General features: G+C 48.2%; 1 protein-coding gene across 2 annotated transcripts; it reads right to left on the reverse strand.

The window, feature by feature from the left end:
* Positions 1 to 20326: 20326 nt before the first annotated feature.
* Positions 20327 to 58478, reverse strand: LOC144604626 (RNA-binding protein 38-like). 2 transcript variants are annotated; one of them, XM_078419246.1, is made up of 4 exons: positions 58201 to 58478; positions 52102 to 52225; positions 49899 to 49953; positions 20327 to 21694 (listed from the first exon to the last, which is right to left on the reverse strand). In XM_078419246.1, the coding sequence occupies exons 1-4, from the start codon at positions 58366 to 58368 to the stop codon at positions 21400 to 21402; spliced, it is 642 nt and encodes a 213-aa protein (XP_078275372.1). In that variant the 5' UTR covers positions 58369 to 58478; the 3' UTR covers positions 20327 to 21399. The 2 variants fall into 2 exon arrangements, with proteins under 2 accessions (XP_078275372.1, XP_078275373.1); XM_078419247.1 differs by lacking the exon at positions 58201 to 58478 and adding an exon at positions 53923 to 53979.
* Positions 58479 to 62433: the final 3955 nt, after the last annotated feature.

Consider the following 62433-nt stretch of genomic DNA (forward strand, 5'->3'; position numbering starts at 1 on the left):
GTTCCCAATGTTGGGGGAGTCCAGAACAAGGGGCCACAGTTTAAGAATAAGGGGTAGGCCTTTTAGGACGGAGATGAGGAAAAACTTTTTCAGTCAGAGAGTTGTGAATCTGGAATTCTCTGCCTCAGAAGGCAGTGGAGGCCAATTCTCTGAATGCATTCAAGAGAGAGCTAGATAGAGCTCTTAAGGATAGCGGAGTCAGGGGGTATGGGGAGAAGGCAGGAACGGGGTACTGATTGAGAATGATCAGCCATGATCACATTGAATGGTGGTGCTGGCTCGAAGGGCCGAAGGGCCCCTTCCTGCACCTATTGCCTATCGTCTATTGATGACTGAACGTCACCCATTCCTTCCCTCCAGAGATGCTGCCTGTCCCGCTGAGTTACTCCAGCTTTTTGTGTCTAACTTTGGGAATTCTCTCCCGTTTTATTTCAATCATTTGGATTTTTAGAGATACCGCGTGGAAACAGTCCCTTCGGCCCATCGAGTCCGCTCTGACCAACAATCTCCCTCCTTCCTATATTACTTTATGTATTGCCACCGTCTCCCAGCCATGAAATGCCGACAATAAGAATTAAATACTGGCAATGCAGGACATGTGACTGGGTTACCCATTGGCCCGAGCTGCGATCACTGTTGCTCAGTCCTTAACACACAATGTGCAACTCCCAGCCAGACCCAGGCTCTGGGGATGAGACAGGAGAATTGGAATAATAAGTGGTTGGCATCACTTGGGAGCTCATCTGAGGGCGAGGACTACCAGATGCACATGGGCCATGTGTGCAGGAAGGAACTGCAGATGCTGGTTTACACCGAAGATAGGCACAGAATGCTGGAGTAACTCAGCGGGTCAGTCTGAACAAAGAGTCTCGACCCGAAATGCCACCCATCTTTTTTTTTCTCCAGAGATGTTGCCTGACCCCTTGAGTTACTCCAGCATTTCGGGGTGCTCTGTTGATAATGGACAGTGCACACGATGTGTTAGGAGTGGCATCATGCAGGGCATCCAATTATTGCAGGGTCATTTGGCGAGCTTACTTCGTGGAAGCTGACATTTGTGTTTCCCACACTGCGGCCGTGCTTGGACTTCTAAACTGATGATGAATCCACTTTTGTTATTGATGTGAACCACTGCCCCGCCGAAGTGAAGTATTTGACTGCAAAAATGACTGAAGCCAATTAGCCAACACACAATGCAACATGCACTAAAGCAGTAAAAACATCCAACATGCTGGAAACGTTCAGCAGTTCAGGCAGCCGACCGACTGCTGAGTATTTCTCAACAGTATTTGCTGGTTTTATTTCAGCTTTCTGGTTTCTCATTTACCACTTGCTGTTTCGATAATCCCCCCTCCCTCCCTCCTCTCCCTCTCCCCTCCCCTCCCTCCCTCCTGCACCCCTCCCTCCCTCCCTCCCTCCCTCCCTCCCTCCCTCCCTCCTCCTGCCCCCACCCCACGTCCACCTGAGGTGGGTGGTGTGAATCTGCCTCTTCCCCAGGGCTCGGTTCCCCGGCCCAGCGTAAAGAGATATAAGAAGATAACTGCAGATGCTGGTACAAATCGAAGGTATTTATTCACAAAATGCTGGAGTAACTCAGCAGGTCAGGCAGCATCTCAGGAGAGAAGGAATGGGTGACATTTCGGGTCGACCCGAAACGTCACCCATTCCTTCTCTCCTGAGATGCTGCCTGACCTGCTGAGTTACTCCAGCATTTTGTGAATAAATACCAGCGTAAAGAGAGCTGGGTGCCCTGCCCTGCCCGGCCCGGCCCGGCTCCTCCCCAGGTCCGGGAGCTGACAGCCGCTTCGGAATTAAATGGGAGCAAGAGGATTGTGTTATCTCGTGGATTACTGTCAAAAATGGATTCGCAGAGCTGAATTTGACCTTGCTAATAAAATTGGATTAGGACACTGATGATAAATTAGTGTAATTAGATGATACACTTCCAACCGCACTGACAAGCATTTCTTTCCACTGACCCGGCTACAACAGCAACTACAACGCGGATTCCGTTCGAGAGCCACATTGAGAGAAGGACGCCCCCGCCTGCTGCTTGCAAGAAAGTATCTGGGTCCTTTCAAACCAGTCCTTGATCTCATAGAACCATAGGACTGGAGATTGACACTGTATGGATCAGGCCTCGCCCCGCCGGCTCCACACCCACTATCTATCAGTCACACCGTTGTAGGCGAACCCTACTTTCCCCCATGGTATTCTCCCCACACTCCCATCAACCCCACTCACCGCCGCCAGATTCTGCTGCTCGGTTACACGTAAAGTATATTCGCAGTGACCAAAGGAGAAACCGGAGGGGTATGGGGGGGGGGGGGGGTAGTGGGGAGAGGGGGAGAGAGAGGAGGGAGAGAGAGGGTAGGGAGAGGGGGGGGGGAGAGAGGGGGGGAGGGAGTGGGGAAAGAGGGAGGGAAAGGGAAGGGTGGAGTAAGGTGGGGGAGAGAGTGGGGAGAGAGAGGGGCGGGAGAGAGAGGTGGGGAGAGGGAGCGGGGAGAGGGAGCGAGGAAAGAGGGTGGGAGGGGGGGAGAGACGTGGGGAGAGGGAGCGGAGAAAGTGGGAGGGAGAGCGGAGGGGGAGAGAGTGGGGAGAGAGAGGGGTGGAGAGAGAAGGGGGGTGGAGAGGGAGTGGGGAAAGAGGGAGGGAAAGGGAAGGGTGGAGAGTGGTGGGGAGAGAGGGCAAAGTGGGAGGGGGAGGTTGGGGGAGAGAGGATGGGAGAGGGGGGGGAGAATGTATAAACTCCAAACAGATATTGCTGGAGATCAGGATTGAAGCAGGGCAATTGAATCCCTTGCCTCTGAGGTCACAACCCAATTATTTCAGTTGCAAGCCTGACCGTAGGGCCCAATGAATGGGCTCTCTACTCAACTCAGTATTCAGAGACAAGAGGGGTGCCCACTTTCTGAGGGCCTGGCAGTGGATAGCACGGTGCAAGGAAGGGAAAGTCTGTTTACTTATTCCTGATAATTACACACAAAGACCAAAGATTCAGAACCCAACCGCAATAAGCCAAAAACCTACCTGCCCCAACCAACTGCTATGGGTCCTGATAGACCAGAACCAAGAGCATCAAGTTATAGAGAGAGTCATCAAATCATGCAGCAGAGAAACAGGCCCTTCGGCCCTCTGAGTTCATACCGATCATCAGCCACTCATTAACCACCCACAATGTGCCAACAAAGAACCACAGTTCCATCCCTAGGTAATCTCCAGTGGGAATACTAGCCCTCTAACATTGAGCATCCTGCCACTTTTCAGCTGCTGTGTATGAGGTACAGTCAATCGCCCAAAGTTTGGATACTCAATGATTGGGTCTTGATAACACTCAAACTCAGGATGAGGATGCTCCAGGCTGGACAAGCCCCTGCAGATGGAAGAGTTCACAATTCTTGTGAAAAGGGAAGAGCTAGGTTATAGAGAACCGCTGGGTCTCAGAGCAGAATCGCTGGTCTCTCCTCAGCAAAGGCTGAATGAGCAATCAAATGCCTTCATCTGGAAAATTGGTCTCTCCCACACAATGTTCTTAATCGCATTCCCTTACAAGAGGGAAGACCAGTTTGATCCATCTGCTGCCTCTGGTGTGCAGGTGAGTGGTAAAACTCTGAAGAAGTGATAAGAGAGTAAGATCAGGTAAACTTGAGACCAATTTGAGAGGAGGGGTGGTGAATACCAAACTAAAAGTGTTATATTTATTTGAATGTATAGTATAAAGAGCAAAGTGGATGGGCTTGTAGCACAGTTAGGAATTGGTAGGTACGATGTTGTGGGCATTACAGAGACGTGGCTGAGAGAGGATCAGAGCTGGGAGCTGAATATCCAAGGTTACACGTCCTATCAAAACAAGGTACATCACTGTCAAAAAAACAGACAGGATTCCTCCAAAAGATGTTTAGGTGATGGCTTAATTGGTTGTTCTAATATTTTCCGTGTGTGTAGGCAAGTGGTGGAATCTGGGGAGAAGTAATGGAGATGTAGGGACAATTGGTCACAGAGAAAATTAGGTCAGGCAATGGATTACCCTGTGAGCCGGGAATAGAATTGATTACCTTTTTCTAGGTCATATGAAAATACTGAAAAATAAATAGAATGATGAGGGATTCTACCTATCTGTGTCCTTCTCAAGGTTAACTGTGTATTCCGGTTTGGACCACAAATTACTCATTTAATGCACAACATTGGACCAGTCTGCTCTGAACTGGTTTAAACTCAAAACTCTCATTTAGTTGTCACAGATTTGGCTGCATGATGCAGGTCTAGTTGTGCATTGCTTGTTTAACTGCACATCACTTGTTTAATCATGGAGACACAAGAGATTGCAGATGTTGGAAACGTAACTAAAAAACAAATTACCGGACATTCTCAGCAGATCAGACTGCACTTGTGGAGGGAAAAGGACACACAATGAGTTGGGACAGGACCTATTGCAATAGTCAAGTCAAGAGGCTTAAGTCAAGAGTGTTTTATTGTCATATGTCACAAAATGCAACTACAAACTTCTTACTTGCAGCAACATAGTACTCTCTAAACACCATAATAAACACCAAAAGAAGTTCAGTCTGAAGAAGGGTCTCGACCCGAAACGTCACCCATTCCTTCTCTCCTGAGATGCTGCCTGACCTGCTGAGTTACTCCAGCATTTTGTGAATAAATACCTTCGATTTGTACCAGCATCTGCAGTTATTTTCTTATACCAAAAAAAGTTCAGTATATATAAATATATATATAAACAATAACAGTGCATAGACAAAATCAATCCATCCAAGTCTATGTCGTTTGGAGCTCATTTGGAGGTTGGAGTGTTTAATAGCCTAGTAGTTCTCAGGAAGAAGCTGCTCCTGAACCTGGACGTTACAATTTTCAGACGCCTGTGCCTTCTTCACGAAGGCAGGAGTGAAATGAGAGTGTGGCCAGGGTAGTGTGGGTCTCTGATGATGCTGGCTGTATTTTTGAGGCAGTGACTCCGGTAGATGCCTTTGATGGTGGGGGTGTTGAGACTGATGGAGAGGAGAGGAGATGGCTGGTGGAGAGGGGAAGGGTGGGCCAAGAGTTGGCGAGAGATGGGTGGACCTGGTGGGAAAGGTGGATTAGCAGATATAATCATTTTGCTCTAACTCACCATGTGAACAGGAGGAGGCCATTTGGCCCATCGAGTCCACGCCAGCTCAGATAAGAATCCCATTTCCCACTAATCCTCTTTGAAACCGAAGCTGTTTGACCAAATTATTGTGCATTGAAATCAATGATGTGCAACTAAACTATAATAAACGGTTAACCTAGTTACCCATGAGTAAATCACAGATGAATTACTAAACCAATGATGTGTAAACAAACCTATACTTCATGATTTACTAATGTGCTGAGAATTTAGTCATTGAACACTGGTTTAGTTGCATATCACAAGTTCAGAATAAAAAAACAGAACCACTCATCCCTCTGTTTGTTGAACAACTCGCTCTCTATTTCTTTACAGCCACTCCTTCTGTTATTTCGACCCTTCTCCTTCAATGCAGCACTTCCATTCCCCCTTCCTCACTCCCCTTCCACCCGCCTCTGCCCCTTCACCTTCACACCTGCCTATTCTGATGAAATGTTACCCCCTGTTTCTCTCCACAGACGCTGCCTGATCGGCTGAGTATCTCACAGTGGCTTCTGGTTTTATTTCAGTCCAGATTTTAAGATGAGCAGCTGTCTCTTGTCAGGGTGATGGCGCCACACATACTGGGACCCATCCCGACCAGCAGTCAGAGCACTGCACAACTGGATACAAATCTGTAGCATTCAAAGGCTTGGCACTGCAGCCAAACTTTGCAGTCTGAGACTTAATCACACGGAGACTACAGATTTATTGGCTTACACCGTTTTATAGATATGGCTGGCAATGAAGTATTGTGAAAGAGATTAGAAAGGACACCATTAGAAGGTCTGTCCACACCATCTCCTCGTCTTCACTCATTCATTTCCCTGCTCTCAGAATTGGAGCACTCCTTCGTTTTTGTTTGCCTTCTGAAGACAGCCTGGAGCTTTTACTTTCATACTTTCGACTTTAGAGGTACAGCACGGGGAACACGCCCTTCAGTCCCGGAGTCCGTGCCGACCAACAGTCACCATACACCAGCACCACCCCACACACTAAGGACAATCTACAGCAGCCAATTAACCAACGAACCTGCACGTCTTTGGAATGTGGGAGGAAACCGGAGAAAGCCCACACGGTAACAGGGTGAACGTACAAACTCCCTACAGACAGCACCCGTAGTCAGGATGGAACCCGGGTCTCTGGCGCTGTGAGGCAACTCTACTGCTGCGCCACCGTGCTGCCCCAACTCAGAGCACAAAACGGGTCAAAGCTGACAGCGAGGGGGCTGTGGTGCCAGAAACTGTATCACCTGCCCACAGAGAGTTCCAGCTTCCACAACTAACTGTGACAAACCGCTCTGCACTTTTAACTCTTTCTGTGCCTCACAGTGGCCTCGGCCTAGCAGCAAGAGACAATTATAACCCCAAATACAAAACAGTGAAGGATCAAAGGGCAGCACGGTGGCACAGCGGTAGAGTTGCTGCCTTACAGCGCCAGGGACCCGGGTTCCATCCTGACTGCGGGTGCTGTCTGTACGGAGTTTGTGACCTGCATTAGTTTTCTCCAAGATCTTCAGTTTCCTCCCGCACTCCAGACATAATTGGCTTGGTATAAATGTAAAATTGTCCCTAGTGTGTGTAGGTTAGTGTAAATGTGCGGGTCGGTGCAAACTCGGTGGGCTGAAGGGCCTGTTTCCACACTGTATCTTTAAACTAAATTAATCACAAGAAGTAAAGAGCTTGTTAAACGACTCGGATTCCTGATGCATCAAGTGATGGCCATGTGTTTACAGCTGGGCCTGGGCCCACTTTGTACCTTATGTTTCACCCAAAGATACTAGAGGAACAAGATAGACCACTCGACCCTAAAAACTGTAGTACATCAAGGTGCCATTTTAGTAGGCAGAAACTTGCAGAAACATTTAAAAAGAAAATTTTTAAAGATCTGTGAATTGATGGATGAGATATATTCTGCATTTTAATGGTATCATCACACATACTGTTCCGCCAAAACACTGATCACACTGCGAGAGGCATAGCGAACGGTGGGTTTTGCCTACTAAAATGGCTCCTACACTTCAGTAAGGTTGATTTCAACGGAGTGGTCCATCTTGTTCCTCTAGTATCTTTGGTTTCACCTCACGGGTGGTGCTGTGCCCTCCAGTTCAACTCGGCCTGGTGGATCAGGTCCATCTATTTGATTAGGTTGGCATGGCAACATGAAAGCAGTGAGCTTTGGAGCAGGCACCAGCCATTCAGCCCATCCGGCCAACCTTACCATCCAAGACCATCATGACTGATCATTCACTTCGCTATCCTGTTCCTGCTGTCTCCCAAGATCCTTCAAGTTCTTTAGCATTGAGAAATGATGGGGGGGGGGAGGCCTCATTGAAACTTACCGAATAGTGTAAGGCCTGGATACAGTGAACGTGGAGAGGATGTTTCCACTAGTCTAGGACCAGAGACCATGGTCTCAGAATAAAAGAACGTACCTTTAGAAAAGAGATGAGAGGAATTTCTTTAGTCAGAGGATGGTGAATCTATGGAATTCATTGCCATAGACAGCTGTAGAGGCCTGCAATGGATATTTTGTAAGGCGGAGGTTGACAGATTCTTGATTAGTAAGGGTGTCAGGGGTATAGGGCGAAGGCAGGAGAATGTTGAGAGAGAAAGACAGATCAGCCATGATTGAATGATGGAGTAGACTTCAGGATTCAGGATATCTTTATTTGTCATCCAAAAAACAAGTTTTTTGGACAAAATTTAGTCACCCACAGTCCAACAATAAGAGCAATAAAATAAGCAAATTACACAACCCCAACCAACACAAACCCAACCCCAACCAACCCCTTGATGGGGTGAATGGCCTCATTTTACTCCTGGAACTTATGAACATGAAATAAGTCTCTTCCTTGAGATATTCAATGACTTTGCCTTCTGTGGTGGAGACATCTGCAGATTCAGTTCTTCCATGAGGAGTCCTCCTCCGATCTTCTAGAGGAGTCTATAGGTTCACTGTCTCTGTGGTGGAGAAGTTGACAGTCACTATCCCTGTGGTGGAGAAGTCGACAGAGTCACTATCCCTGTGGTGGAGGAGTCTACAGGTTCAATATCCCTGTGGTGGAGGAGTCTACAGAGTCACTATCCCTGTGGTGGAGGAGTCTACAGAGTCACTATCCCTGTGGTGGAGGAGTCTACAGGTTCAATATCCCTGTGGTGGAGGAGTCTACAGAGTCACTATCCCTGTGGTGGAGGAGTCTACAGTCACTATCCCTGTGGTGGAGGAGTCTATAGGTGCACCATCTATCTCTGTGCTAGAGGACTCCACATGTTCACCACCTCTGGGTGAAGCTCCCTTTCCTGTGACCCTTGGTCCTGGAATCTGCAACCTTTGGCAACATCCTCCCTACATCTAGTCTGTCTCATCCTCTGAATATAGACATGATCTAACAGAGTCTTACCTCATGCACCAGTCCTGCTACCCCAGAAATCATTCTGGCCACTAGCTGCCCAGGACAATGATCCTGCCTTCTCAGATAAGGACAGCGAAAGGTGTGGTCTGAATGGTCAAAGACGTCATCAGAAGAAAGAATCTCACAAAGTTTTATTGACCTGGAACATTAACTGTTTCCCTCCATCGATGCTGCCTAACTGACTGAGTGTTTCTAGTACCTTCTGTGGATTTGACATTTCGGTAATTCTTTTGATTTTCGTTAGACAAACTCTGGGTTAAGCAACTAAACTAATAAAAGGAACTGTTTATGAATCAGCCAGTCTCTCGTTTGTTGACTGTCTGCCTATCATTTAAAAACAGGCCTCTTTTTTTTTCTTTTTGACTACAGTTCAGATCTGCTTTGTTATCAGTGTAAACAAACAGCCTGAAAACATAAATGTCAAGCATATTTATCAATTTGAAACTGAATACGTTAATCTTCCTTTACAGCCCTTTAATCCAGATCGTTAGAACGTGCTCAGACATGTCCTGGGTATCTGATTGCATCAGAGTTCTCTTGGATTTCCATTCACACTTTGTTTAAGCAGCCCAGGCGTGTCCATCTGAGCTGAAAGATCTCAATCTTGATTCATGTTGAGGAAACTTGTTAAACCAGGTCGTGGAAACTAGAGAAGTGGCCATATGATCACTGACAGCACTTTCACAGACTCAGTGGGGAGTTAAATACAACATCGTCTGTTAAGACGTTAGTGAGGTCTTCAGGTGTGGAAGTGGTGCTGGTGGGGATGCAAAGGTTGGTGGAAGTGGTGGGAGGGTAGGGGCAGGGTGTGGAGAAGATGGTCGATATCACTGCTGTTCTCCCATTCCCCCATCTCTCCCCCATGTTCCGCAATTTAAAGCAAGGGTTTAGGAAGGAACTGCAGACGCTGGTTTACACCGAAGATAGACACAGAATGCTGAAGAAGGGTCTCGACCCGAAACGTCACCCATTCCTTCTATTCAGACTGTCCCGCTGAGTTACTCCAGAATGTTGTGCCTATCTTTACTTTAGTTTAGTTTAGACAATAGGTGCAGGAGGAGGCCATTCGGCCCTTCGAGCCAGCACCGCCATTCAATGTGATCATGGCTGATCATTCACAATCAGTACCCCGTTCCTGCCTTCTCCCCATACCCTCTGACTCCGCTATCCTTAAGAGCTCTATCTAGCTCTCTATTGAATGCATTCAGAGAATTGGCCTCCACTGCCTTCTGAGGCAGAGTTTAGTTTAATTTAGAGATACAGGGCGGAAACAGGCCCTTCGGCCCACCGAGTCCGCGACGACCAGCGATCCCCCCCACAGTAATGCTATCCTACACCCACTAGGGACAATTTACAAGTTTACCAAGCCAATTAACCTACAAAGCTGTATGTCTTTGAAGTGGGGTATTTCCCACAAGGTCGGGTTTATATAGTCTGAATTTATATAGCACCTTCAGCTTACTAAACTATCTTTTGAGTGATCAGATGAAATAAGCGACAAAAAAATTGGTCATAAATTTGGATTGTAAGGAAGGTCGTAGAGAAGGGGTCGGCAGTTGAAATGTCGGGTTTAAGGGGAGGACCTCAGGATGAACAGTGGTGAAGTGATGGAAATGGAGGATATTCCCAGTACCTGATCGGGACAGACTCTGTTATAATGATTCACACGGACTTCAAGCATTGTTGCTGATGTCCTTCCATTCAACGTCAAAAACAGGAACAGGCCCTTTGGTCACAGGTTCTGTGCTGACCACAATGTCAATTTAAACCACACATCTGCTTGCACATGCTCTGTGCACCTCACCCATCGCATGAGACTGTCCAAATGCCTTTTTCCGGGAAAAAACGCACATGGTCACAAGAAGAACGTTCAAACTCCATACAAACAGCACCGTAGTCAGGATTGAACTCAGGTCTCTGGTGCCGTAAGACAGCAACTCAACCGCTGTGCCACCGTGCCTGCTTAGTTAGGAGAAAGAAAAATAATCTTACCTATTTGGAACTCTGCATCTAATATTCAGGCTTGGGTTTGGGGTTGAGTCTGCAGGTGAGACATACCTTGTGGGAAATACCCCACTTCAAATATATACAGATTTGTAGGTTAATTTTCTTGGTAAACTTGTAAATTGTCCCTAGTGGGTGTAGGATAGCATTACTGTGGGGGGTCGCTGGTCGGCGCAGACTCGGTGGGCCGAAGGGCCTGTTTCCGCCCTGTATCTCTAAACTAAACTAAACTAAAGTAAAGATAGGCGCAACATGCTGGAGTAAATCTAAATCTTTCTAAATCTCCGCACTGGACCTTGAGCTGGGGGTGGAAGGTTATGCCTCACCAGTAGACCGTGTCAAAGAGGAAGCAGGCAAACCGCATGGGAATCTTCAGAACTCATGCCCAGAGGCCAGATCCACCAACTCCTCCTCCCATTCCCTCTCTCTCCCCGTCCCTCCCCCACCCTAGTTCTCCGACTAGTTTCACTGTCCTCCTGATTAATTTTACTGACATTTGACTGATTGTATGGCCCATTGTCACCTTCCCCTCGGCTAACAATGTACCATTCTACATTTCTTTGAGCATCGTCCGCTTTGATCTGTCATTTTCACACCTTGCCCTACCATATCTCTAGTCTCCCTCCCCCCTGACTCCCCTTTATGTGCACACATGCACATAAAAACAAACAATAATAGTGCAAAAAGACAAAACCGATGCCTCCGTGTCTATGTAGTTCAGAGCTTATTTGAGGTTGTAGTGTTTAATAGCCTGATGGCTGTAAGGAAGAAACTGTTCCTGAACCTGGACGTTACAGTTTTCAGGCTCCTGTACCTACTTCCCGATGGCAGGGGTGAAGTGAGTGTGTGGCCAGGGTGGTGTGGGTCTCTGGTGATGCTGGCTGCTTTTTTGAGGCATCGACTCCCGTAAATCCCTTTGATAACGAGGAGGTCAGAGCCGGTGATGGACTGGGCAGTGTTCACAACTTTTTGGAGACTTCTTCATTCCTGGGCATTCAAGTTGCCGAACCAGGCCGTGATGCAACCAATCAATATGCTCTCTGCTGTGCACCTGTAGAAGTTCAAGAGAATCCTCTCTGACATACCGAATCTCCGCAGTCTTCTCAGGAGGTAGAGGCATTGATGAGCTTTCTATATAATTGCCCATCAGTGTGCTGGGTCCAGGAGGCATCGAAAGAAGGAGGTAAGCCAGTTGATCTGAGGGGAAGGCTTCTTTACCTCCATTTCCGTCAGGATTGAGATGTAGATCAAACATTTTATTCCTCAAACACCCACAGGCCGTGCAGGGAGTGTAAACAACAGTGACTCCCAGCAGCAATGCCTGCCTTCCCTGAGAGGAGGCTTGCACATTGTTTATGTATATAACATTGTTTATGTATATGAACTGTTTATTTATGTGCTGTTAGGTTTGTGTGCCATTGTATGTTCGTTTCTTACTACCTGAACTGATGTACAGCACTTTGGTCAACGTGGGTTGTTTTTAAATGTGCTATACAAATAAAATTGACTTGACTTGACATTGTGGGGAATGGTCCACATCTTCCCAAGATCAGGGTCGGGACGGGCAGTAGTGGAGAGTCATAAATTAAGGAGTAGCAGCGGCCTGGAATTGGGGATGATGCAGGGAGATCTCAAGGGATGGAAGGAGGGTTGGAGGGTCGGGAGAGGGTCGAGCCGCATTCTCTGCTTCCGTTTCTGTTTCTGTTTCAGCCTCTGATGGTGGCCTGCCGAAGCAAGGAGAAGGTGTGGCATTGAATGAGAGCTGGGGGTGATAAGCAGGGAAATGGCATCAAACCCTCTCTAAAGCTGTGTAGGAAGGAACTGCAGATGCGGGTTTAAACCGAAGATACACACAAAATGCTGGAGTAACTCAGCGGGACAGGTAGCATCTCTGGAGAGAAGGAATGGGTGACGTTTCGGTTCGAGACGTGAAATGTTTCCTCTGGGTGCTCCAGTTTCCTCCCACATTCCAAAGACGTGTGAGGTTGAGGTTAATAGGCCTCTACAAAATTTCTCCAGTGTGTAGGGAGTGTCAAATGAGAAAGTCAAATACATAGAGCTGGTGTGATCGATGGTTGGCATGAACTTGGTGGGACGAAAGGTCTGTTTACATGCTGTATCTATCAATCAATTAAAACCACTGCTTACTTGGAGAACGTTTTCCAACATCCAATAGTGGATATTGGACAGACAGCACAAAGTAGAATTAACCCTCTCACCCCCACAACAAACTTTCCAAACTAGAGCAAAAGCCAAACAGCTGGAGGACCCAGCAGGTCAAGCAGCATCTGTGGAAGCCAAGAGATGGTTACCGTCACAGTCGAGATCTTGCTGACTCCTGATGAAGGATCTTGAACTGAAACATCGACCATTCAACTGGCCTCTCCAGGGCTCTGGAGAGTGCTGGACCCACTGAAATCTTCCACCACTTGTTTTGTTGGCCCAGGCTGGGAAAGCCAATGGACTTGACAACAGCAGTCAGAATACTTCCAGGCTTGGAGGACACGGAGCACTGGTCTTCAGAGCCCCTTTTGTGTTGTTGCATCTCAGGCCTACCCACCAAAACCTCAACCTTCCCTCTCCCAACCCCATCAGGCGAGCTCCTTTGTGAACTCTTCAACACCTCCTGAAGCAACAGTAAATTCCCACGGCACTACAGTAGCAACAACCTCCAGAGGCAGCTCTGGAACCTGAGGTCACCGTAACAATGACCGAGTCCTATGGGCTAGTCCACACAGGCACAGATTTAGCTCAGGTCCAGCCCATCTGATGGGGCGGAAGTCTTGGTTTATTACCTCATCGGAAGGCGGGCATCTCTTTGCCCAGCACCCAGTGTGGGTCGGCACAACATGCTGGAGTAACTCAGCGGGACAGGCAGCATCTCTAGAGAGAGGGAATGGGTGACGTTTCGGGTCGAGCATCTTCGACTGAAGAACGGTCTCGACCTGAAACGTCACCCATTCCTTCTCTCCAGAGATGCTGCCTGTCCCGCTGAGTTACTCCAGCATTTTGTGTGTAAAATATCATCTGCAGTTCCTTCCTGCACTCAGTGTAGGTGGTGTGCTCCGCACTACAGGGACGAGGCTCAGTCCCACGATACCCCCGGCAGGAGTATGGTCAAGGTGCCGTAACTTGTGGCAGGTATTCACCCCGCCATCACTCCAACCTTCAAAGGAGGACCTTCTGCACAGGCTGGACGGCTGCCCTTGGATCTGAAGTGAAATATTCCTTTGTTATTTAATCACGGGCACCTGCTCAGTGTTTGCACCGTTGCCATGTTACACAATCCTTCTGTTTAATGAACGCTCCTGAGTTTTTACACAGACTGAGTGCATTCACACACGGCCCGAGTATACATAAAGTCCCCAGTATGGGAGTGAGTTATGGATGCTGGAGATTACCATGGGCACTCCTGTAAGCCGAGAGCGCTCAGTGTCGAGCTGATCTTTATTAAGAAGAGGGTTAATGGGTTTGATAAGCAAACTGCCTGGTACAAGAATATCCAAGCCGAGGCGTGAATCATCTCCAGCACGGCTGTGTTGTTGCCTGTTTTCTCTTTCAATTAAATTGTTCCCTCTCCTTTTGGCCAGATGTCTTTTGTTATACGGAGCCTCCTCTAAGTTTTTCATCTAAAACAATGTGCACCCATTACCCTCACTGCCCAGCAGAGCAACGTGTAGATGAGCTAGGTAAAACCCTGTGTTTACAGATTCTCAATAATAAATAGCCGGGAATTCTCAGCAGGAGGAGGCCCTGAATCCGTGTTGCTTTTCAAGGTTAGTGTTATTTCGTGCATCTTGTAATAGAGAAAGACATCGAATGGTAGGGAGAGCGTTAGCAGTAGTGCTTTTTTGAATTGCTTTTCTGTGATCTCCATTTTCCTTCCACTTTCCACAGTACATGTTTAGATAGCAGCCTAACCCCTAACTCACCCTGACCCTAAAAGGCATCCAGTCAAACCTCCAGAGACAGGCAGGCCTAAGACTTTTAGGGCAAAATGTTTTCACGCCAGTTGAATGACTATCAGCGAGCAATCTAGTCCTTCTGCTGGGGGACAGACAGGTGGGGACTCCCCTCAAACAAGAGAAGGGATATCACCACCGGGAGCCATATTTATTCACAAAATGCTGGAGTAACTCAGCAGGTCGGGCAGCATCTCAGGAGAGAAGGAATGGGTGACGTTTCGGGTCGAGACCCTTCTTCAGACTGATGTCAGGGGGGTGGGACAAAGGAAGGATATAGGTGGAGACAGGAAGATAGAGGGAGAACTGGGAAGGGGACGGGAAGAGAGGGACAGAGGAACTATCTAAAGTTGGAGAAGTCAATGTTCATACCACTGGGCTGCAAGCTGCCCAGGCGAAATATGAGGTGCTGTTCCTCCAATTTCCGGTGGGCCTCACTCTGGCACTGGAGGAGGCCCATGACAGAAAGGTCAGACTGGGAGTGGGAGGGGGAGTTGAAGTGCTCAGCCACTGGGAGATCAGGTTGGCCAACGCGGACCGAGCGCAGCATTATTCCAGCACTTTGTGAATAAATACCTTCGATTTGTACCAGCATCTGCAGTTATTTTCTTATACTTTCACCACAGGGAGCCACATAAGTGGCAAGGGTATTCAGCTTAAAGTTAGGTGCGAACACCTCTGAGTACGGCACTAATTAATGTATCGGCGCTGAGAATGTCTGAAGAGGTTTTGTACAGCTTTTGTTTTCTATATATTTTTGTTATCATGAATAAAGTTTATTTTTGAAAAAAATTCAATGAGTGAGTAACTGCTGTGGCCCTGTTGCTGTTCAGCTTTTACAGTGATTTCCCACCGAATTGCCATGGTCATGGATCATACGAAACAGAGCAACAGCAGACAATTTAGCCCTGGTACAGGCTCTGCCATCAGGTCATGACTGATCCGTCCCTCACTGATGCCATCTCCATATTCCTTGGTAGTCTTAATATTCAACAGACAGTTCCCTGTTCCCTGCTCTCCACTATTGCCGGTCCATGTGTGTGTGTGTGTTGGGGGGGGGGGGGTAGATTAGAAACATAGAAAATAGATGCGAGTAGGCCATTTGAGCCAGCACCATTCAATATGATCAAAGCTGATCATCCAAAATCAGTACCCAATTTCTGCGTTCTACCCATATCCCTTGATTCCGTTAGCTCTAAGAGCTCTATCTCTCTCTTGATTACATCTCCCTCTTGAATAGATTGATGCAATTCATTGGCAATAGCAGCTTACAGCAAACACATGATGGAACATTTCTTCACGAATCAGTGGGGTGAGGTAGCAAAGTGGTGCAGCAGGTAGAGCCACTGCCTCACAGCTTCGGATCCTGACCTTGGGTGCTGTCAGTGTGGAGCTCACATGTTCTCCCTCTGATCGAGTGGGTTTCCTCTGGGTGCTCTAGTTTCTTTCCATATCCAAAGGACTGGATCCAAGGCTCTGGGCCTGTACTCGGTGGAGTTTAGAAGGATGAGGGGAGATCTCATTGAAGCCTGAATTTGTGGCCATCTTTGGTATAAACCAGCATCTGCAGTTCCTTTCTACACACTCTCATTGAAGCGTACTGGATTATGAAAGGGTTAGAGAGTGGATGTGGAGAGGATTTCACAAATAATGGGAGCGTCTGGAACCTCCTACACTCCAAAGACGTGCAGGTTTGTGGCTAATTGGTTTGGTAAAATTGTAAATTGTCCCTAGTGTGTGTAGGATAGTGTTAGTTTGTGGGGATCGCTAGTCTCTGTGGACTCGGTGGGCCGAAGGGCTTGTTTCCGTGGTGTGTCTCTAAATTAAACTAAAGACTGCATGGATTACAGTTGGCCACTCCTGTTTCTCCCCACATCACAGGCTGATTGGGTAAGTTTCTCCGACGTTGTGGGGAAAATAAAATGGAATTAGTCTGGATGGATGCTTGATGTTTGCACAGACTCGTCAGAGTGGGCTAGAAGCTCACTTTACATGCTGGCTTTCAGCTGCTTTACTCTGTTCCGCTGTCACCTTCCCGAAGTGCAGTACTTCCCAAGTGCCAAGTTACACACATTTCCAGTGCCGATTCTGGGAAATGGACCAAGAATATTATGCAGCCCCTCCCTAGAAGCACTGCAGGAAGGAGGGAGACTTCCACACCTGCAGCTGGAGCAAGTCAGTGTTTGATCATTCTGATGGTCACATAAACTGCAGACGCTGGACGTCTGAAATAGAAACACCAACAGGTCAGCCTGCATCGGGGCAAGGAGAAACAGCCATCATTTCAGGTCAGAGACCCTTCCTCAGAACTGGGAGGAAGAGAAGAGTAGCTCGATAAGTTGCAGTGAAGAGAGACATTCAGTCAGCGTGTAATGGATGTTAGTAGCTAGCCTGTCTCCTGGAAAGGAGGCAGGGAGGTCCAGAAAAGGAAGGGACAAGTCAAAGATTGACCTTGCGAAGGTGAAGGCATTGGCAAATAAAGTAATGAGACTATTGAGTTCTGCATGAGCAATGCAGTCACCGATGTACCAGAAGTAGAGTTCAGGAAGATCGGCCAGGAAGCACTGAAACACAGACTGTTCCACAGATCCCACAAAAAGGTCGGCATAGCTTCTGCCCATGCAGTGCCCACTACTATGCATTTGGACTGGAGGAAGTGAATGTAGTTGGAGGAGAAGTTGTTCAATGTGAGAACATGTTCAGCCCGGTGAATGGGTATGATGACGGAGAGGGGAACTGGCTGGGCCTCTTCTCTGGAAGGAAGCGGGTGGGCACATGGGTGGGGGGGGGGGGGGGGGACACTGGGGGTTGGCGGCTCAGATCTTCCTGTTGTCCATGGTAAAGACGAATCTGCCAGGATCATGGAATTGGAAATTGCCAGACTGGGCCAGAGGACCGAGGATAGATGATGATAAGAATTTGTAGGTTTGGTGGGGCAAGAGCAGGTTGGAACAACAGGTCTGCCAGGGCAATGCAGCTGGTGGATTTGGGGCAGGCGAAACAAGTGGATGCAAGGGGCTGGGCCACCATAATGTTGGAAACTTTGCAAGGAAGGGAATGAGGTCCATGACTACCTGAGTGGCCACGGCCTGATGTTCAGTGGTAGAGTCCTGACCAAGAGGGACTGCAGATGCTAGTTTACCAAAGAAAGACACAAAATGCTGGAGTAACTCAGCCGGTTAGGCAGCATCTCTGGACAACATGTTATGTTTTGTGTTATATAGAAAATAGAAACATAGAAAATAGGTGCAGGAGTAGGCCATTCGGCCCTTCGAGCCTGCACCGCCATTCAATATGATCATGGCTGATCATCCAACTCAGTATCCCGTACCTACCTTCTCTCCATACCCCCTGATCCCTTTAGCCACAAGGGACACATCTAACTCCCTCTTAAATATAGCCAATGAACTGGCCTCAACTACCTTCTGTGGCAGAGAATTCCACAGATTCACCACTCTCTGTGTGAAAAAAACATTCTCATCTCGGTCCTAAAAGACTTCCCCCTGTTGGGGACGTTCTTCTGTCTGTAGAAAGGTCCCGATCCAAAGCCTCACCTGCCTATGCTCTCTATTGATGCTGCCAGACCCGCTGAGTTACTCCAGCGTTTTGTGTCTTTCTTTGGTGGCGGTGCTGGCCATCTGAAATCACAGAAGAGGGAGAATCCACTGATTTGTGGAAATGCAGGATACAAGAATCTGAAACAATTGAACAGAGCCTCGAGTCCTTGGGGCTGCGGCACAGTCAGAGTTAAGTGCACAAGTGCAATCATCTCCCTTTCAATGAGACTCGAATGTGCCTTTGTTTCAGGAAGGCTTTTGGTAGTGGCTCCTGTTTAGTTAATAACATTAACCTGTTCAACCAACTATAGAAGTTGATAATCCTGTTTTCCCAACCAGAATATGGCAAATGTTTGTTTTTTGTGTACACTGCCAACAGATGTGCAGATTGTAAATCCCTAAAGGGTATTACTGCACGATTAATCCTACAAACAAGACAGGCCAGCTCAGTGACATTGCTCAGCAGGCAGAGACACATCCTCTTGGCCAAAGGACCAAACCAGGTACTTTGAAAATTGGCATTGGGCACGGAGATGGACCTTGGTGTCCCAATGTCTCCCTGCATGACAGAGGTGGGTGCTGCTCAGAGTGGATAGGATGCCAAGGTTTGAGGCAAGTTCAGGGTCCACCCACTGATCACTTTGTTCAGTCAACTGCTCAAGAGCTGCACCTGTCCTGGATCGGGAATAAGACTGGAGGACTGGTTGGTTCAGTCGTTTAAAAGAGTGGATGGGTTCAAGAAGCCAGATCTGTGCAAAGGTGAATGGCAGGTTTCTCAAGCTTAGCTGCTTCTCCCTCCCACAAAGCCTCCCCTCCAACCCCTCCTGGTGTATTAAGCAGCCTCCTAGACCATGTAGATGCCAGGCTGTGAGTTGGCCAAGTGCCTCCTTATGATCCTCACAGCAGTTACCATCTGCATCCATCCAAGCACTGCCCTGTCATCCTTCTGCATTATGCAAGATCCACCCACAGTGTTCTGCCTGGTATCCCAGCTGATTGTGATCCGTCAGATTTCCCAGTCCTCATCACATTGCTATCAGTGGGATCGTGAAGGTCAGGCAGGGCTTGGCCAAGCAGAGTATCACACACTGGGTCGTAAGCTACCACTAAGGAGGGAGGCCAGTGAACCAGGGCACTCTGCTCAACCATGGCCTCCCCTCATATGGAGTGCTGCAGTTGCCAAGGATATCTTGAAACAACCTGGCGTATAGAAGGATAACCTTATGAGAACTGACTGCATAATTCTGGCTGATACTCAAGACTGGGCTGATTTAGTTTAGTTTAGAGATACAGTGCGCAAACAGCCCTTCGGCCCACCGATTCCGTGCCGACCAACAATCACTCATGCACCTGTTCTATCACGCATTCTTGGCTCAATTTACAGAGGCCAATTAACTTACAAACCCGTCCGTCTTGTAAGTGTGGAAAGAAACTGGAACACCCAGAGAAAACCCACGCGGTCACAACGGGAACGTGCAAACTCCGTACAGACAGCACTCGTAGTCAGAATCCAACCCATGGCTCAGGCGCTGTAAGGCAGCAACTCTACCGCTGCGCCACCGTGCCGTCCATCCAAGCAGATCCAAACATGATCCGAGGAAGGTTGCACAAAGATTGTGCAAAGCCTCTGCTGGCGTGGACACGGCGGAATTATTTCCTCTGTTGGATTATCAGCCGTGAAGACATACGGTGAAATCTGAGATGAGTCGCACAGGAATAATATCAGGAAGCATTTTGTCCAGACAATGACCAGCAAGATCCTTTGGAAGACTGCAAATTGGGGGGGTGGGTTTCAGCATTCCTGGTAGGATAATCAGGGACACAGTTAAATCAGAGGAATGGAGGCCAGAGCAAATCAGCTGTGCTCTCTTTGAATGATGGAAATTCCAAGGATCTTTGACTGAAGACTGTTATCTGTGGTAGAAGGTTGGCACAACTTCATTCTGCAGAGCAGGGCATGGGAAAGTCCAGAGAGTGCCTGCACAATGCAGGGTTGAGTTGGCGAGGTGTGTCGGAAGAAACTGCAGATGCATGGTCTGAAGTCTTGACCCACAACTTCTCTCCCGAGATGCTGCCTATCCCGCTCAGTTACTCCAGCACTTGGTGTCTATATTTGAAGAGGAATTAACAGGCAGGTCCCTCTGCATTCTCACTGTAGCAGGAGGCAGGAGCCCAGAGCTCCAATCCACCTTCCAGCTACTGAAACAGCATCAGAAGGAACAGCCATTTTTATATTTTATGCTCCTTTAATATTACATTGAAAACATTTCTCCCAATACCAGCTACAGTTCAATAAGAACGCTGTTATACAATTGTAGCTTTGAGCCTAAAATAATTCTGATTTTTTAAAAAACCTTTTTTAAAAAATTAAAAATTGCATTTATAACTTAAAATATCTCATTCATTCCAGATGGATTTAAAATATTCGATATCCAATTTGAAACTTCCGGTCACGTTGCTTCTCCATGTAGCAGATCATCTTAAAAACAAGTAGTTTCAGTACCTTGTAGGATATCACATACAGCGATCATTAAAAATTACTGACCTTTTCACAGATAATTAGCTTTTGAAAAAATATATACCCAAGTTGAGATGATTTTAAGATTAATTACAAAATTAAGAAAATAGAACAGTGTTCTGACTACAGAAATATTGCTTCCCTTCCAAGTTTTTTTTTTTTGCATATTGAAATTAATTAATAGCGACCTATTAGTTTTGTAGTCTACGAAGAATAATTTATACAATTGTAGCTGAACAACTAAACGTTTCTTCCTCTTTCCCCATTTTTGAGCATTGCTCATCGCAATAAATATGAAAAAGTAGTCATAATTTATCCTCTCGATAAGGTGTTGATAAATAATACGTTTTTATACATCAAAAATAGCATTTAGCGAGTGTGTGTGTTTTTCTAAACACCCTGCATTGTTCTGCTGCAGCTCATACCTTACAATTTGCTACTCAAGACGTGGGGATGAGGGTACGATGTGTAACTGGGGAAGGCACAGGGGTAAACAGAAAGGCAGGAAGAGGGGGGAGAGGACCAGAGAGAGAGTTAGCTGCATTGCTGGCGTGATCAGTTTCAGTTTGGAGGCATTTCCTTCCAGCGGTTAGAGGGAGAGAGGCCAGAGCCGTCTCTGCAGCACATGTGTCAGTCTGCCCCCCATCCCTGTTAATACTTGAAGCAGCTCTCCACGTTCAGCTGCTCAAAGATCCGATAGCAAAGTCCCATGAATCACCCGCGTGTCCTTCCACTTCAGTCCCGAGCGGATGGTCGTCCTGCCTGCAAACGGGATGCTGCCTCCCTGGCTGCGTTTCGCTTCACTGCAGGCGGTCGGGCTGCAGGGACTGCGCGGGGTACTGGATGAATGCGGCGGCGGCGGCAGCGGAGGTGGGGCTGGCCGGGGCCACCGGCTGTGGCAAAGCGGAGTAGCCGAACCCCAGGTAGCCGGCGGCAGGCGAGAAGCCGTACGGGTACTGCTCATAGGCGGCGTACTGCGTGTAGGTGGCCGAGGCAGCGTAGTCAATGAAGGGAGAGGACATCGATTGCAGCTGAGCTGGCAGCAATACTCCTGGCTGCATGATCGCCTGTGGGTACAGGTACTGGGAAGAGAGCCTGTGAATCAGAGCGGCACAAAGTTAGCACTGCGGTGGAGAGAAACAAGAAAGGAAAGCAAATGGAACAAACTACTCAAAGGGAAACATTTTTAGCTGCGTGAACCCGAATATAATTAACTGCACATAGATACATCATGCTGGAGTAATTCAGCTGGTCAGGCAGCATCTCTGGAGAGAAAGGATGGGGGACATTTGGGGTTGGAACCCTTCTTCAGACTTCAGACGTACAATCAACTGCATTACTGGGAACACAAGGAACTGGAGATGCTGGAATCTTGAGCAAACGCACAAAATGCAGGAGGTACTCAGCGTGTCAGGCAGCATCTGTGGAGGGAATGTTTTGTGTTGGACCCCCTTCTTCAGCCAATAAAGGGTGAAGAAGGGGTCCAACCTGTTGATTCTCGACACAGATGCTACCTTTACCCGCTCAGTTCCTCCAGCACTTTGTGTTTTTCATCCCCAGTAACTTTTTATAAAAGAATAATACTGCAGATGATGGACTTCTGAAACAAAATCAGGGTCACAGTCTCAAGACGATGGCCTGAGACATCTATTCCGCTTCTCTCTCTGCAGATGCCGACTGACCTGCTGAGGATTGACACAATTTTCTGTCCTTGTCTCGCAATTCCAAATTCCAACTTTTTAAAAACATAATTTTAAATTTTCATTCTGCCTCAGAATTGTCTTCCCAGTTACAAAAATAACCAATTTGCATTTATATAACCGCCTGTCACAACCTCGGGACTTGCCAGACATTTCCAGTTCAGACTGGGCAAGATTCTGCAGGACACTTACAAGTCCATTCAATGAAGACTATCGTTACAACTGGTTCAGATAAAAAGCCGCATGTTCTGTGGGAAGGAGTGAAGGGAGTTCATCAAGGGCAGTTTGCAACACAGCGGTATGAATATTTAGGAGTCTGAGGAAGGGTCTCGGCCCAAAGCGTCACCCATTCTTTCTCTCCAAAGATGCTGCCTGGCCCGCAGTTACCCCAGCTTTTTGTATCTATCTTCGGTATGAATATTTATTTCTCTAACTTCGAGTAATCCTTGCTTTCCCTTTCCCCATCCCTCCCCCACCCTAGTTCTCCGACTAGTTTCACTGTCCTCCTGACTACATTTTACTGATTCTATGCCTCGTTGTCACCTCCCCTCCCCCCCAGCTACCAATGAACCATTCTACATTTTCCTAAACCATCGTCCCCTTTGTCGTTTTCACACCTTACCCGTCCATATTTCTATGTCTCTCTTTCCCGACTCTCAGTCTGAAGAAGGGTCTCGACCTGCTACATCACCCATTCCTTCTCTCCAGAGATGCTGCCTGTCCCCCTGAGTAACACCAGCATTTTGTGCCTATGTTCACCATCTCAACATGAAATTGGAGCAATCTACCTGGGGCGTTGTCCACTTGAGTTTGACTCGATTATATTCAAGTATTGGGGATCTGACTGGATAGCTTTTCACTGTACCTCTGCACGGGGGACAATAATAAACTTAAACCTCGGGTTGTTGGAGGTGAAGTCTCGACAGCGGTGAAGCCTCGTGATGATGGGGCCTCGGCGGTGGTGAAGCCTCACGGGTCGACCCACGGTCAACGAGAGCATGGGGGGACCGCTGTGAGGGAGGTGGGGAAAAACAATGGACAATGGGGGGGGGGGGGGGGGGGGAACAAATGACAATGGGGACCCAGCCTGGAGGGAACTGCTGTTGGTGGGGGGAACAAGAGGGGGAGCCGACATGCTTTGTAATTTTGTCAAAGGTAGACACAAAATGCTGGAGTAACAGCAGGTCAGGCAGCATCTCTGGACAGAAGGAATGGGTGACGTTTCGGGTCGAGACCCTTCTTCAGACTGATGTCAGGGGAGGGGGCGGGACAAAGATAGGATGTAATAGGAGACAGGAAGAACAGTGGGAGAACTGGGAAGGGAAAGAGAGGGACAGAGGAACTATCTGAAGTTAGAGAAGTCAATGTTCATACCACTGGGGTGTAAACTACCCAAGCGAAATATGAGGTGCTGTTCCTCCAATTTGCGCTAGGCCTCACTACGACACTGGAGGAGGCCCAGGACAGAGAGGTCAGATTGGGAATGGGAGGGGGAGTTGAAGTGCTGAGTCACCGGGAGATCAGGTTGGTTAAGGCGGACTGAGCGGAGGTGTTGAGCGAAACGATCGCCGAGCCTGCGCTTGGTCTCGCCGATGTAGAGAAGTTGACACCTGGAACAGCGGATACAATAGATGAGGTTGGAGAAGGTGTGCTGTATGTGACCGCTATTTGTACATTGGGTATGCAAGTAAAGAATTTCACTGTGCTTAGTCACATGTGACAATAAAGTATTCCTATTCCAGATGATAACAGACTTGGCTGATGATAATGTAAAGGCCAATCAAACAGAGGAATGGTGTGCAGCTCTGGTTCCTTTGAATTCCTCATTATTCCAGTATCATGCCACACTGCCAACACTTTTGTAGCATTTCTGGAAGGGGAGAAACACAATTGACGACGCGCAATAGAAAGCATTTAATCAATGCAAGGGCAATCCAAGCAGCAAAACCCGTCTGGCCCCTGCAGCACCTGATATCACTCGTGCCATGCAGTTCATAGACTATTATCAGCTACTGATGATGGGTGGGTGTAGCCTACACTATGTGCTTCATGTGCTCTTAGCAGAAGTGAGCCGACCTTCCTGTCCTGGGCCTCCCCCACGTCAGAGTGAGGGCCAACACAAATTGGAGGAACAGCAGCTCATATTTCACTTGGGCAACTTACAACCCAGCGGTATGAATATTGACTTCTCTAACTTCAAGTTTGCCTTGCATTCCCCCTTTCTCCATCCCTCCCCCTTCCTAGTTTTCTGACCAGTCTGACTGTCCCCCTGATTACATTTTACCCCTGTATGCTTCGTTGTCACCTTCCCCTAGCCTACACTGATCTATTCTACATTTTCCTTGACCTTCGTCCCCTTAGGTCTCTTGTTTTTCACACCTTGCCCTTCCACATCTCTCGTTTCCCTCTCCCGTGACTCCCAGTCCGAAGAAGGGCCTTGATCTGAAACCCATACCTTCTCTTCAGAGATGCAGCCTGTCCTGCTGAGTTACTCCAGCATTTTGTGTCTATCATCTGAGAAAACCGCAGCTGACTGAGAAGAAATTCCCTCACTTGTTCCCTAGTGGGAACAGCCTTTTTTCTTCAAGTCGTAAACTTGGCCTTGCTCACACAGTTGTTGCTATTCAAGGGCCCTAAAGCAGCAGGACACAGAGGTTGCCAGCTGCCCTGTCACGCAATGATTAGATCTGTGCAAGTCATTTACCAAAGCAAAATATAATCAACGATGCTCTCACCGTGACCTCATAAATTGTCTATTAAACCGAGGAGAATTGCAGCTAAGGACAATGCCAAAGGCGAGGGAAAGTAAACGTGACTGAGTGGGAGAGTTGGTCACCAAACCACTGAGCAAGTAGGAGACAGCCTGGAGACCTGGACACAGTAACCCAAGTCTCTGGTACACATCTGCGTCAGAAGTCTCCATGCCAATCAGATGATCATGTGAGGTTATCCACTTTGGCGGCAAGAACAGGAAAGCAGAGTATTACCTGAATGGTGGCCAATTAGGAAAAGGGGAGATGCAACGTGACCTGGGTGTCATGGTGCACCAGTCATTGAAAGCAAGCGTGCAGGTGCAGCAGGCAGTGAAGAAAGCGAATGGTATGTTAGCATTCATAGCAAGAGGATTTGAGTTTAGGAGCAGGGAGGTTCTGCTGCAGTTGTACAGGGCCTTGGTGAGACCGCACCTGGAGTATTGTGTACAGTTTTGGTCTCCTAATCTGAGGAAAGACATTCTAGCCTTAGAGGGAGTACAGAGAAGGTTCACCAGATTGATCCCTGGGATGGCAGGACTTTCATATGAAGAAAGACTGGATAGACTAGGCTTATACTCGCTGGAATTTAGAAGACTGAGGGGGGATCTTATTGAAACATATAAAATTCTTAAGGGGTTGGACAGGCTAGATGCGGGAAGATTGTTCCCGATGTTGGGGAAGTCCAGAACCAGGGGTCACAGCTTAAGGATAAGGGGGAAGTCTTTTAGGACCGAGATGAGAAAACATTTCTTCACACAGAGAGTGATGAGTCTGTGGAATTCTCTGCCACAGAAGGTAGTTGAGGCCAGTTCATTGGCTATATTTAAGAGGGAGTTAGATGTGGCCCTTGTGGCTAAAGGGATCAGGGGGTATGGAGAGAAGGCAGGTACAGGTTACTGAGCTGGATGATCAGCCATGATCATATTGAATGGCGGTGCAGGCTCGAAGGGCCGAATGGCCTACTCCTGCACCTATTTTCTATGTTTCTATCACAGCCAGTGACAGAGTGGAGATGCTCAGGCGATGAAGGGCATTGAATCAACACCAGGGTTGGTATCAATACTGTTAATGGGTCAGGGAACAGCTCGAGTTAGGCCAAGACGCTGCAAGTTCTTCATTTCAATGAACTAATACAACAGCATATATCTGTGCACAGCTGAGGAAGCAGAATCGACTTCGGCAGTCAATAAACAGGCCGAATCTCTTGTGACAATATAAACAGGTGACAAATATTCATATATCTGTTTCAAAGAGGGGAAATAAGTTCTGAGCTGCAACACACGAGAGTTTAATCCAGTGCATGTATAACATTAGCCGCACGTGTGACCTGCCTCACTGGGGGACAGAATGATACCCTTGTTGTGGAGTGATAGAAGTTGCTGTTACTGGAGTTAATCAGCTGTCCCAGTACAGGGCAAATACCTCACAAGTATCACATGGCATTGTTGGGTCTGACACAAAATGCCCGTCCTTCCCTTTCACCACACAGATGAACTCCTTGGCTACAGTCTCCCCTCTCTTCACTATTCCAGAGCTGCACAAACTCTCCGGCTTTTTGCTTCTTCAGAAGTTTGTTTTCTCCCCTCCTCAACTCTGTACACTCTCAATTTTAAAGACAATTAAAATCAGATATATTCATAAGTGTGTCTTCATTCTAACTTTACAGGGGACCAACTCAGTTTGAAACAAAGGCAACTTTCAATTAATTCACTATTTTTTCCTATAATTCAACAGTGATTCCCCTAAATTCCCCTTTGGTGCTCCACAACTTCCTCATTCTTCAAAGTACTCTTCACTGGTCTTTGTACTCCAGTGGGCTTCGTTCAATTGACACGTAACTTAATAAACAGACCAAGACGTTGAACTTCTTTCAGTTCGGGCAGCGGCTCAGCAAAGAGACCATGGTCAGGGCAGTGGGGAACTGAGGGCAGTGGGGAACTGAGGGCAGTGGGGAACTGAGGGCAGTGGGGAACTGAGTCCCACATGTTAGTCCCACCAAATTGATAATATCCAAGCGCACTCACAGTACACCGTGAGACAGCGAGAAGGAGACCGCCTCACAATTTGCTTGCGTTCTTATGTTTTCACCCGATACAGTACAACTCCTTGTCCAGTCACAACTATCCTACCCTTGAAATCTCACTCGATAATTAGCTGCCTACAGGTTAGAGGGAAAACCTGCTCCATCTTTCAGTTTAGTTTATTGCCTCATGTACCGAGCTACAGTGAAAAGCTTTTGTTGAGTGCTAACCAGTCAGCGGAAAAACAATTCCTCATTACAATCGAGCTACCCACAGTGTACAGGTATATGATACATGATGGCATCTTGAAGCAGATGGGATGAACCAAAATGGTTAACAAGTTCTTGACAAGTTCCACAGAGCTGGCGCTCCGTCGCTAATCCCTCACTGCTTCCTGCACTCAGACACCGGCTTCACCTCCACACCAAACACAGGGCAAAACATGGGGCAGAGGTGCAGAACAACGCAGGAGAAACCTTCTATGGCCCTCTCACAGTGAACAAGAGGAGCTGAAAGCACCGCACCACACCACACAGCACAGTGGTAGAGTTGCTGCCTTACAGTGCTTGCAGTGCCGGAGACCCGGACTATGGGTGCTTGTCTGTACAGAGTTTGTACGTTCACCCCTTGACCGGGTGGGTTTTGTCCGAGATCTTCAGTTTCCTCCCACACTCCAAAGACGTACAGGTTTGTAGGTAAATCGTCCCGAGTATGTGTAAGATAATGTTAATGTGCGGGGATCGCTGGTCGGTGCAGACTCAGTGGGCCGAAGGGACAGCTTCCACGCTGTATCTCTAAACGAAAAAAAACCTAAACACCTGGGAGATGCCGGAAGAACGCAGCCAAGCAACCAGCATCTGTGGAAAGAAATGCCAGTCAACGATTCGGGTTAGGGACCTTTCTCTGACCGCAAGACGACCGGAGCTTGTTGACCAGAATCCTGAACAGAACCACAGAGAAGAAGGGTCTCGACCAGAAACGTCTCCCATTCCTTCTCTCCATAGATGCTGTTTTTCCCGCTGAGTGACTCCAGCATTTTTAGTCTAACCTCACGGGATGGCCCAACTTTAAACCAATGTAAACAAGGTATTAGGTATCACTTTGTAAACATGTGATACCCAAAGCAGCTCCCTGCTGTGAGGCACCCCGTTTATCCTGAAGCTGGCCTCACGTGCTGGTTGCTTAACTCAGTCCCTCCAGCCTGCCCCTCCCCTCAGCGAGCAGCCGAGTTCCGCAGGGACACCGTGACCTTGGGATGCCGAGGGCAGAGTCAGACCCGTTCACAGCCTCTCAGATGCTATTTACAGCAGCTCGTTGGAAACCTTCCAGAGCGGCCCTGCGCTGTACAGCAGCCCAGGGAACAAGGGGGTGCTTTGGTCTGCAGAGCCATACAAGGTGTTGTCTATCCAGAGAGTGGCAGCTGTCAAAGGGACCGCGGGGAATCTTTCCACTTGACACGATAAGTGGATTAAAGCAGATGCAAGATGCCAGCTGCTTCTGTCCCCTTCCTAGGTCTGGTGACAACAACAGACACATCCACACTCCACTCAAGATCCACCGACCGCCCAAAACCACAGCTCAAAATTATAGGGAGGTTTAGAGTATTGCGCTCAGTTTTGGGCACCATGTTATGGGAATGATGCTGTCAAGCTGAAAAGGATGCAGAGAAATGTGTAGAAAGGAACTGCAGATGCTTGCTTACACCAAAGATAGACACAAAATGCTGGAGTAACTGAGCATGACAGGCAGCATCTCTGTAGAGAAGGAATGGGTGATGTTTCGGGTCGAGACCCTTCTTCAGAAGAAGGGTCTTGACCCGAAACGTTTCCTATTCCTTCTCTCCGGAGATGCTGCCTGGTCCTGCAAGGGTGCAGAGAAGATGTACGAGAATGTTGCCAGGATTTGAGGGCCTGAGCTATAGGCTGAGGTTGAGCAGGCTGGAGCTTTATTCCGTGAAGCGCAGGAGGATGAGGGATGATCTTATAGAGGTGTACAAAATCATACGAGGAATAGATCAGGTAAATGCGCAGAGTCTTTTGACCAGAGTAGGGGAATCAAGAACCAGAGGACATAGGTTTAAGGCGAGGGGCGAAAGATTTTTGCAGGAAGGGCTAACTTATTTTTTCACACAAAAGGTGGTGGGTGTAATGAACGAGCTGCTGAAGGAGGTAGTTGAGGCAGGTCCTATCGCAACATTTAAAACACATTTGGATAGGTACTTGAATTGGACAGGTTTAGAGGGATATGGGTAGGTAGGACCAGTGTAGATGGGGTGTGTTGGTCAGTGTGGGGAAGTTGGGCTGAAGGGCATGTTTCCACGCTGTATGACTCAAATTGGTAACTGGATCCATCTCTGTTCAAAGCTGCCTGTTCCTTTCCCTTGGACAAGAAAGAGAAGCACTAGCAAAATGGTATAAAGCCCCTGTGGCTGCAGTGGGTGATTATTGTCCAGCTGCTGCAAACACAACTCTTCTTGTTCAGTTTGATGCTCAGATACAAGGAGGATGACCCCAAACAACTGATAAACGCCAAAACCTGCCCAGAGACAAAGTCACTTGTTGAACTGAAAGTCAAGGTTACTGCAGGTCATTGGGGTTACTGATACATCAGTGATAACAAGGTGAATGTCACCAGTGTTGGGTAGGTGCCATTAGTCCAGACACCACAGTTCATCTGTTCATCATGGTTCATCTGTCACATAGTGTTTACCAAATATCACAACTACACAAACCATTGAGGTGATAGGCTTCCATCATATAGTCACAGCACGGAATCAGGCCCTTCGAGTCTCCACCAACCACCCATTTATGGCCATAATCCATTAATCAAGGGATATGGGGAAAAAGCAGGAATGGGGTACTGATTTTAGATGATCAGTCATGATCATATTGAATGGCAGTGCTGTGCTGTCAAAGGGGCCGAATGGCCTACTCCGGCACCTATTTTTCCCATGTTTCTATGTTTAATATCATATTTTAAATTCTCCCCCACATTCTCATCACCACCACCCCAGGTTCAACACATTTTACAGAGGCCAATTAACTGACCAAGCTGCAGGTTCTCGCGAAGTGGGAGGACACCAGAGCACCCGGGGGAAAGCCACGTTCACAATAGACAATAGGTGCAGAAGGAGAACATTCGGCCCTTCGAGCCAGCACCGCCATTCAATGTGATCATGGCTGATCATTCTCAATCAGTACCCCGTTCCTGCCTTCAACCCCATACCCCCTGACTCCGCTATCCTTAAGAGCTCTAATCAGGTCTCTCTTGAATGCATTCAGAGGATTGGCCTCCACTGCCTTCTGAGGCAGAGAATTCCACAGATTCACAACTCTCTGACTGAAAAAGTTTTTCCTCATCTCAGTTCTAAATGGCCTACCACTTATTCTTAAACTGTGGCCCCTTGATCTGGACTCCCCCAACATTGGGAACATGTTTCCTGCCTCTAACGTGTCCAATCCCTTAATAATCTTATACGTTTCGATAAGATCTCCTCTCATCCTTCACAGGGAGAACATGCAAACTCCACATAGACAACACCACAGGTCAGGATTGAACCTGGGTCTCTGGAGCATGCGAGACAGTGGCTCCACCAGCCGCTCCAGTCTCACCCCCTTGGACTTTGAGAACATCCCAGCATCCAAACCCGTACTTTCCCCACTCGTAATTCAGAAACAAGGAACTGCAGACGCTGGTGTACACAAAAGGACACAAAGTGCTGGAGTAACTCTGTGGATCAGGCAGCATCTCTGGTGAATACGGGTAGGTAATGTTTCGGGTCGGGACCCTTTTTCAGAATTCGTCTGAAGAAGGGACTTAACCTGAAATGTCACCTAGCCATGTTCTCCAGAGAAGCTGCCTGACCCAGAGTTACTCCAGCCCTTTGTACCCCTTCCAAATCATGTCATCTAATAAATACAAAACCCCACAGACTAAATCATAAAGTCAGCTCCAGTTACAAATACTGCTGTGTACAAAAAGCAGCCGTCCCCCAGAAATGAAGGATATTTCTTTCAGTCGAGGTGCAGAGAACAGAGGTAGTTGAGGCAGGTCCAGTTGAGGTGGTACCTTGTTCCCATCACACACGCTTGCAGAATGGGTCAGCGGATGGTTGAATGGACATACATGTAAAAAGGAGAAGCATAACAAATGGCCGTTTAGAAATTTCCTTGAAGCTTGTTGTTTCTTCCTCGGGAGGGAAGCGAAGGATTTCAGAATAGCTCATTGGGAAATTGTTCACGAGAGGGGAAGGAGAAATGTAGTAAAATGTCCCAGAAATTGGGAGAACCTGCAATGAAAAATCAACAAAGAGAGACACAAAATGGTGGAGTAACTCAGCGGGACAGGCAGCATGTCTGGAAAGAAGGAATGGATGACTCTTCAGGTCAAGACCCTTCTTCAGTCTGATTCCATCTATTCCTTCTCTCCAGAGATGCTGCCTATCCCGCTGAGTTACTCCAGCAATTTGTGTATCTTCACTGTAAATCAGCATCTGCAGTTCCTTCCTACACATGAAAAATCAACAACATACAAGGAGAAATTAGGTATCTGGGGACTTCTCAGAATTAGGAAAACAGGAACAAAGATGCTTAAGTAGGGAATTTCAATGACTAAAGTGTGGCGGTATAATGCATGACAGTCAATGATGCAATTAAATTCAGCGATAAAGTGGCAAGAGTTGGACATAGGTCGGTGGACTAATAGATACAGGGAGGGAGGGCAGAGACATGGAAGGAGACTGCAAAGATAGGATGAAGGCGGCAGAAATGGAGAGGGCAGAGATTGAAAAGATGGGGAAGAGGATGGGGTGGGGATGAGAGACAGAGGAAAAGACAAGGAGCAGAAATGAGGTGGCAGGGGAGGACATGGGGAGAGAAAGGGAAAATACAAGAGAGAAAAGGAGATGGACAGAAACAGGGAAGGGGGAGAAGGTGGAACAGAAACAGAGAGAGAGGGGAGGAGATGAGGAAGGAGGGAGACTGCAGAAAGAGGGAGGGAGGGCAGAGACAGGAGAGAGGGAGGGCAGAGACTCAGGAGAGAGGGAGGGAAGGGCAGAGACTCAGGAGAGAGGGAGGGAAGGGCAGAGACTCAGGAGAGATGGAGGGAACAGCAGAGACTCAGGAGAGATGGAGGGAACAGCAGAGACTCAGGAGAGAGGGAGGGAAGGGCAGAGACTCAGGAGAGATGGAGGGAAGGGCAGAGACTCAGGAGAGATGGAGGGAACAGCAGAGACTCAGGAGAGAGGGAGGGAAGGGCAGAGACTCAGGAGAGAGGGAGGGAAGGGCAGAGACTCAGGAGAGATGGAGGGAAGGGCAGAGACTCAGGAGAGATGGAGGGAACAGCAGAGACTCAGGAGAGAGGGAGGGAAGGGCAGAGACTCAGGAGAGAGGGAGGGAAGGGCGGAGACTCAGGAGAGAGGGAGGGGAGGGCAGAGACTCAGGAGAGAGGGAGGGAAGGGCAGAGACTCAGGAGAGATGGAGGGAACGGCAGAGACTCAGGAGAGAGGGAGGGAAGGGCAGAGACTCAGGAGAGATGGAGGGAACGGCAGAGACTCAGGAGAGAGGGAGGGAAGGGCAGAGACTCAGGAGAGAGGAAGGGAAGGTTACATGAAGGGCACAGGAAGGAAGACGAGAAGTTTGACGTCAGGATGATGTTTAATCAGCCCCTAGGAATCAAGTGTTGGGCGACTGGGATCTGCTTGCGAGTGGACACTGGAAACAGAACCATACACTTGAGTGAACTGGCAAGCAGAGGTGGTAAAAAGCAGGGGGAAGGCATCACGCTGGAGATGTGATCCATATTGATATTCCAGTCCAGTAACCTGGGCTTCAATGGGCACACTGTTACTCAGCAGTATGCTGTTGTACAGTACACGGCTGCAGTACATACACTAACCTTCAAAACAAGCCATTATTTTTCCTTGGCAGCACAATAGCCCATTGAAGAGCAGAATAAAATCTATTGCAACCTTTGTGCCAGTGAGAGTGGTGCAGCAGAGGCAGTCACTGGGCAGTGATCACTTTCAGCTCATTTGGTGCAGGAGCAGAAACCACGTCAACAGATGGGCATCAGGCATCTCGATGACCAGAGGAGGAAGGACCCTGTCCCAAGTCCAAAAGCAAACCTCTACATTCGCCACAGAACTGCTCTGCCACCAGTGGGGTCTCTCATGCTGAGCTTACTATGTTGTGTATGGTTTTGCCAAGTAAAGGCCACAATGGTCACTCTGAAAGTACCTCAGATCAGCAGTCCCATATCCCGCTTGCTGGTCTGGTGGGAGCCATGTGTACACTGCTGGCTGTGGAGGACAGCCCATGAACCCACAGGAGCACATGGCCAAATGTCACACGCTCCTCCAAGCCCGTTACAATCCGTCCTCCAATGTGTGGAGGGGGAAGATTCCCTCACAGACGCATCAGTGAGAATGATCAGCCGTGATCACATTGAATGGCGGTGCTGGCTCAAAGGGCCGAATGGCCTACTCCTGCACCTATTGGCGCAAACATTACACAGGCAGGGCAAACACGGCGTTATTAATACAAGTAATACAAGTTGGGAGGTAGATGACTGCTTTAATCTATGTATACTAAAACAGATGAGCAACGGTACAAGTATTTTGGAGGATGGGCAGAGGTCACAGAATCACACAAACAGGCCCTTTGACCCATCTGAATCATTCCAAACAAGATACTTATCTGAGCTAGTCCCGTTGGACAGAGTTTAGCTCATATCCCTTTAACTTTTCTATCCGTCTATGTACCAAGGCATCCAAATGTCTTTTAAACATTGTAATTGTACCCACCGTGACAGCTTTCGCTGGGAACTTGTTCCATACACCCACCCACAAACAGTGGACCCAGCACCAATCCCTGCATCACACCACCGGTCAGGGACCTCTAATCTGAATAACAACCTTCCTCCACCACCCTCAGATTCCTTCCACCAAGCCAAATTGTCATCCATTTGGCTAGGGCTGGGTCGTTTCATTGAACAGCATACTCTACATACAACCAGAGCACAGATTTTACCAGACCCGTCACTGCACAATAGGGAGAGATTAATCCATTATCTCATTGTGAATTGAATTGAATAAATTTTATTAGCCAAGTACGTAAACATACAAGGAATTTGCCTTGGTGCTTTGCTCACAAGTAACAACACTATGTACAGCAGACAATTAAAAATAGAACATTATAATTTAAACAAGTGAAGAATGAATACTTCCCAATACAACAGCGGTGACAATTCAATGAATCATGCAAACAGTAAGAGGGAGAGACGGGCAACTCCAAGACCGTCACTGGTCTTGATTCTGTTGCAAGGACTTTCTCCGGCTGCAAAATGAAGTCAGTTAGATATCACAGAGATTGGTATTGGGGCCTCAACCTTTATATCATGAATATAATTGACATGCTGGAAGGCATTGGGGGCAATTGAGAGGACACGAAGAAAGATTGGAAAGCAAGTTGTAATGGGGGCAAAAGGAGGCAAAAAGGAATGTGGACAAGTTAAATGAATGGGCAAGATCTGCCAAAGGGTGGATGGTGTGGGAAGATGGGGAATTGTTCATTCTGGCAGTGGAACATCAAATAAAAGTCTGTCAGTGAAAGAGGGAGAGACTGCGGAGGCTTGAGGTAGCTAGGGATCACCAGGCACGATTCCCAAAAGCAGAGCACACTGGTACAAGCCACGAGGAAAGGTTGATGTTCATTGCAAGGGGAATATAATGCAAGTTGGGAGATTACACTTCAATTATGGAGAGCATTAGTGAGACCATATCTCTGTACAGTATTGGTCTCCTTATTTTGGGAAGGATACAAAAGCATTGGAAGTAGATAGAAGAGTACAGGACAGCAACAGGCCCTTCGGCCCACAATGTCAGTGTGGAACAAGTAGCTCAGAAAAGGTTTACTGGACTGGTATCTGTTGTGATCCGGTGCTTCAAGAGAATGGACGTTGGGCTTGTATCCACTGGGATTGAAGCGTATAGACTCTTGAGGCATCTTGACACAGTGGATGTGGAAAAGATGCAGCACAGTGATTCACTGGCTGCACAGTGGTGGAGCGGTAGAACTGCTGCCTTACAACGCCAGAGACCTGGGTCTGAACCTAGCTAAGGGGGCTGTCTGTACGGAATTTGAAAATTCTCCATGACCGCGTGGGTTGCCTCCTACATTCCATAGATGTGCAGGTTTGTAGGTTAAATGGCTTCTAGAAATTGTCCCTAGTGTGTAGGCTAGAACTAGTGTACAGGCGATCGCTGGCTGGTGCAGACTCAGTTTCCACACTGTATCTCTAACATGCAGGTGCTTGGTGCTCAGCCCGAGAGCTGGTCAGTAACTGGCCAAACCCTGCGACACTATCCGTCACTTCACTCCAACGTGGCCCTTTGACCAATCTCTTCTCCCTGACCCAGGGCCTGCCTCACTGCATGAAAGAAGCGCAGCTCTCATACACAGGTTCACCGGCAAGAAAGCAGGTGAAGAGTCCCAGAGCTGGGACAGGGTGTTTGGAATGCCCCTGGGAAACGGGCAACAATCATGGACGCAAACCGAGCACCAGATCTGCCCAGTCCAAGCAGATGAAAAGGAAAGGGCTCATATTGAAGAGCTGGCTTAGACCCAACAGTAAAGAGGAAGAGTTGGCCATGGTGGGTAACCCCCTGCTCTCCCTCACCAAATCAACCTGCTCACTCCCACAGTAAAGGCAGGCTTGACTTTAATTTTCCAGCCAGATGGCCAAGTTGACAATGTGAAATGTTGTCCCACATAAGCATGTCACAAAAGTTAATTTTAGGCATGTTAAACCATGTCCACATCTCATCCTCACTCTCACTCTTACTGAAAACTAACCGACACCTCTCCCAGGTCTGACAACGGTTCAGACCCCAAAATGTTGGCTCTTTCTCTTACTGCAGATGTTGCCCTCAACTGCTGAGATTTTCCAGCATTTTTTGTTTTATTTCTGATTTCCAGTGTCTGTGGTTATTTGCTGCCCATTTTGCTTGCTTCACTCCGATTCCAAAGTACCACAATCTAGATGTGACCTTCTCCAGGGTTGTCAGTTATTCTGTAACTTTGGGATCTTATCCGTGAAACAGACAATGAGGCCAAGTTACATCAAAGCCTTCCTGTGACAGCGGCTGTTGGTGATACCACCAGTGTGAAGGGCACTTCAGTGCAAAGAAAGCCATCAGTAGGGGCTGCTCCCCCTCGGTACATATGAAAGAATCCAGAACGTGTGCAGTGAGAATGGGACTGAGCCTGAAATAGGCAGAACTCACTGAAACTCTGACAGTGTAAGACGAACCGTTATCTGAAATATCATTTGTCACTGACTACCATTCAATTGGCTTCAATGGGCAGCACAGTTGCACAAGGGCAGCACGGTGGCACAGCAGTAGCGTTGCTGCCTTAGAGCACCAGAGACCCAGGTTCGATCCTGACTACGGGCGCTGTCTGTACGGAGTATGTACATTCTCCCTGTGACCTCAGATTTTCTCCAGGTGCTCTGGTTTCCTCCCACACTCCAACGGCATACATTTTTGTAATTAATTGGCGTTGGTAAAAATAGTGAATTGTTCCTAGCGTGCGTGGTGATTGCAGGTCGGCATGGACGCAATGGGACAAAGGGTCTGTTTCTGCACTTTATCTCTAAAGTCTAAAGGTTAAATCAAAATGCTGAAGTAAGTCAGTAGGTCAATCAACATCTCTGGAGAATGTGTCCTTTTGTGTAAACCAGTATCTGCAGTAGCTTTTTTTTCTATGTTTTGACTGCTCCATTGCAAAATCTCCTCAAGATAAGCCTCAGAAGTTCTCCTCTCACTCTCTCATCCAGCATTCTTTCCCCCTTAGTCTGAAGAAAGCTCCAAACCATCACCTATCCATGTTCTCCAGAAATGCTGTTTAACCTGCTGGGTTACTCCAGCACTTTGTGACCTGCTGTGTAAACCAGCATCTGCAGTTCCTTGTTTCTACATCAGGTCAGCTATACCTCATCGCCACTGTAACAACCTCCGACAACTGATACCGAGAGACCAACATGTACTTGTCTGCAGGCAAGTTAACTTTTCTCCCTCTGCTGGTAAGCCAGCATCGTGGCAACCCATGACAGACAAGCTCAACAAGTCACCCACTCAATGGACTACAGCAACTGTTGGGTTTAAAGCATTTGCGTTGTCAGGCTTAAAAAATGGCTCTGCTGTCAGGTTTAACAATACGCAATGCCGGGTTTAAAAACACCCACACTATTGAGCTTAAAAAACCATGCACTATCAAGTTTACAAATCACCCACGCTCAGCTTTAAAAAAATGCCTGTGCACTGCACTTTAAAATGTCTGCACTTGGGGGATTTACACTATTGCCTTGTTGGATTAAAAGTCCCTACTGTCAGGTAGAATAACTGGTACTCTTACATATGAAAGGCCAGTATTCACAGCCACTCAAGGATTATACTCCCATATTAACACAGGCACAGAGGGGGGAGGGGGGGTTTGCTCCAGGGCCTGGCCAAGATGGCCATTTGCAGGTCCAGGCAGCAGGCAGTCGAGATTTCTGCCCAAGTCGACTGCTTGCCCCTCTTCCGGGCCCAAGAAAGAAAAGGAAAAGAGAGAGAAGAAAAAAGAAAACTGACAGCAGGCTGCAAGGTACCGCATAATGACACTCTCCAATGAGAGTGTTAGCACCATCTCTCCGTGATATTACTCTCCCCAAGGCCCCATCATCAACCTCCTGGTCTTCGCCATCGACCAGGCCTTCTACCTGCACCTCCATAGAGAGACCGTGACTGCACAAGGCGTCGTACGCTGGTACCCTGTGCAAGCGACTCGCCTCCTGACAGCACAGATCCTTACCCCCGAGAGAGCTGCAAGTCAAGAGTGCAAAGGAACGCTCTCTGTTGGTCTGGGTGAGTGCAGGACCAATTAATCTCAAGGAACTCAACAATTAGCAGGACAAAACAGTACACAGGGATGCTCCCAATCACCACCCGGGCCATTCATCCCCACCAGCGTCAGGTTTCACAGACCTGAAGCATCAGGTTTAAAATGCCCCCATCATCAAGTTTTAAAAACATTACGTAAAGTTTGTAAAGCCAGCCTGCTAGGAGCATTTGGCCGGCGCGGACTCAGTGAACCAAAGGGCCAGTTTCCGTGCTGTATCTCGAAAGCATTATGTTTACAAGTGATTGCATTTGCATTATTTCATGTTGAGGCATTGTCCATTCCTTGGACAATAAGAACACCATTGTTCCCACAGATTGTCTGTCCCACAAACTGGCTCCTCAATAAACAGCCTCAGCCGTAAATAAAGCAGCTCAGCGGTTCTTTACAAAAGCAAGCTCCGGGTGTCAGGGACTGGAGTGAAGTAGAACCCCAAAACAAGTGGCTGGAAGACCCCCCTCACTGCCACCCCCCTTCCCCCCCCCCCCCCTCACTACACTAGGAGTGGAACACCCCTCACTGCCACCCCCCTTCCCCCCCCTCACTACATTAGGAGTGGAAGACCCCCTCATTGCCACCCCCTCTCACTACACTAGGAGTGGAACACCCCCTCACTGCCTCCCCCTTCCCCCCCCTCACTGCACTAGGATACTGGCGTCGAGGCGAAGCTCTCACTGCAAAACCTGGCGCGTTTACCCAGGTGGGCGGAATCAGGGTTGGCTGGGATCAGCTCAACATTCTGCAGAGCAGTGTGGACAACCCGTACCCAATCAGCCCCTCGCTCCAACCTATCTCAAAACCTTCAATAAACCACATGCTCTGGTCACTTGGGAATGACATTGGTTCTGTGATTTCTCATGTCTGCCCATGGTGACTGGTTTATGGCCCCAAGCCTGTTGCGAAGCACCTGGAAGTTGGCAATGTTGATCAAACCTACCACTAGCGAAACAAGAGGAGGGGAGGGGAGGGTGGTGGGCTCACCCTGTCCAATGACGACATGAACCTCGCACAGAATGCCGCCCGGCTGAGAGGGGCAAGGTCACACCAAGCAGGGTGGATCAACGATGTACTAGTACAGCCACAGCCTCACTGCTGCAGTGACCCTGGTTCAATCCTGACCTCCAGTGCTGACTGTGTGTTGTTTGCACATTCTCCCTGTAACCGCTCACTTGTCCTCCAGGTGCACCAGTGTCTTTCCACGGAACAAATTGGTGCCATAGGTTAAGGAGCCACAACAAAATGCTCCCTCGTACGCAGGTGAGGAGGAGTTTGAGGGAAGCCGAGGGGAACGTAGCTAGAGCAAAATGGGATGAGTGCAAGTGCGTGGTTGATGGTCAGTGTGGACTCAATGGGCTGAAGGGCCTGTTTCCGGACTGCAGGACACAATGACTGTACAAGTCATTGCCCTCAGACAATCAATAACATGGGAAAACATGTCCTTGTCAAATGATAAATAAATGATGAATAAAAGTCTTGATAATAAGCGACTGCATTGTACGGATCCTGAACTGAAGGCCCCTGGTTCCACAGACCACTGCAGCGTACACCAGCAAGGTCGCACCGACCTTTCAACGAGAGTCAGGAGGAATTGCCAATCCACTTGAGAGGAGGCCGACGGATGGTGTTGACAGGGAATAAACAACAGATGTCCCAGAGACCAGGCCAGGGGTTCTCAGGGATCGGACTCCAAGCAGAGGAGCATGAGGAGAATGAGGAGACGGGTTGGGGGACGGGAGAGCACGCAACAGAAAATTGTGGTGGGGGGGGGGGGGTAAGGGGGTGGGGAGAGCGAGGGGCAGTGCTGAAGGGGGAGGGGAGAGCAAGGGGGTGCAGCGAGGAAGCACAGTGAAGAGGAAGGGGAGAGCGAGGGAGCACGGTGAAGGGGCAGATAGCAAAGGGAAATGGAAGGAAAACGAGGAAGGGTGAAGGGAGGGTGAGAAAGCAATGAGGAGATGGGGGCGGGAGAGAGGAAGGACAGGAGGGTGAAGGAGCACTAAGGGGAAGGGATAGGTGGAAGCATGAAGATAGGATAACTAGCAGCACTAGTCCATGGAGAATGGATTGTATCGTGAATGATGTAGGTTATGGATATAATGGAATGAGGTGGGAACTCACTGTGCAATTTAACTCTATGAAAGGTCAATCACCCAAGTGCCCTGGCCTGCACAGCACAATTACTGGCCACACTATGTCAGTGGAAACACCCCTTGCACGAGGTTTAATTTACACCACACAGGGTGCCTGATGGTGCAGGAGCCAGAGGGAAATGCCTGGCCTAGCGAGCTTACATTAGGGGCTGCTCCCTCTCCAGGGCTGGGGGTCAACGTGTGTATCCTGAGTGCAGTAGAACATGCCCAAAGGAGTCCAGTTGCATCAGACGGGAGTGACGAGCAGGGCAGAATGACAGAGGGTCCTGGTCATTACCTTCACCAATGCCCATTGCACCCTAGGCCTTGCAATCCAGTGCAGTGCCCTTTTCAGCGGTCTCCGGCCCAATTGGACTTCAACCACAGCCAGAACAAAGGTGGCAGTCAAAACCCTCAGTGAGGAGAGGCATGAGCAGTGGGACTGGGGAGACAGCAGAGGAAGGAATAGGTGGCTGGGGAAGGGATGAGGGCCTCGTAAGTCATTAGGGGGTTGGGGAAGGGATGAGGGCCTCGTAAGTCATTAGAGCAGAAGTAGGCCATTTGGCCCAGCAAGCCTACTCCACAACTCCGACCATGGGGCTGGGGTTGGGCGCACATTGAAGGAGAGTCCTGGTGGTCCAGGCAATGTGAGGGGAGGGGCACGAGACCAACCTGGGGATGGCAGACTGGGACCGGGGGCACAGGACCATCCCCATTGTTTCGTCGAGACTCAGAGTTGTGGGGAGTGTGCCTGTATAACTCGTTCACAGGATTAGACTACAGGTTCTCAAGTGAAATTTGAAGCCTTCACCACCAAGCGATGACAGAGGAGAGGACATTCCTACAGATTTAGGGATGGCACTTAAGCGGGTCAGACACATGACCATCAGGCTCTGAAGGGCACGAGGTGGTCTAAACTACTGATTGAGAATGATCAGCCATGATCACATTGAATGGCGGTGCTGGCTCGAAGGGCCGAATGGCCTACTCCTGCACCTATTGTCTACTGGTGACTAGAGAGATCGGTATTAATTGACAAGCATTAACTTCCATCTTTCACACAACACCAAAGGCACAGGAACACTGGCACACCTCAGTCTCCATCCTCTCTCAGTCATCTCCTCTCTTCTTTCCACCTTTAACATTAACTGTTTCTTCCTCCACAGATGCTTCCTGACCTGCTGCATATTTCCAGCATCTCATTTTCATTTCACATCCGATCACAGGTGCCAGAGTGGGTTCCCAGGCTGCCAAATATTGTTTTACCTCCCATGCCCACTGGTTCACCAATGACACCAGCACAGCAAACACAACACACACCAGGTCAGTGTCAGGAATCAGGGGGACCAGTCACCACAATCAGAGGCAAGAAGCAATAAAAAAATGTTTACCTGGGGCAGGTGGTTTGGTCGCCTTTGTTGGAATCCTGAGGAACTCATTGGGGTAATTCTGTTTGTGCTGTTGTATAAAGGGGAGCAACTACCAGGAACAGTTTCTTCTCAGCTATTATCAGATAACTGAACAATCCCACCGCAACCAAAGAGCAGTCCTGGACTACTATCTACCTCATTGGGGAACCTCGGACTATCGATGATTGGACTTTACTGGCTTTACCTTGCACTAAATGTCATTCCCTTATCATATATCTGTACACTAATGGTTCGATTGTAATTATGTATTGTCTTTCCACTGGCTGGTCAGCACGCAACAAAAGCTTTTCACTGTACCTCAGTACATGTGACAATAAACTAAACTGAACTATCAGTATCCTTCACCCACCTCAACAACTAAGTGAGAGGTGGAAAGACATTTAGACAGACAGCCGAATTGCAATCAATGTTTGACGGTAGGAAATGAACTGCTGATCGCTCCGCAACCTCTCTAGTGATCAGCTACACATGGTGTACATTCACATTGCTGACCAAGCCAAGGAAGGTAGGGACATCCTTTCACTGGCTTCAACATGAGGAAAGGTGGGGTGGGGGATGAAGGGGAGGAGAGAGCTTGAATTCTCCAATTCTAGAGAACTATATGTTCATACCATTGGGATGTTCAATGTTCATACCCAAGTGGAACACAAGGTGTTGTTCCTCCAGTTTGCACATGGCCTCGCATTGGCAATAGGGAGGACTCAGAGCAGAAAGGTCAGTATAGAAACGGGAAGAGGAGTTAAAATGGTTAGTAACCGGCAGATCCAGTAGGGCACTCACATTTCGGAGGACCTAACATGGTCCAATAACACTGCTGCGCTGGTCAAGAAGGCACAACAAAGACTGTTCTACTTAAGAACACTGAAAAAGTCTGGTCTACCCCAACAGCTGCTGACGACCTTCTACCGCTGCACCATAGAGAGCATCCTAACGCATGGCATCCCTGTGTGGTACCTCAGCTGCACGGAGGCAGAAAGGAAAGCTCTACAGCGGGTAGTCCATAGAGCTCAGAGGGCCATCGGAACACAGCTACCAGACTTGGAGGGCATCTACAACACACGATGCCTCAGAAAAGCCACCAGCATCCACAAAGACTCTTCACACCCCTGCAACAGTCTGTTCGAACTCCTTCCATCGGGCAGACGATACAAGGCCTTCTACGCCCGCACTTCCAGACTCAGGAACAGCTTCATCCCCAGGGCCATAGCTGCTATGAACCGGTCCTGCTGAGCCGGATGGCCACAACGCATAGATCAACTTGCACTTTACCCTGTCTAAAAACTGTTACAATTGTTTCGTTTCGTTGGGTTGCTGTTAATTACTTAAATTATTGCATCGTATGGGAGGCGCATTCCCAATCTCGTTGTACCCCTGGGTACAATGACAATAAAGATATATTGTATTGTATTGTATTGTATTTAGGCGGACCAAGTGCAAGTGTTCAGCCAAACAGGCACCGAGTCTGCACTTAGTCTCACTGATATACAGGAAGCAACATCGTGAACACCAGATGCAGTAGACGAGGGTAGAAGAGGTACAGGTGAACCTCTGTCTCACCTGGAAGGACAGCTGGGGGACTCTGGATGGAGGCCAGGAATAGGGACAGGCAAACTACCGTCCTCAACAAGCCGGGTTGATACACTGTGCCATCTACTCAACATGGTCCAGCAATCACTCCATGAATCAAGCATCAGACAGCTATTCCAGATTGGCAAAGCCATGAGGCAAGGCCAGGACAGGGCTACCAAAGAACCAACAATGGCATGAATGGCCTGTTCCATATGCTAGGTTGCAACCATGCCAACAACGCACTGTCATCTCCCAGATGATATTTATTTCAACATCAGTCTTGTTGGAAAGACACGATCCTCCCCAACAAAGACCCCCACACACAACCCAATGAATTCCTGGTTACAAGAGCACAGTAGCTATAAACAGCAGAGGCTCACACCACCTCACCCTCCACCAAGCTCCCCCACCCTCCAAAAACAGTCTCAGTTGGCCGAGAGCTTTCTTCATACTTAGCATCCAGAAACAAGGGAAGGGGGAAAACGAAAGGGAAAGAGCAAGCAAAAGAGAACAAAGGAAATGAATAGGGAGGAAAGGATATTAGGACCTCTCAGAATGCCGGCGGAAGAGAGGTGCAAGATGGGCTCCTCATACCCCTGGCATCAGGAATGCAAGGCAGCAAGGATAAGGAGGGGCTGTTGGAGTTGTCCAGTGCACCAACTTGCCACAGAGTGGGAGAAATTCCAATCATAAACCACATTGAACATGGCAGTAACCAAGCAAAACTCACCGACATCTAACCAAACGCTTTCCTCAACCCAAGGCAATGTCATTTCCATCCTCCTCAAAATAACACGTGGATTAGAGAGCCACAAATAACATGCAGAGCCAAAGGCCATTTGTGGTCAGGCTGCAACCTTAACACAAGGGTCTACTGACACTTCAGACGTATCTGTTTGGCCGATTGCAGAGCAGTGACTCCCCAAGGCTGGAGAGCACCAGATGAATGGGGAGACCCATGTAGAGAGTTGTGGAGATGCCTGATAGCCTGTGATCTCTGCCCTTCAACTGGTCACTGCAAACAAATTTCTGGACCAGAGGACAATGCATTCATATTGTTGCCTCTCGTGCTACTACCTGCAATTTGGGAGCTTCAGGGAATCTTCAGTGCGGTGGTAGTTAGGATTCATAGCTGCAACTAGACCTTAAGACCCACAGCTATGTGGATATTAAAGGAAACAAGGGGTTAATGCAGCAGTGGTACGGAGAGAATAGATTAGCCAAGGCTTGTCTCCTGTTCTTCCCCGAAGACCAGGAACCGGTGAGGAGGACTGCGATGGTGGAGAAATGGCGGTGTGTTCAAGATGGCGGAGGACAAGTTTGGTGCCGCCAGGACAATGGACTTTTAAGACCAGGGTAAGACTGCACTCTTCAGAACTTTGTTGGTGCCAGAAATGTGGCAACTCTGTGTGTAGTCTCAGTGAAGTCTGATATTACACTACAATCGGTGCACATACCCAGGATTGTGCTTATCTATAGTACAATCTTGATGGATTGTATGCAAAGATTTTAACTGTTCCTAGGTACATGTGACAACCAAGTACCATGATCAAGACAGTATCATCGTCCATGATAATGATCAGCCATGATCACATTGAATGGCGGTGCTGGCTCGAAGGGCCGAATGGCCTCCTCCTGCACCTATTGTCTATTGTCTATCAGCTCAGGGAGCACCAGTGGAGGGAGTCTCAATGACCTGTGGTCCAATTTTGATGAAATGTTAACTGTTTCTGCTTCCCGACCTGCTCAGTGTTGCCTGCAATTTCTTTCTCTCACCCCTCCCCCCCCCCCAAAAAAAAGTGATGTTTGAAGATACATTCATTAAATAAAATGCCTGCAACATCTTACTTTGTAATTAGGAATACAAGATTTTTTTTATTTTTTATTTTTTTAATATTTTATTTAAGTTTTAACAGAACCCATACGTTATACATTTTACATTCCTTAGTAAACAATAGTCACTGACCTATAACTTCGATTATACACGTATTGTTCTGTATTTTCTCCCCTCCCCCCACCCCCCCCCACCCCCCCCCCGTTCAAAAGAAGGAAAAAGAAAAAGCAGAAGAAAGAAAGAAAAAGAAAAACCTGGAGTCCCGAGGGAGTCACTTCCGAGTCATTTCTTTTTAAATTCTTGTTAGGTATCAAACCAATCCTGAATTTAACTACTTCCTATTCTTAATCCTAGCTTTGCCATGAATGGGTTCCAAGGAGTACAAGATTTAAAAAGTCAGAATCAATTTAGGCCAGTTATAGCAGTGCCTTCCACCATTATGGAAAAGACATCAAAGTTACAGAGGGTGCACGATATAATATGCAGTGCACAAGTGATGCTAGGAATTCCACTTCATAATGCAAGGCGAGACAAGATAATGAGACTATTATTACATTCATCATCAGCAAAGAGAGAGAGAGAGAGTGCCGACAAGATTTAATTGATCAGTCTCAACCCAAAACGCCACCTATTCCTTTTCTCCAGAGATGCTGTCTGACCTGCTGAGTTACTCCAGCTTTGTGTGTCCTTCTAAAAGATTTAATTGGCGATTTCTTCCTTTGAATTAATCAGGGCACAGAAATATTATTTTACCTGGTGTGGAGTCAGCAACAAAGAAACAACTATTTTTAAATTATAATACCACACTCGGCATTGAACAATTGTACAGAGTGTTTTAGACAGGCAATTCAACTGCAAAAGGGTGAAAATGCAAACAAAAAAAGGAGATATGGTGAAGTTGGAAGAAAATGGGACAGCCAGATTACTTTTGGATTGTCCAACACAGTCGTAGTGGGCCAAATGTCCTCCTATGTAAAATTGTATAGTCCTTCTATATTATCAGGAGACCCCAGCTTCTGGATCCAATTATAGACATCTAGCATGGGCTTTACTTTTTTTCAAAATCGGCCCAGATTTCATTGCAATTCTGTCATTGAAACTGTAAACACAAGCTGTAGCTGGGCGGAATGAAGCAAATCTTTGACTCGTGCTGGAGAATACAGGCCATGAAAAGATTCACCAAAACATTTCTACAGGAACGTTACAACAGCATCTGCCAGGCGCCTGAATCAAAATGGCCAAACTCCATCCCAGATGCTTAAAATTAAATTAAACCAGGAAATGTTCAACAAGTCAGTCAGCATTTGTTAGGGCAAGAGAATTGGGTCAGATCCACAACCTTTCAACGGAACCAAAAAAGCATTTTGCTCGGGTAAAAATGCTTGCAAGGATCACAGCATTAATGGCTCCAAAGGAAACAAACTTTAGAAGCAGAGTACTGCCCACACACACAAATTATTCACAAGTTAACACATCAGGAAGGATGCATTACCAACTGTTACAATGAGTAACTAGGCAGAGCAAGGTGAAGGAGTGAAGAAGAAAAAGGTCTGAGTAATGCACGCAATTCAATGATAGCGCTGCTTTAAATTGAATGAAATTAGATCAAGAAATAAACTCCACTTGTCTTGCACCATCATTCATTTTATCACTTAATCTCCTCCCCCCCCCCCCAAAGCAATCCAGTCTCTCAGGATACCTCCCCCTCACCCACTTTCCTTATTTATTTTATGTCTCTGCTTTTCCCAGTTCTTAGGAGAGCCATCAACCCAGGGCAGTGACTCTCTCCATAGTTGCAGCCTGACCTGCTGGGTATTCCCTAGTATTCCTGGTTTTACACAGCTCTGTCCCCCTGGTACTCCTGGTTTTACATTGGACAAACAGATTCGAAGAAACAAACAAACTTAGACTTCAACCCGAGTGTCTGTGAAACTCAACCCTCGTCTCGCTATATGCAACACTTCCGTGATCATAGGGCTTGCCAGCTCATTTCCATGGCAATTGTGGCTTTGGCTGCACTAACGCCAAATGCAAAACTACTTCCTTTACCTTCGGGTGACATACACAACGTGAACAATTGGTGAGACTATACCAGGAGCACAGCAAAACCTTAAAAAGGACCTGCGGATGCTGGGTTGTACCAAAGATAGACATAAAATGTGCAGTTGCTCAGCAGGTCAGGCAGCATCTCGGGACAAAACGACATTTCGGACCAGGACCCTTCTTCAGACCCACCCCAAAATGCCAAGTGTGTTTAATGGCCATAGGTACCGACAACAGACAATGTAACTCTTACGTTTTGTTGATGCCACAAAATACTATAGGGTCTACAAATTATTTCCAAATCATTTATTTCAGAGCAGACAAATCAACCCCTTTTTTAAAAACTTTATGTTCTGGACTTCACTGGCAACGCACCATTTATTGCCCATCCTCAAGTGCCTTTGAGAAGTTGGTGCTCAGTACTGCCATGCACTAAAACTGTCTTACCACGAAGATGCTCTGACAGTGCGTAGAGTGATAGTGTAGAACAGGCCCTTCAGCCCAATTTGCCCACAGTGGCCAACACTAGTCCCACCTGCCAGCATTTGGTCCATATCCCTCAAAACCTGTCTAACTGTTTCTTAAACATTGGGATAGTCCCAGCCTCAACTACCTCCTCTGGCAGTTTGTTCCATACACCCACCACCCTTTGTGTGAAAAAGTTACCCCTCAGATTCCTATTAAATCTTTTCCCCTTCACCTTCAGTGCAGCTGAGGAGAGAGTTCCAGAATTCAGACCCAGTATCAGGACTGGCAAAACATCTCCATATCAAAATGGTGTGCGATTTTCAAAGAACCTCCATATGGTGGTGTTCATAAGTGATAGGAGCAGAATTAGGCCATTCTGCCCATCAAATCTACTCTGCCGTTCAATCATGGCTCCACAGCATAAACAACCATCCTGCATCTGTCCTATTGTAGCATTCAGAACTCAGGAGTAATTAACTGGCTTGGTTTGGATAACCAAAATGGTGGACCATCTACCCTTATACCTGAATTAACAATCATAGAGTCCCAATCCAAAAATTCTCCCAGGAATCTTCCAGAATGGTATAAAACACACCACTTGGGGCAACAGGATTGCCTGCTCACCCTCTCAGCTCACCCCTGCATCAAATCTACTCCACAGATGTGACAAATTCAGCTCTGGCCCTGATCAAAAAGATATCTAAAAGAAAATACACTTAAATTATTGGTGAGTCATTATGTAGGGGAAATAAAAACGCACAGGAAGGGTCCCAGATACCCCAATAACAAGAGCTTTCCCTTAGCCTCTCCAACAGCAGCAACCTGTGACCTCTTCGCCTCCACACTCTGGTTCCACTCTGTCCTAGACAGGGTGAGGATGATCTCAAAGGACAGACTCATTCTGCCAAACCTCACCTCCAGTCAACAGCAAGACCCCAGGAATAAAAGCAAGGCAGACTTGGCACAGTACAACTCAAGCTGAGTAAGTAATAGCACTCTGAAGGCAAGGTAAATAAGAAGCCTTGAACAGCCACACTGGGAGACAACTTGCCCCTGAAGGTTGGGTTTGATGACAAACCATAACGCACTCTGCATGTTGGAGGGAAAGATCAGTTGTTGAAATTGCACGTGTGTTTTAAAGGCCTAGAGACTGAAGGGAGAAGGAAATATGATCTATTAATACAATGCCTAGTGAGTTTAAGCTCACTGGCTGTGCTACTTCCTGCGATTATTAAAGCTACAGGTTTGAGTTAGAGCATGCAGAAACCGGGGGCCATCCCGATTAGAACAGCTCACTGCCTCAGACTCCAGTGTGTCAATATGCAGAATATCATCCACAGTAGCCAGACAGAGGGAGAGCAATGGATTTAAAGCTTTTGATAAAGAGCACAATATAAAGGAAGCGAGAATTGATTAGACAAACACACAATAAACTCTCTTGCAAAGCAATACAGAATTCAGTCTGTACATTCCTTCTGACCAGCAATTTAATGCGATGTGAAAGATTCAGTTCAGTGTGAACTCATCCAAACAACGCTCAGAACAGACGATTACCCTGGGAATGGGCATTCAGATCACTCCACTCAGGCCCTGAAGTTCTTTAGCACATAGGGGTGTGGGCAGGATTCAAGGTCAGCAACCCAATCCTACACAAGGACATGGCACTACACAGAGTTTTACAGGTGTAAACATACACAAACGTCTTTCATTCACCAGCTCAAACAACATAAATTTCTTAAAGAGGGCCAGTATATCGCCCATATGTTCATCACCCCAACCATGGGCCAGGCAAGGAAGAGTCCCTGACGTGCATGCGGCCATGCACAAGTGCAGGTGCATGTGTGGATCTGTGTAATGTGTGCGAGACGTGAATGTGTGCGAGGCAGAGTGGGTGAGTACATGTGTGTGCGCATGTGCACATGCATGTTCACAAGCCTCAGACATAAAAACATTGATCACGTGTTGTCAGTATGTGGATCACAATGCAATGGTGCAAACCAAAGACAGAAAACCAAATTGCATCTAGCATTGGGTCCTATAAAGGTATTCCACACAGGGAGCTAGACAGGCAGAGAGATCTGTAGGTAAGAGCAGGGCAGGGATCAAACGGGAGGATGCACCCGAACCTATCAATAGTAAGATGGAGAGTTCTGCTGCGAAAACACCAGGGGTCACAGAGAAGGCGACTGGATGGCTGGACAGAACTGTGATCCAGGGATGGATGTCTTCAGCTCATCTCATGAGCCAGGGAGAGCCCAGGTTTAGCCCAACAAGGACAAACTTCTCACTGGTTAGCTGTCACCCGGGACGAGCACACTCACTTCCAAGTTCAGGTTGTGGGATGGAAAGGCAGTATATAAATGCAAGACTTTGGTTCAAGGAGTAATTTATAATGCAATCATTTTTCTTTCTTACCCAAGAGGACGCTGCATCAGAGCTGGGTGAATCTGCTGGATGCCCAAAGCAAACCCTGGAAGTAAAACAGATTGAAGCCAAGTAAATTGTGTGAAAAGAGGAGGAGGAAGTGCCTGAGGCAAGTGTAGATAAACCCAATAAAGTCTGAAGAAGGGTCTCGACCCTAAACGTCACCCATTCCTTCTCTCCAAGGATGCTGCCTGTCCCGCTGAGTTACTCCTGTATTTTGTGTCTACCTCCAACCCAATATAGTCGGCAGCTGAGCCAATGCCCCCAGCCTCCTCACTGTCTCAGCCATGTTAGTGCTGCCTGGTCCTTCTTCCTCAGCTGACAGGCTGCAAGGGTCAGAGGTACAAGGCCTCATCGAGAGTCAAGAGAGCGACAAATGTTTCATTATCACAATCACTAAGAACAGAACAATGACATTTTTACTTGTTACAGCTTTACAGGCACAATAACCCAAATAACAAGTGGACAATAATACAATAAATTGTCAGCTATTGTTTAGTTTATTGTTGTCACATGTACCGAGGTACAGTGAAGAGCTTTTGTTGCTTGTTATCCATTCAGCAAAAAGATATACTTAGATACATAGACAATAGGTGGAGGAGGCCGCCATTGGCCCTTCGAGCCAACACCGCCATTGAGTGCGATCATGGCTGATCATCCACAATCAGTACCCTGTTCCTGCTTTCTCCACATATCCCTTGATTCCACCAGCCCCAAGAGCTCTAACTAATTCTCTTTTGAATGCATCCAGTGAATCGGCCTTGACTGCCTTCTGAGGCAAAGAATTCCACAAATTCACAACTCTCTGGGTGAAAATGTTTTTCCTCATCTCAGTTCTAAATGGCCTGTGCCTTATTCTTAAACTGTGGCCCCTGGTTCTGGACTTCCCCCAACATCAGGAACATGTTTCCTGCATCTAGCATGTCCAAACCCTTAATAGTTTTATCTGATTCTATAAGATCCCCTTTCATCCTTCTAAATTCCAGTGAATACAAGCCCAGTTGCTCCATTCTTTCATCATATGACAGTCCCACCATCCCGGGAATTAACCTCATGAACCTACGCTGCACTCCCTCAATAGCAAAAATGTCCTTCCTCAAATTAGGAAACCAAAACTGCACACAATACTCCAGGTGCGGTCTCACCAGGGCCCTGTACAACTCCAGAAGGACCTCTTTGCTCCTATACTCAACTCCTCTCGTTATGAAGGCCAACATTCCATTGGCGTTCTTCACTGCCTGCTGTACCTGCATGCTTACTTTCAGTGGCTGATGTACAAGGACACCCAGGGCTCATTGTACTGCCCCTTTTCCTAACTTGACACCACACAGATAATAATCTGCCTTCCTGCTCTTGCCACCAAAAAGGATAACCTCACATTTATCCACATTATACTGCATCTGCCCACTCACCCAACCTGTCCAAGTCACCTTGCATCCTCCTAGCATCCTCTTCACAGTTCACAGTGCAACCCAGCTTTGTGTCATCTGCAAATTTGCTAATGTCACCTTTAATTCCTTCATCTAAATCATTAATGTAAATAGCTGCGGTCCCAGCACCGAGCCTTGCGGCACCCCACTAATCACTATCTGCCATTCTGAAAGGGACCCGTTAATCCCTACTCTTTGCTTCCTGTCTGCCAGCCAATTTTCTATCCATGTCAATACCCTCCCCCCGATACCATATGCTCTACAATCAAGCCGCCCAGTGTACAGATACAGTTAAGGGGAATAACTAGGTAACCATAATAGTGCAAACCGATGTCCATAGTACAAAGCCCACAGTGGATCGATGGCGAAGGAGGGTTGTGCAGGGTGGTTCAAGGGCCTGGTGATTGATGGCAGGAAGCTGCTCCTGAACCAGAAGGCATGGTTCTCAGGCTCCCGAACCTTCTTCCCAACGTTAGCAGTGAGATGAGAGTGTGGCCAGGGTGTGGCTGGGCCTTAGAATCCACTACCCTGCCTCCTTAATCCCAAAGACATGAAGAAAAATGTATCGTATTTAGAAAAAGTTAGCCTTCAGATGATGCGAGGGCCCCATGTCATGGAGAGGGGTGGGTGCGGAGGATAATAGGTCCACTTGGTCAGTGCGGAATGGTATCTCCAAGAACAACTTAGTTGACAGGGGAACACACTATAAAGCAGGTTCACACAATGAGAGCAACAGCTACCCTGTAAAGAGACAGGTTACTCACCCGTTTGAATGGCTCTCGGCTTCGCCCCCAGGTAGGCTAGGTTGACATTGGCTTTTCTGCCATCAATGATGGGATTGGGGTCTTTACATGCCCGTTCCGCGGAGATCCTGTCTGCCATGGTGACCTACCACAGACGGAGAAGTCAATGATGTGCAGCGTCCCGGCTTGATCAGCCCGAAGGCGAGGAATGCCGAAGGGCAAGGCCTAACCCGAGTTTGCAACCCTTGTCCCAGCCCAGGAACAACCGTACTACAACACACACTCTTGCCAAGTCTCACCTCTGACGATGCGATCCAGGGTGTCAGGGAGACAATAGGCCAAGCTTTGGGGCAGAGACGGGATAGGGGTTGTAATTGTTAAATGAATCCCAACCAGTGAAAAAGAGCTCCAAATAAAACACAGCCTTTCCTTTCCTCAGGGAACACTGAAGCACTGTAGACTCCCAGACAGCTTTGATAAATGAACAGAGGATTGGTTACAAGGGTGCAGATCATGCAAGAAATAATGGTCAGTCCCCCCTATGCCCCCCCCCCCCCAACTCAGGAGTTGTATATATGGTATACAACAGAGCAACATAGTAGCACAGCAGTCGAGTTGCTGCCTTACAGTGTCACAGACCCGGGTTCAATCCTAACTGAGGGTGCTCTCTGCACAGAGTTTATACATTCTCCTTGTGACCACGTGGTTTTCTCTGGGTGCTGCGGTTTCTTCCCACACTTCAAAGACGTAGAGTTTGTAGGTTAATTGGCTCCTGTAACATTTGTAAATTGTCCCTGGTGTGTAGGATTGGGCTCATGCATGGAGTGATCATCGGTCAGTGCAGGCTCAGTGGGCCAAAGGGTCTGCTCCCATGCTGTGTCTCTAAAGTCTAAAGCCCTTTCCATGTCCCTTCCTGCCTCTTCACCCACCCCTCTTCTTCAGACTAATTCTTCAGGATCATTCACATCAGCCTAACTGGGCATTACGAGCCTTCATTTACAAGGCTGGCCCAAGAAACAGCACCCAGCACTATCTCAGTAATGCACTGGATGGAAAGCTAGGGTTTTGCATTTGAACCCTCATCCTTCTGACTCGAAGAGAAAGGCACTTTGGGAATGGGACAATGATTTATTTTATGAATTTTTCATTTGAATGGTACTGTCTTGTTTGTGGCCTTCATTTATGACATTGGGCTCATCTTATATCCAATGAAAACAGGTCTGCAGAATCTCCAAGTCACACCCTACCCTCTTCCACTAAAGGCCCAATGGTTGAGCACTTCGATTTATCGACAGCTCATGAAGGTTAGTAACAGCACTGGATGGCATGTTGGGATGCAAGAAACAGCTTCTGTGCGGGACTGATAAGACAGAAGTGGTGACTGCCTTAGTCAGCCCATACAAGGTGCCACTAACCCCAGCAGAGAGAGCAGGCCGAGGCCTTTACATCACTATCACAACTTGTGCAATCCCCCACTTTTATACCCATTTCAATTTCAGAAACTAGGCAGCTGGCGAGCGATTTGCCAGATTTCACAAATAGCAGCAAAATGTTTTCATTTTTCCCCATTTTATTTTCTTCTGTTGGTAGTCTTTTCACTAGCAAATGCATCCGGCAGGGAGGTCTTGTCAAACCTCATTAAAAAGGTTAGATCCAGAAAGAACAGCTGTGGGATCCTGCTGTGCAAACGTTGACTGCTACCTCTCCTAAATTACAACAGTGGAGTAGAGTGCAGGGAAGAGCTCGGGGAGGTCTCATCGCACAGGGGAAGCACAAGGGGAAATGCAACCTTTCTCTGGTGCAAGTTCCTTCTAAAAAAAGGAGAGGATAATCGCACTTTACCTCTGCAGTGCGTAACTAGTGATCGAGAAGGCAACAATGGAGAGAGAGACTGTGCAATGTTCATCGCCCATTAGACCATTTAGACTTTGCTGCAGAGAAAAAAAAAAAGTTTGGGCCTCGTCTAATCTCCTGTCCCAGGAGCCGTCCCTGATAACCATTTAATTCTAAATGTTAAATGCACCAACGAAAGATCAATGAAGCACAGAATCGCCCTGGCCTCTGCTGATACCAAGCTCACAGTTTCAAAAACAAACCAGGCAGCAACAACATTCCTTTGTGTGGGTGACTTGGTGTCTCAGCAGTGAAAGCTGGCAGCACAAGTCAAGTGAGATCAGAGAGTGGGGGGCTGTGAAAGGAAATCTGATGCTGCAAATCTGAAATAAAACAGAGAAGTCGGGAACTTTCAGCGGGTCAGGCAGTGTCCGTGGAGAGAGAAGCAAGAGTTAAAGCCGCAACTTAAGAGACCCATTGCCTTTTGTTCCTTGCTTTTCAAGATGAAATAAAAATATATGTCTATAAGTATCTTATAGAAACTTACAAAATTCTTAAGGGGTTGGACAGGCTAGATGCAGGAAGATTGTTCCCGACGTTGGGGAAGTCCAGAACAAGGGGTCACAGTTTAAGGATAAGGGGGAAGTCTTTTAGGACCGAGATGAGAAAGTTTTTTTTCACACAGAGTGGTGAATCTGTGGAATTCTCTGCCACAGAAGGTAGTTGAGGCCAGTTCATTGGCTATATTTAAGAGGGAATTAGATGTGGCCCTTGTGGCTAAAGGGATCAGGGGGTATGGAGAGAAGGCAGGTACGGGATTACTGAGTTGGATGATCAGCCATGATCATATTGAATGGCGGTGCAGGCTCGAAGGGCCGAATGGCCTACTCCTGCACCTATTTTCTATGTTTCTATATTATGTGTGGCACAGTGTTAGAGTAGCTGCCTTACAGCGCCAGGGACCCGGGTTCGATCCTGGCCTGGGGTGCTGTCTGTACAGACTTTGCACATTCTCCCTGTGACCGCGTGGGTTTCCTCCGGGTGCTCTGGCTTCCTCACACATCCCAAAGACGTATAGGATTGTACGTTAATTGGTTTCTGTACATTTTCCCTAGTGTGTTTTATAGAACTAGTGTACTCGGTGGGCCGAACAGCCCGTTTTCACGCTATATCTCTAATCTAAACTGTGAAGGAGAATGGGTTGCTGAGAAGTCCAGCATTTGCAGTTTAATTTCTCCAATGGGGAGGGTGATTAAGTGTGCCTGGTTAACCACAAAATAGCCCACGCTGGCCTGATCGACCCTTGCTGCAAATCCACCTGCCGTACACTAACATACAGCCACTCCAGCTTACCCTGACTATTCTTCATTGATGCAAATTCCTGCCACCACTGGACTCACCTTGCTTCTGTGCAGCTGTTACCGCAACAGGACTGTGTCAGAAGCAACCCCACTTGCCATGGGCTTTTTGTGAAGTTAGGACTGGAAACACTAATCCTCTCATGCACTAATCCTCTCATTCAAACTGTGTCCTATTGCACCCAAACAGAATGACTGAATAAAAAGCAGGACATGCTGAAAGTGCTTAGCAGGACCCAAAACATTAACAGTTTTCCTCCACAGACCCACCTTGACCTGCTGAGCATTCCCAGCATTTCTTGCTTTAATCTCAGTTTTCCAGCATCTGCGTATTTATGCAAATCTGGACAAACAGTTGAGGGAAAACTACAAACAACCAGGCCACCTCCCTTCTTTATGTAACTCTCCATCTGACTCAATTTAACTCGAGCCATCTCCTACCTCCTCAGAGCCAGTCACTTTTCAGTAGTCTTTCACCACACACAAACTTGGGCAATGCACCTTGTCTGGCTATCCCACTGTGAGAGGCATTGCGCATGGAGGAAGGAACTGTATTTGTTGGTTTACACTGAAGATACACACAAAAAGCTGGAACAACTCAGCGGGACAGGCAGCATCTCGGGAGGGAAGGAATGGGTGACGTTTCGGGTCGAGACCCTTCTTCAGACTGGAAGGTCTCGACCCAAAACGCCACCCATTCCTTCTATCCAGAGACGCTGCCTGCCCTGCTGAGTTAATCCACCATTCTGTGTCTATCTTGAGAGGCATCACATCCCGGATTAACCATGGTGACAAGATGCTGGTCTGTGGAAAGTCACCCAATACAAGGGGCTTGAATGCGATCAGTTCCCACAGGTGATGTGCCTGGACTGTGAGGGAAGTTAGACATCCCCATCTCCTTGCTGCCTTGTGGAACGCAAAGCCCACACACCTCCTGCTAAAGGTTTGGCAAATGGCCTGGACATTCGGTGACCACCCAGCACTGGGAACACCCTGCTCAGTCACCACTGATCTCACTGATGCCCCCACCATGCCCAGGTCCCTGTGCCACCCCAGCACTCGTCCCCAAACCTGTGGTCTTCCTCCAGAACCTGCCCCCTCACTCCTCCCAACAGCCCCAGACCCTGCACTTCTAAACCTTCCCTCCCCCAACAGTCACTGCCACTCCTCCCCAACTTCAATAGACAATAGGTGCAGGAGGAGGCCATTCGGCCCTTCGAGCCAGCACCGCCATCCAATGTGATCATGGCTGATCATTCTCAATCAGTACCCCGTTCCTGCCTTCTCCCCATACCCCCTGATACATCCTTAAGAGCTCTATCTAGCTCTCTCTTGAATGCATTCAGAATAGACACCCCAGAACCTGCCCCTGCCCCCCCCCCTCCCCTCATCCTAGCCTTTGACTATCCCCCACCATCCTGCTCCCCACCCGACCCATCTGCAAATCAGTCCCTCTTTACCAGGATCCGCCCATCAATCGCCAACTCTTGGCTCACCCCCCCCCCCCCAATCTCCAGTCATGAAGGGTCGCCTGTCCCCGTCTCTCCACGGATGCTGCCCGACCTGCTGTTCCTTCAGCAGTTTAAATTTTGTTGCTCCAGCTTCTAGCAACTGCAATCTTTTGCATCTCTAAATACTGCTCAAGTGGAAATAAGCCTCTCCGTGTACAAAAATGAACCAGTAAGCTGCGAAGGGCGGGCGGGGGCGGAGGCGGTCTGTCCGGGGCAAGCACCTGCCCCTCGGGGTGAGTGGACAGACTGGACCCGACCCCCTCCCCTCCCCTCCCCTCTCCTCCCTCCCCTCTCCCCTCCCCCCCCTCTCCTCCCCTCTCCCCTCCCCCCTCTCCTCTCCCCTCTCCTCCCCTCCTCTCCTCCTCTCTCCTCCTCTCCCCTCCCCTCTCCCCTCCCCTCCCCTCCTCTCCCCTCCCCTCCCCTCCCCTCTCCCCTACACTCGGCTGCCCCGGGACTTCAAGCACTTCCTTCAAGAGCCGGAGTCGCGCAAAACAAACGCCGCGTCGGTTGAAAACTGCCCCGCTACTTCTGCTTTCAGCAACAAAAGAGGAAGGCTGGGTTTCAGCGGGACTGCAGGTGCAGCGGGCGGGAGGGAGAGGGGGGTGGGGTAGAGAGGGGAGTGGGGTAGAGAGGGGGGAGAGGGACGGGTGAGAGAGGGGCTCACGGGTGAAAGCTCAGGGAGAGGAACAGAGCGGTGGGCAGAAGCGCCAGGGGTGGGGGAGAGAAGGGGGTTGGGGGCTCACGGTGGGAGAGAAGGCGAGGAGAGGGGCAGCTTCGTTAGTCACCTGGGGCAATGCCCTCTCCCCCGAGACTTGCCCCCCGCGGCAACTGCCCTTCTCGGACCTGGGGCATTGACCCTGGGGGCCACACTGTTGCCCCCCTCGCACCCCTCCCCCGGCCTGGACTATTGCCCTCCCTGGGGTTATTGCCCCCACCCCCCTACAAGACCACAGCCCCCTACATACGCCCCGGCGGGACTATTTGCCCTCCCCGGCTATTGCCCTCGGAGGATGGGTCGAGATGGGTGAGAGATAGTGTGTGAGAGGGAGTGTGGGAGAGAGAGAGAGAGAGAGAGAGAGAGAGAGAGAGAGAGAGAGAGAGAGAGAGAGAGAGAGAGAGAGAGAGAGAGAGAGAGAGAGAGAGAGAGAGAGAGAGAGAGAGAGAGAGAGAGAGAGAGAGAGAGAGAGAGAGAGAGAGAGAGAGAGAGAGAGAGAGTGGGTGAGAGTGGGAGGGTGAGAGAGAGAGAGAGGGTGGGTGAGAGAGAGAGAGAGAGAGAGAGAGTGGGTGAGAGTGTGGGTTGCAGTGGGAGAGAGAGTGTGTGAGAGAGTGAGGGTGAGTGAGAGTGTGGGTGGGTGTGGGAGATAGTGTGTGAGTGTGTGTGAGTGTGAGCTGCCCTCGCTGCTCCCCCGTGTACTTACGAAGCCGTATCCGCGGGACTTGCCGGTCTGTCGGTCTGTGATCACCACCGCCTCATCCAGGTCCCCGAACACCTCGAAGTACTTCCTTAAGGACGAGTCGGTGGTGTGGTAGGGCAGCCCGCCCACGAAGATCTTGGTGAAGGTGGTGTCCTTCTGCAGGGTGTGCATGCTGCCGGCGGGGGAGAGGCAGCGGGCTGCCCGCAGTCCATGTATGTCCACACTCACTCTCTCACACACCGACAGCTCAGCCCTCGCCTGCAGCCAGCGCGCCGCACCCGGGCTTATAGCCGGAGCCCCGGCTCCTCCTCTCCGCCGCGCCGCTCCATTGGCCTGGGCTCCACCCGCCCCCCCCCCCGCCAGCCAGCCATGTGGGAAGTGTAGTCCTTGCCCAGCCCGGCCCGGCCCGGCCCAGTGCGCGGCACCCAGGCAGGGAGGGCTCGGCGAGGGGTGGACAGAGCTGGCAAAGCGGGGACCAGTGGGCAACGTTGGCAATGCCAGCTGCTTGGCACGTTTCCGCAGTCCTCACCCCTCCCCACACCCCTTCCCCACCTCCCCCCATCCCTCCCCCACCCCCCCCCACCCTTCCTCCACCCCTCCCCCCCCACCTCCCCCACCCCTCCCCCCACCTCCCCCACCCCTCCCCCCACCTCTTGTCACAAGTTATAGGAGTAGAATTAGGCCATTCGGCCCGTCGAGTCTACTCCGCCATTCAATCATGGCTGATCTCTGCCTCCTAATCCCACTCTCCTGCCTTCTCCCCATAACCCTTATCAAGAACTTGTCTATCTCTGCCTTAAAAATATCCACTGACTTGGCCTCCACAGCCCTCTGTGGCAATGAGTTCCACAGATTAACTACCCTCTGACTAAAGAAATTCCTCCTCACCTTTTTTTAAAAAGAGAGCTCTTTAATTCTGAGGCTGTGACCTCGGGTCATAGACTCTCCCACAGTAGAAACATCCCTTCCACGTTCACTCTATCCACACCTTTCATTATTCTGTAAGTTTCAACAAGGTCCCCCTCCACCTTCTAAACACCAGCGAGTTGAGACCCAGTGCTGTCAAACACTCATCATTGTCAGAAGTACACCCAATGGGTAGGCACGTTAATGCTTCCATCTCCAGCACGCACTCCCTCACAAACAACTTTAGGTGAACTTTAGTGTAGGGAAATAACTGCAGATACTGGTGCAAATCGAAGGTATCACAAAATGTTGGAGTAACTCAGCAGGTCAGGCAGCATCTCTGGAGAGAGGGAATGGGTGACGTTCGCGAAGAAGGGTCTCGACCCGAAACGTCACCCATTCCCTCTTTCCCAGATGCTGCCTGACAGGCTGAGTTACTCCAGCATTTTGTGATACCTTAGGTAAATTCTTCTTATTGGGTTTGAGTAGAAGAATACCCAATTGTTTTGTTCCAATGATATTGAATTGCGGAGACACTGCAAATGGAACAGTGTGTCCCCCCTTCTCAAGGAAGAATACATTTTCTCTCGTGGAGGTGCGCTGGACTGATCGTTGAAATGGCGTGCGATTACAAGAAGGGGTTAAACAGACCGGGAGTCGCATACCTATGGAAGTATGGGAGGAGATCGTACTGAAAGGTACAAAGTTCCCACAGTGGAGTAGATGGGGGGATGATGCTTCCAATGGTGGGGGCATCCATAACTGGGGTATCAGACTCTCAACATTAGGGGCCAGCCATGCAGGACAGAGGTGAGATTATGTTTCTTCACCCAGAATCTTGGAGATTCTTCCTTTAAAAGGACTGAGAAGGCTCAGTCACTGAGTGTTCTCACCACTTGTAGATATTAAGGGATTCACAAGATTTGAGGTTAATTCAGGAAGGTGGAAATTATGTAATAGATCCCAATGGAGCAGGCATGAGGGGCAAAATGGCCTGCCCCTACCTTTATTTCTTATCCATTCTGTTTAGTTTAGTTTAGATAAGTTTAGTTTAGTTTAGTTTGTCACACGTACCTTGATACAGTGAAAAGCTTTTTCGTTACATACTATCCAAACAATGAAAAGACAATGCATTATTACAACCAAGCCGTGCATAGCATACTGAACCAGGATAAAGGGTATACCATTCAGTGCAAGATTAAATCCAATTAAAAGATAGTTTAAATGTCTCCAATGAGGTAGATGGGAGGTCAGGACCATTCTCTCACTGGTGAGAGGATAGTTCAGTTGCTTGATCACAGCTGGGAAGAAACCGTCCCTGAATTTGGAGGTATAAATTTTCAAACTTCTGTACCTCTTGCCTGATGAGGTACCTGGGTGAGACTGGTCCTTGATTATGCTAGTGGCGTGAAGTGTAGGTAGAGAACATGGAAGAGAAGTTGGTTTGTGTGATTGTTTGGGTTACGTCCACAACTCAAATGAAATATTTGCAGGCAAGTGGGTTGTCACCGAGATGAGATCCTCTGGGAAAACTCAGAAAGGTCTGAACTGGATAACAATTCCAGATAAGTGCAGACTAATGGTAGTCCTATCTACACAGAGCAGCTGTAACTGCTAAAGTGCTCCCAAGATTATCCAGGCTTCCGCTCAGCAACAGCTCACCACAGTGCTGCTGTCACCCACCCCCACCCCCACCCCCAGCCCCGTTCAACTTTGCACCCCCTGCCCGTAGCTCTGACACCCTTTCCACGTCTTCTAACAGTTGTACAGGGCCCCAGTGAGACCGCACCTGGAGTGTGCAGTTTTGGTCTCCAAATTTGAGGATGGATATTCTTGCTATTGAGGGCGTGCAGGTTTACTAGGTTAATTCCCGGAATGGCAGGATTGTCGTATGTTGAAAGACTGGATCGACTAGGCTTGTATACACTGGAATTTAAAAGGATGAGAGGAGATCGTATCGAAACGTATAAGATTATTAAGGGGTTGGACACGTTAGAGGCAGGAAACATGTTCCCAATGTTGGGGAAGTCCAGAACAAGGGGCCACAGTTTAAGAATAAGGGGTAGGCCATTTAGAACTGAGATGAGGAAAAACTTTTTCAGTCAGAGAGTTGTGAATCTGTGGAATTCTCTGCCTCAGAAGGCAGTGGGGGCCAATTCTCTGAATGCATTCAAGAGAGAGCTGGATAGAGCTCTTAAGGATAGCGGAGTCAGGGGGTATGGGGAGAAGGCAGGAACAGGGTACTGATTGAGAATGATCAGCCATGATCTCATTGAATGGCGGTGCTGGCTCGAAGGGCCGAATGGCCCTCTATTGTCTAACTGTGAATTCACACTATGTTCAAGCTTTGTTCGTCCGCACCCAAGGCATTGATCTCATTCTGAGTCGTACTTCGGGAGCCAAGGTGAATCCCCATATCTCTTTGCATGCAGTGCTTGCTCAGTGAGGTTTTTCTGCTGAGATTCCTCATAATCAAAGTAAAAGGATTCAGACTTTGAGCTTATGAAGGTTGCCACAGAAAATCGGTACACAGACTCAATGAATCATCTCAAAACAATCAAAGCACATAGTGCCCAAATCAAACGGCAGATACCTTAACTGGACAACTTAGAAGTCAGGGAATGCTGGAATACTCAGCAAGCCAAGCAGGATCCATGGAGAAAGAAAGCTGAGGTTAAGATCAAACCAATGAACTTTTATCCTAATGGAGAGCTTATAATTCGTTCCAAACTTCTCACATTCTAACTCCTCTATGTCCTGTCCTCCAGTCTTGTTGTTCCCAAATTCCTGGCCCTTTGTATATCTCCTGCTTACTATACACCAGCACTCAAGGCAGTCTCCAAACTCTGAAGCTCCACAATCCGCTGCTGATACCTCCCATCTCTCTCTCCCTCTCTCTTTCTTTAAGGCACAGCTTAAAACCTTGCTCTTTCACCTAAATGGCAGTTGCTTTCTGAACACCGCATGTTTTGATTTTTGATTTTTGATTTAGAGATACAGCGCGGAAACAGGCCCTTCGGCCCACCGAGTCCGCGCCGCCCAGCGATCCCCGCACATTAACACTATCCTACACACACTAGGGACAATTTTTACATTTACCCAGTCAATTAACCTGCATACCTGAACGTCTTTGGAGTGTTGTTTCATTTGAGAATGCTTTTCACGCTGGACACTTCAGGGTGGCACAGTAGCTCAGCGGTAGAGTTGCTGCCTTACAGCGCCAGAGACCCGGGGTTGACTCTGACTACAAGTGCTGTTTGCACAGAGTTTGTACATTTTCCCTGTGACCCATGGGTTTTTGTCCCGTTTTCCTCCCACATTCCAAAGGTG

This window comes from Rhinoraja longicauda, chromosome 22 (genome assembly GCF_053455715.1).
Source record: "Rhinoraja longicauda isolate Sanriku21f chromosome 22, sRhiLon1.1, whole genome shotgun sequence".
NCBI classification, from domain to species: domain Eukaryota; kingdom Metazoa; phylum Chordata; class Chondrichthyes; order Rajiformes; family Arhynchobatidae; genus Rhinoraja; species Rhinoraja longicauda.

What these genes read in the sequence shown, in the direction of transcription:
- LOC144604626 (XM_078419246.1), bottom strand. Translation starts at nt 58,368, where the DNA reads ATGCACACCCTGCAGAAGGACACCACCTTCACCAAGATCTTCGTGGGC. An exon ending in GCCGAGAGCCATTCAAACGG is followed by an intron (nt 49,954 to 52,101) that starts GTGAGTAACCTG and finishes TTTTACTTCCAG; the next exon opens with GGTTTGCTTTGGGCATCCAG. An exon ending in CTGATGCAGCGTCCTCTTGG is followed by an intron (nt 21,695 to 49,898) that starts GTAAGAAAGAAA and finishes TCTGATTCACAG; the next exon opens with GCTCTCTTCCCAGTACCTGT.